Below are 72,089 nucleotides of genomic sequence, written 5' to 3' on the forward strand. Positions count from 1 at the left end.
GACAATTATGACTCTGTTATCACCATGAATTCCTGGAGGACAGAGCCTTTGTCTTGTTCATTTCTGTGTGTCCTCCACACCATCTGGAATGGTCTTCTTTCTACAGTAGGTACTAAATAAGGTTTTGCTGGATGCAATCTCTAGGTCACCCCAATGAAGGTTTCCAAACAGGCTCCAAAAAATTCACCAACCTTCAGGAACAAACAGCAAAGACCTGGAGCCTTGCCCTAGGTTTTCCTTTTAAACAGAACCAGCTCATAAAGGCCAAGAAACTCTTTCTCATGTCTTTACTGGAAGACAAAGTGTGGGTCTACGGTCCCCAAGTGTGCTTTGTGGTCTGAATTTCATTGTCTACCAAATTATGAGGTTTTGTTTTGTTTCTGGACTTAACTACTTTGAACTCTAGGAATTGATAATACAGCATGTCCTGGGAACAATTCCTTCACTTTAGGTCAGGTAAGGAAACAATCGCTCAGATAACGTGATGGCCCCAAACAGAAACAACATTCAATATCAAGTTGGAAACTTCATATGGTCGATATCTATTTCATTTCTCTAGATTTCTGTCGTCTTAAGAAAAGCAGCTCAAAAGAAATATGCTTTTAATTTTAAATTTAAAACCACTCCTGATCGTTGTAATTTGATCTTGATAGCCACAACTTCATTACCAGAATGATCAAAAACGTATATCCCTTTTCTCTGGCATAAGTTGGTTTTGAACTTGATGGCAATTATTCAGTTCTTTGGCAGCTGGGTGTAATGATTAAGTGCATGAAACTTGGAACCAATTGCCTAGGGACAAATACTGGCTATACTAGTACGTACTAGATCTTAGTTACCTTGGGTGTGACTTAACTTTCTGGGCCTCAGTTTCATTGCCTGTAAAATGGGGACAGAGAACTGTTTTAAAGGACTGTTATGATAAATTAACTGAATTAATACGTAGAAAGTGCATTGACTAGGAACCAGAATCAGTTTTGGAAATGTATCACTATTTCAAAGTGGTCTCTTCACCATAGAAAGGAAACAGCAGAGAATAATGTTGGCTTCTGTTATGGATTCCATCTCAAACTCTTCTCCCTCTGTCCTTTTTTTTTTTCCTTTTCAGAATATGTTGGAAATAATAAGCAAATACGCAAGTGATGGATGCATGTATATTTAGTTTCACATACAACCTCATTGTTACTTCCTGACATCCTTCCAAGATATCTTACAAGTTATCAATCTCACCAGGACAGAGTATGTTTTCTGACCACTTCCCCTTTGCAATTAAGGACTCTGACCACTCGCTTACGCACAGACTGAGACCAGCAGCCATAACCCCAAAGGAGGTCAGAAACTCCCAGCTCTTGCCGCCGAGGGGGCTGGCTGAGAACCCGATACCGTGTGTTTTAAGGCTGTGGCTAGACTGCGACCATAGAAACTGGGAACACCCACCAACACCCTGTTTCCCCCAGCCCCACTTCCTCCGCTTCAATGCCATTAAACATGGTTGCAGTGTGTTTGTGAATGTTTTGAGTAGAGTTAAGTTTCTGGTGTTTATTATTGAATTGCTAAAGATTTGGAGAGAAGACAAACAGACAAGCAAAGAAATAGACAGAAAACACCTCTGGACAGACTAGCTGTATGAGCAGACATGCTCAGGACGATGCGGGGTCCACGAAGTTCTACCAGAGCCCCAGTCTTGGGTCCGTTGCTCTGCAAAAAAAAAGAAACAAACAAACAAAAGAAAACCTGTCCTAGACACATAGCAACAAGACTTTATTGCATAGGAACACTGCCAGTCTGCCCTTGCAGATAGTAGGTCACATCAGGGTGGTGGTGAGTTTTCCTGTTTACCATCTAGCTTCATGGAAGCATCAAATGTGGGCCAGGGAGGATTATCTTTTCTCCTCTTTCCAGATTTGGTTTATCAATTAAATCCGAGGCTGTGCCTCCGCTCTCTGTGTCACCTCTCTTCCATAGCATGTTGAGTGTGGAGAGGTTAAGATAAACTCACAGACTTCTCTTCTGCGTGTGTGGGAGGGCTTGGGAGTGGGGCTGGCTGGGCTGGGACTGAAAGGTCAGGTTGCACTGTGTGGTCCAAGCCTTCCCCGTCTGACTTCATGGAGCCTCTTACACATCCTCACTCACCCACATAAACTAAACTCCACGTGGGTGGAGGCTGTGTCTACGCTGTTTGCCATCCGATGGCCAGCATCTACCACAGCGCCTGGCACAGATCAGACTCTTAGTGCCTATTTGTTGAATAATAAATAAATGTCAATTAATAGAATGAATACCTATCAGCCAGTGTGGTCTGGCTTTAAAGTCGTCAGTCCCATTGTCTTCGTATGTACCTTTGTGTATAACTGTGGTAGTGTCTTGTTTAGTCAATGTGATCACTGTGTCTGGTTTTCCTTCTTTGTTGTGGAGACAGGGACAGCTAGCTTCCAGAGTCTGGGGAGAGAATATATTTGAGAGCGGTCTAGGAAGGCCGTGTGTGATTCGGGGAGAATGGACTCCAAAGGCACTCCCGTCACATTAGGCACTTCAGTCACATTTGAGGAGTCTTGGAGTCTGCAGTCTTCTCCATCCAAGATAGATTGCACATCCCCTGGGAGTCTAGAATCTTATCAGTCCTTACAGAGGAACTTAAAGTTTAAAGAAAGTGAACTTACTGGATCTGGGCTGAATGGCCCACCCGAAGATTATGAAAGGTTATGTTCTTTGACGGTGATGTTGGCTGCGAGAGTATACGTTATAACTTAATATATGAATCCAGAGCATTATAGTGTTACCTTTTCAAGTAATTCTTCTAGGAATATAGCCTAACGATAAAATATGGAAATCAGTGAAAGTGAAAGTACAGCCAGGAAAGTCCATCACATCATTATATATGAGAGCCAAAAGTTGGAGACAATTTTAATGTCCAGCAATGGGCAATGGCTAAGTAAATTATGGGGTGCAGCCATTCAAGTGGAAAGTAGGGCATTTTATTGCGGTTGTTTTGATACCATGGATATTTTCTGTCCCTAAAGAACAAACCACTGAATACATAAGTTGAAAAAAAAAATGATGTGTTTAACATGTGCCCCATCTCCAGAACCCTACTCTTCCTACCTTGACCGTACCCCAGGACCTTTAGTGATAGAGCGGGTTTTAGAGATAGGATGAGGCTGTTTGATGCACAAATAATTTGTCATTTAAAATCAAAGGTTAATATTTTTTCAGTGTCACCAAATAGCTATGGATGTTAAAATAAATATGGCAACCAAAGAAATAGGTTCAAACCTTTTTTTATGCGGGTGATATGTATGAAGAATACTTACTGATGAGGAGGAATACTTACAAATATATCAAGTAAAAATTTAGGACACAAACATTCTTGTACACTGAGATCTAAATAATATAAATATATTTATATAAATATATATAGATATTCATATGCTAAATTATTTACATGGATTTTCAGCAGTGAGAGAGTATGAATGATTACTTTCTTAATATTTATATATATTTATTCATATAGGTACATATTGCTTTTATGTTAAAGTAAAATTTCATAATAAAGATACTGGAAGTAATTAAAATTACAGGAACGGTTTAACTGCAAAGAAGAACTTTTTTAATAAATAAATTTTATTTTTAGAACAGTTTTAAATTTACAGAACAATTGAGAAGATAGTACAGAGTTCCCACATATATCTCTTTACCCAGTTTCTGCTCTTATATTAGTTTGGTATATTTTTTTAATGATCAATGAACCAATATTGTTGCAATGTCATTGACTAAAGTGTGTAGTTTATTCAGATTACCTTATTTCTTACCGAACTTCCTTTGTTTATTTGTTTTTTTGAGGATCCATGCAGCATACCACATGACGTTAGGGCCATATCTCTTTAGGCTCCTCCTCCCCGTGACAGTTTCTCTGACTTCCTTTGTTTTTGATGACCTTGACAGTTTTGAGGAGTACTGGTCAGGTATATTTTTTAATTGAGGTAAAACTTACATATAACATTGTATTAGTTTCAGATGTACAACATAATGATTTGATATGTGTATATATTGTGAAATGACCACCACAGTAAGTTTAGTTAACATCTGTCACTATACATAATAAGAAGTTATTGAAAGAAAATGTGTTGAAATACTTGCAATAAGCTCCTGGGGTAAAATGTATAGGTATTTCTTCCCTGAGGATTATGGGGAATGGATGACCCCTTTTCTCCCTGAAGGGTTAGTGAAGCTGAGGAATGGGGAGTCTGGACTAGTTAATACCCTGTGTGTTCTAAATATCTGTTAGATTGTGGGGACAGAACAGCTTAGTGCTGCAAGGAATGGCCATGGTTATTCTGGCGAGTGCTTTACTAGTGAGGTGGCTCAAATACCTGTCCTATGGGCCCAGCTCTCATAATAAATTTCCTATTTTTCACCACCCCTCCCCATTCAAGTCTCCTTTCAGTATACCACCTCTCCACCCATTCCCTGCCCCCCCCACACACAGCCATTATGGATGGTGGAACCCTTCAGGGCCGGAGTTTATCTACTTCTCACATGGCTTCCCATACATGGTGTAGTGCTACATGCTGATGGATTCAATGACAGATTTAGACAGCAGAGCCCGAATGTTTTCTTACCTTGCACTTGGCTCTGACGCTTACTCTCAATCCCTGAGGTCCAACTCTCTCAGGGATATAGATCTAGACGAAGAGAGGTCTCAGGAGAGGGCAGGAGAGTCTCCTGTGATCTGCAGTGGCCTTTTGGTTTCTTAAAACATGGCCATCTCTTTAATATAGTGGTAATGATAGGACAATACTGAATAGCAAAAGGAATCACATGCTTGTGATGGGAAAGAAAATAAAGACATCTCCTCTTCTGAGATAAATCAAAAGCAGTACAATTCATTTCATTAGTAGTTTTGACTATTTGGGGACAGCATATGGAAGAGGGTGTTTTATGGAGAAGGTATATTATTCCCAAGGATCCTGACAGAATACTACTCGGATCAGAAGCATCTGGTAAGAGCTACTTTCCTCAGCCGCCTGGGTTTTCCTAAAGTCAACTTTGGCCTGAACTCTGGGAACCCCTTGAGCTTCCCTGGGGGCAAATTGCATCCTGGAGATGTTTTCTGAGGCTGTAAAGACTCATTGATCCTGGGCAATGGGAAAGGAGGGAGCAAAGAGGGAGAGATAGCAAATGAACTGCCACAACTTAGCTGGTACATTTTTGATAAATGTGTCTAGGGGAAGACAAATGCTCCATCCCGAGGCACAGAAGTGCCCTGGTACTCCTTCCGGCTATATGCTCATGATAATAAAAAAGATATCAGGCAGAGATTATACCCCTGCTAAGAAGTCTGTGGCCCTGCAAGGTGGAGCTGGAAGAACCTGTATTAGGTTGCTAGGGCCGCACAAAGTGCCATGGACTGGGTGGCTTAAACAGCAGAAACTGGTCTTCTCACAATTCTAGAGGCTAGAAATCTGAGATCAAGATGTTAGCAGGGGTGGTTATTTCTGATAAGGAGGCATCTATCAGGATCTGTTCCAGGCCTCTCTCCCTTTGGCTTGTGGGTGGCGGTCTTCTCTGTGTCTTCATGTCTTCTTCCCTTTGTGTGTATCTGTGTCCAAATTTCCTCTTTTTGTGAGGACCCAGTCATATCAGATCAGGGCCCACCCTAATGACCTCATTTTAACTGAATCACCTCTCTAAAGAGCCTGTCTCCAAATACAGTCACATTCTGACTTCAAAAAGTTAGGACTTCAAAAAATACAACTTTGGGTGGGCACACAATTTAACCCATAACAAAGCCCATTTGTTTCTGATGATGGTAAACGTTGGCATAGGAATATTCTCCCATCTTTAGTGTCTGTAGATCTGGGGTCCTCAACTCTTTACACCAGTGAGACAGGGATGGAGAAAATCAACTAGCAAACATGGCATGCAAGACTCCACGCTAACAACAGGTGCAGAATGAACCACCTATTCAATCCCTGTCTAGATTGGATCTGCTCTCTTTCTAAACAGAGCAGTTACTGAAAAAGCAAAGTTCTATGGTGAATCCAAAATAGTCTGAAAGTATGAAACTGGGCAGTTTGGCTATGCGGTGGAGCCCATTAATTATAGTTTCTCCTGATCGTGTTTATTTGTCTAAGCTCTTCTTGGTATTGCAGAGCTGTCCCCCTTTGGACATTAAACAACAAGAAAGTGAGAGCCCATGTAGCAGTCGTCATCTACCCTGTAGCTCAGGGCTGTGGTGGGAAGGCATGGGGAACAGGCTGCGTCTCACGGGGAAAGGGCTCTGCATGACATGGGTTCACCAGGTCCCATGGAGAGAGACCTTCATGAGCACAACTGTGGGACGACTGTCTCACTTATCATCAGCCAAACGGATGCAGATTAAACTGATGGGTTTGGAGTGAGGGGGATGGACGATGAGGCAAGAGAAACACTTGCCAGTTCTTTCCTAAATGTCTTTGTCCCTACCCCAGACTGTGGTAAAATAGAGCAGGGACCAGCTGGCCAGCCTTGTTTGTTCAAGCTGTTGACTAATCTCTGAATTCATGTGCTGAGTTGGTTCATGAAGTTCTTGAACTTTTACTATCCTTGGACTTTTGGCACAGTGAAAATGAAATAAGAAACTGGTACTATCTTTAAAAGAAGACTATGGGATTGAGTGAATTAAATGTTTGCCTTTGAATTAAGAGATTCAAGGAATTCAAAGAAATTTGCATAACGTTTGTTGACAGCTAGTTTGTGCCAGGCACTGTGCTGGGCTCTGGCATTGGAGTGAAAGGAAATTTTCTTCTCAGCTTTGTAGGAGCTCTACCCACTGGGGCAGTCTCTAGAGCCTTTGGGCAATACTGACCCTCAGGTTGTGTGAAGCAACATTTTAAATTCAAAATACTAATAAGCAGATATAAATCAAAGATAAAGAAAAGTGAATATAGATCTGTGCTCTCCAATACAGTAGCTTCTAACCTCTGTGACTGGAGGAAAGACATTCAGTTCTTCACCTGTACAAGCTACGTATTAAGTCTCTGTAGTGACACATGTCTAATGGCTACCATATGGGTCGGCACAAATATAGAGCATTCTCATCATGGCAGGATATTCTCTTGGACATTGCCAATGTAGACAATAAACAAATAAATATGGGTTCATGTGAAATATTTTTATTTTCAAACATTTTGCAAATGCAGTCTAAAACTCCTGGTATGGCCAGTTCAGATTGCCAATTTATGGAAACAACCTTAAAGATGACCCAGATTAACTGCCCATCTGGTGATTAATCCACTCCATAATAGCCCCACCAAGGCTCTGTGTTGGGCTAAAAAATTCCAAAAAGAGACCTTTACCTTTCAAGGCAGTGGATTTTATTGGTGCATTCCCCTTAGTCCAAAATGGTTGGCTTTTAGAAGTGCTAGTTTTTCTTTGAAAATATTGAGGAATTCCATATTCTTACAAAATACCTTTACAGATGAGTCACACAATTTCCATTACAATTGTGTATAGAAAGTGTAAATGTCAGATGTAAATGCAAATGTCAAAAATGAACGGAGGTTATGTAGTTGTCTGCCCACTTGTTCTGTGGTATGCTAATAATAAAAAAAATAAGTTTGGATCTACTAACATAGCCAAATGGATGACTTATTCCTAATAGTTACCTTACACATTTCTCAATGATTTTCTTTCTTCAAAATATCTCACCATTGAAAAATAAATGAATTTTCCAGATAAACAATAGCATTTATCTTTTATAACACCCACGTCTTGGGAATGATAATCAGTCACGATAGAAATATTGAATAAGCAGGGCATACTGGTGTACCCCAACTTGTTCTCAAGGTCTGGTCATTGGCAGCTCTGTGGTGCTGAGCTGGGCCAGTGCACCATGGAGGCACATGGCTGTGCAAAGCTGCAGCCGCCCTACTGTGTGCTTTCCTTACTTGTTGGGAAATCCCTCTGACTCTTCCAATACTCTCACCGATCATTTCTAACTACAGTTGGCTATCCTTTACTGCAGAGAAGATTGGGTTGCTTCAATTCTTTTGTCTTTTTCTGTTTAAAGAGAAGAATCTAAAATGACTATTCTTCTAAAATCCCTAATTATTGCCACTAAGGAAAATGCATAGACTTTGGGACAACTCTTTGTCTGAGTGCCCTTCCTCTTACTTTCGTGCTGACTGATGCTGACAGAAATCTGACCGGCTAATAATGATGCTCTGTAGAACTCATAGTAATAACAACAACAGCAATAACAATAATAAGGAGAAGAATGATAAGAAGAAGAATACGTATAGGTTAAACACTGTTCTAAGGACTGTGGATATGTTGAGTCATGTTGTATTCTACCAACCTCAAAAGGGAAATATGGCTTTCCTTATTTTCAAATGAATTCAGTAAGGCATAGAAATGTAGGCCACCCAATCAGTAAGTGGCAGAGCCTGGATTTAATCACAGGACACCTGGCCCCAGAGTCCCTCTTTTTAACCATTTTGTTCTAGGATAGATTTCTACAGGTTTCATGCTGTAATAGAGCACGGATATATGCATCTTAAGCAATCACTTATTTCTGTCCTCCATCTGCATGGGGACTTTGGTAAAATCCATGAAGTGTTTTATGAGAGGCAGCTTAGTATAACAGAAAGACCGTAGATCTGTAGTCAGAGAGAACTGATATGACAATTGTTCAGGGATTTAGTACATATTAGTTTGAACAAAGTCCCATTTGAGTATCTGTTTTTCAGCCCTTCCCTTCTACTTTTCATAGAATGCTAATGCCTGTCTGCATCTGAGTGTTATTTGTTTGTGGTGGTGGGGACAATATCTGCCATACTGTTTATTTCTGAAAAATATTTGCTCAGAAACATCTTATCATACAAATTTTTGCATTTGTATTACTGCTTCAGTATTTAGGTGCCTACTGTGTGCCAGGCATTTTCTCAAGCCTCTTCTAGTCTACTGAGGAAGACACTCATATAAAAAGGTAAAGTCACTGTAATGAAGAAAGTGTAAAGGAGAAACGTGAGTGAGGAACAAGAGAGGAAGGGCTCTTAGAAAAATCTAGGGATTTGGAAAAAGCCAGAAGGAGATATCACTTGGGCTGAGACTTCAAAGTTGACTAAGAGTCAATTGCATGAACAGAACTGGTGCCCCTCAGACCTACAAGTGTGAAAGTGGAGTGTGTCCAACCAATTCTTCCTCGGGGGTTTTGTATTTCAGTGAATGGCATCAGTTGCACAAGACAGAAATCTGTGGGGGTATCTTTGACTCCATTACCTTCCACAGCCAGCCAGTCACCAAACCCAATGCATTCCACTCCCTAAATGGCTCTGGAGTCCATCATTTCTCTCTACCACTTCATCCACCACGGAGATGGTTTCTTGACTGTAGTTGGCAATGGTCTAGTAACTGGCTCTCAGCCTCCAGGCTTTCTCAGCTCATCTCTTTCCACTACCTTCCCCCAAATTCATTCTCCACACTGTAGCCAACACATATTCAAAACTACAAACCAGAAAATGCATTTCCCTGAGGGTGGAAAAAACTTTCAATGGCTATCCATTGCTCTTGAATAAAATTCATTTTTTTTTATCCTGACTGACAAAGACTTGGTGTTTCAATTCATGCGTATTTTTCTAGTCTCATCTACCCATTACTTCCATACACTCTGATCAAGCTACATGGAACTTCTTTTAGTTCTTTGAATATGTCCCGGAGCCCATCATTAGAAATGCACTCCTTCAGGGATAAGGCAGTATACTTCACAACACAAACGTAAACCTTTAATCAACGGTCCATTGACACAAGTCAAAGTTAAATGGTTATAATTTATTAGTTACAACAATTTAGGAATGTGATGAGAACAGGTTGCTTGTAAAGGATAATTGAAAAGCTGGGTTAGATTTTTAGGGAGGCCAGACCTAAGTGAGAGATTTCCGTGTGTCCTCAGTGAGCAGAAACAACCTGGACCTTAGATCAGAAGAGCCAGGGACACTCAGAGGACACCGAAGAGCAATATGAGTGAAGGAGAATTGGTAAGTACAAGACACGGACCACTCTGGCTTCATAAGGTTGCTCGGACTGACCCTATTTCCAGGGTAAGATATTTTCATGAATCTTTTGGGGTTCTGAGACCCAAGTTCCAATTTTGAAGGTGTTCCTCATACCACCCACAAGCAATTCTCGGACACCAGCTGGGTGTCCTACATTTCAATTCGATTCTGACACTATCTACCTGGAGATAGCACTAGGTCCACAGGTTAAGGGCTTCGTCCTACAGCAGCCCCATTCCCACCCCTGCCACTTCAGATGCCAGTTGCAAGCCCATGTTAGCTCCTGTGCTTCTGACCAACTGGTTATAGGTCAGAGCGTCCAATATATAACTTAGGATATAACTTAGGAACAGCCAGATGGAAGAGCTGCATAGGGAAAGGTATGGGGAAAGGGAGCAGAGCTTTCACGCCCTCTTCTCTCATTCCACTCTCCCTGAATCTCTGTGTGTTCACTAACCCGGAAGCTTTCTGAACCCCCTCCTTTTGGGCTTTCATGAAGGCTTCATACATAAGTGTGATTGAGTAAATTATTGGCCACTGGCTACAGATCCAACCTGCAGCTCTTGCCTTCTCCTCAGAGGTCAGAAGGTGGGAAGGAAAGTTCCCACACTCTAGATACATGGTTGGCTCCTCTGACAACCTGCCACCATTCTCAGGTACAGTCCAAAATATCCTCATTAACGTAGTAAAATACACCTTTATGACTGTCATCACGTGAATATTCCAAAGGTTTTAGGAGCTCTGTGTCAGAAACAGGATGAAGACCAAATATAGATGTCTCATCATAAATCACAATATCACAATGTACTTATTATCACAGTAATATACATTTAAAATTTATTAGCAATAGAGGATGTGTATGTATTTTATAATTCCAGTGCTGATAAATTAGTTGTAATTATTTTTAGACTTTGTAAGTATATCATGCAGGGTCTTGGCAGGGAATGGGTGACAAACCCAAAGGATTTAACTAAAGAGACTTACATTTGAGGAGGTTTGGCCAGGATTACCCAAATTAACAAGGGATGGTGAAAAACCTGGGGACTAGCAAAAGTAGGACACCTTCCCTACACTGTATGAGGCTGAATAGTGCCTCCCCCCAACCCCCAGAAATGTCCACGTCCTAATTCCTGGAACCTGTGAATATGTTACCTTACATAGAAAAGGGCTTGGAAGATGTGATTAAATTAAAGATCTGGAGATGGGGAGATGATCCTGGATTATCCGAGTGGGCCTAATGTAATCACAAGGTCCTTGTAAGAGGGAGGCTGTAGAGTTAGAGTCAGAAAGATGTAAGGACAGAAACAGAGATTGGAATGATGAGCTTTGGAGATGGAGAAAGGGCTTTGAGCCAAGGAATTGAGGCAACCTCTAAAGCTGGGAAACAAGGGAAACTGATTCACCCCTAGAGACTGCAAAAGGAGTGCAGCCCTGCAGACACATGTTAGACTTCTAACTTCCAGAACTGTAAGATAACAAATTGGTGATGTTTTAAGCCACTGCGTTTGTAATTTGTTACAACAGCAAAAAGAAACTAATACACAATGTTCACTTGAAGGGACAAGGAAAGAAAAAGTTTTTCTCAGAGCTTAGAAAGAGCTGAAACTGTGGAGGAGGAAAGGCCAGATAGGAGCTATCGCTAGAATCTCAGCTGGGCTGGGGTGGGGAAGAGAGCCAAGACCCCGCTTTCTCTCCCTGCTTCTAGACCACCATCAGTGCCTCTCATTGGCTGAACTCAAAGTCAGTCATAGGACCAGGGAGCCCAAGTGAGGCAGGTCACCGAGCGGGGCAGAGAATGAATCTTGTGGGGATGTGGAGTTAGGCAAAAGGAGAATAATGAGAACTTGAATCATGCCATTCTTATACCTGCATAACCATGCCATTCTTATACCTGTATAACCTGCATTGAAACACTCTTTTATACAGAAAAGTGTTATATCATAATGCATTTTAGCTTATTTATTAGAGATTGGAGAATCACTTTTTTCTTCTCTTTCTGCCAGAGATGAATGTTGCAGTCTTGACAAAATAAATAAATAGACAAATAAACACAGAGCTCATTATTGTATAATTTTAATGGTGTGACCACATTATTGGAGACAGAAAAGGAAACATCACACAGTCTCTAAAAGAATCCCATCTTGATACACCAGGGTACCAGGAAATACAGTTTGAGGAACGTTGATCTAATTATGTGTTGTTTGTAGCTGAGTATTGATACAAACTCGAATCTTAAGTTGTGTGCTTGCTCTTGACATCCCTTAATACCTATTAGTTTGCTAGGGCTTTGCCTTAATTATCTTGATTTTGGTCACAAATTAACTGATTAACTGATATATTAATATAAGGACAAACATATTAATGAAATCACAGTAAGACATACATCTCCAATTGGGAAGCTATATTAAATAAATAATTACAATAACACAGTCGGCCTCTGTTTAAGATAGCCCCTAGGTCATTTTCTCCTTGGGTAGCTATTACTTAGGGATTAGTTTTCATCATTAACTTTGCCCAAGGAGCCTTCTCTGACTCTCCAGAATAGATTAGGTCCCACTATTATTAAAATGTTCTCATTGTTCTTACACTTTGCCTTCAAAACAGTCATCACAGTTTTAATCAATTGTTTGGTGATTTGTTCAATATGCTTTATTTTCCCACTAGAGTGTAAGCCCCATGTTCTATTTTGATCACCATTCTGTCCCTAGGGTCCAGCTTAGTGCTGGGGGTACAGTGGGTTCCCACTAATAGACTGGGGGCGGGCAAAAAATGTATACAAGTGGACACTTTGGTCAACGTTGCTCAGGCAATAGTTCACCATAATCAGAAGTGTTTGGACACTGATGGTAACCACTTTGAGCAGCTCTTGTCATTGCAGAAGTCAAACGTGACTTGTATCCTTCTGTTGTTATTGGTATATATTGTGTATTACAAATTTAATAGTTTTTTTCCTCTCTTAAAATTAGTATACATTTTTTTGGCACCCTCTGTGTCTGTAGAACGAATGGATGCATACTTGAGTGTCATGATAGGAGAAGTCAGGGGTGCTGTGACAGCATACAACAGAGGGAGCCCACCCAGGTTGGGGAAACTGAGAAGGACTTCTGGAGAAGAGGCATTTGAGCGGAGAGAGGAAGGACAGTTGGAGAGTCATCCAGGTGAGGCGAGATGGGAGGAATGTGGGAGTTACGCTGCAGCTCAGGCTGATATAGAAAAGGAGTCTTGAGCTATTTGTGAAGGACCATTTGAGGTTTTTATCTCAAGAATTTAGACTTTATACTAACAACACTTAGAAGTTCTTAAAAGATTGGAAATAGGAAAATGATTGATCTTAATCCTTTAAGAGGAAACCCTGATCCATGTGCACAGAACTGTTCAGGGGAAGCAAGCCTGGAGGTGGGGGGACAAGTTAGGTGACGTGATTACTTCGGGTAAGAAACAGGGTGGCTTGGATGGGGATAGTGGCAGAGGTTTGGTGGATTCGTTCAATCATTTTTTATTCGACACATATTTACTGTGCAGCTATTATGTGCCAGGCAACGTTCTAGGAAATGGGGATACAGTGGAGAACAAAACAGATAAAGTCCTTGAAAATAAGAGTTCATAAATTAATTGAGGAGTGTAATGTTGACAAATAAATATGGAAATAAACAGGCCAGAAAGGCTCATTATTTTTACTCTGAAGGAACAACAAGTGGACTGACGGTGGTTTCCAATCCAGCCTATGGATGCCATCGTTCAGGTACTAAGGGAAGCTCACTGCCAAGCAGTAGGAGATCACAGGAAGAGCTCTGTAGGAATGGACTGTATGGCCCTATGTATGAAGCGACCAGGTCAAACAGACAGAGATGTGAGGAACCTTTTTGTAATCCGAGGATCACGGTGTGATGGCCTACAAAACATGTACAAAACATTTGAAAAAAAACAAAACAAAACCAGAAAGGGGCTGCAATGAAGTCATTGTGGATTTAGTTGTAGCGCATTTGAAAAATTTTTGATTCTAATAAAGATTTAGAAAAAGTTTGAAATATAGAATTGTTTCCAAAAAGAACAAGAACAAGGAAGAGGAGAAAAAGAACCCCAACTGCTCAAAGTTATCAAACAGAATGTAGGAAGAGGCCCAGGCCTGCAGGAAAACTAGTGTGAATTATTTCTATATGGGAAGTAGAAAAAAATGGTTTCCCTCTTTCCCTGTCAAATTTGATATATACACAGCTATAAATGCTAAAAGTACTTTTGAACTTGAACAAATTGTTTCATTTGCACGGATGCTTTTTAATCCAACCTGGCTACTCTTCTTCTTCAATGTGTGCTGCGTTCTAAAGTGTTCAGTTGAGAACACCAGCTTTAATACCTCAGAGATGTGTCACTTATGGTACGTCTTGCCTATAGAAGTGTCCACCAGAGAACTACGCAGAAAGAGGGCACCAGATCAAAAGGCATTCGTGGAAACATCCTAAGTTTTCATAGGTGTTTAAATTGGCGAGATGCTCCCTTCCTTCCTGCTGAAGATGTATAAGAGTTTCTGAGCAATGTTCATATTTTTCACTTTCTCACCACGGGGCAGAATTTTGAAGAGAGACTTTTAAAAAGCCCTAGAAAGTCTCCTTTCGCCATGAAACTAACATTTAACTACACCACCAGCTTTGTGTAACATCCCTCTTTCCTGATTGACAGCTGGAAGAGTCCTCTGGGGGTTGCCGACCTCTGGGTATAGACCTTTCTTATCTTTAGGGTGCTGAAGGAAAATCACTGCCACGCAGCCGGGAGGTCACACGATGAACTTTGTAGGAATGTCGTCGATGGTTCTATAGATGAAGCTGCTGGCTCCTACCGCTCTCTCTGTAGCCTTTTCTTTCTTTTTTTTCAAGTCAGAACTGGTGCCTATAGGCCTTCGGCTGCCTCACTCAAAGCCACGCTGAGGGTGCAGAAACAGATTTGGGGAGGGGGGTTCAGGTTTTCTAAGTCTGCCAAAAAACTGAGTTCAGAACCTGTGTTTGGAACCATGGTGGAGACTGCCCTCTCAGGATCCCCGACGACGTTCCGTGTTGATTTTGGGGTGGGTGTGGAAGGGACAAAGAGGAAGATAGGAGGTCAGGCCCTCTTTATAAATCCTATAGGGAAACTGAGGCTCAGGAAAGAGAACTGCCCGAGGGTGTCTGTGATATCACCTTTAATTTATCCTTGACCAAGACGCGCATCTGCATTTCCCCGGTCCATCTCTTGGATTCAAAAAGTTAGCGGACGATGGGCAAGTGGCATCTGGCACCGCTGGAACAATCCACAGCCTCCTCCTCTGAGGGCCGATGGGGAGGAAGCCTTGGAGTGAGAAAGGGAGGGCGCAAGGAAGGAAGGGGAGCCCGAGGTGGGAGTGGAGCAGGCAGCCTCGCCCGGGGCTGATTGGCTCCCCGGGCCAGCCCTCTCCCAGAGCTTTATAAGAGTTGGGGCGGCCGGCGCCCTGCCCGCTCCCCGCGCCCTGGAGCAGCGCCTGGCCCTGAGCGCCCACGTCGAGGCCCCCCTGGCCCCGCGCCGGCCCCGCGCCGCCTTTGGCCTTGGCCTTGGCCGCGGGCAGAGCCGCAAAGCGGGCAGTGCGAGGGAGGCGAGCGCCCGGGCCAGCGGGCCGAGCGCCATGCGCCGCGCCAGCCGAGACTACACCAGGTACCTGCGCGGCGCGGACGAGATGGGCAGCGGCGGCCCCGGCGCCCCGCACGACGGCCCCCTGCACGCCCCGCAGCCGCCCGCGCCGCCCGCGCCCCACCCGCCCGCAGCCGCCTCCCGCTCCCTGTTCGTGGCCCTCCTGGGGCTGGGGCTGGGCCAGGTGGTCTGCAGCGTCGCCCTCTTCCTGTACTTCCGAGCGCAGGTGAGTGCTCGCCTCCTCCGGGCGCGCCGGCCGGGCGCACCCGCCTCGTTCCTGCTGCGCCGAGTCTGGGCGTCCGGTTCGGCTCCCTAGATCTTGCTATTCCGGAGAGAAAAGGGACTCTAAAGACCGAGCGTCGGGCTCCGGACCGCCAGGCGCGGGGCGCACTGGCCTCGGGTCTCTGCGCGCTCAGCCGGCCCTGCGGCGCTGGGAGGCTGGGCTGCAGCGTCCTGCTTAGTTTGAATTTCCCCCGGCGAGACAGCATTGGCCGCTCACCTCTTCTGGAAATGATCGCGCGCTTCCCCTCCCCCCCCATTCCATTTCTCACTAGGAGCTAAGAATGATGTCCATTTAGGAAAAAAATGAGCAGCTTCGCGTAGGCATCGCCCCTTATCCTTCCTGCCCATCGCCTGGAGGATTTGGGTGCCTGGGGCTGGCTGCTTTACCGGTGAGCTCCCGCCCGCGGTGCACTCGCTGCCCGCAGCCGCTGCAGCCCCGCGTGGCGATGCCCGAGTCGTCATATGGGTCAAATAACACAGCGCGACCGGAGAAACTTGACCCGGACTCCGCTTGGTGCTTGGCGCAGGGTGAAGGATGAAGGAAGGACCCATGTGCCTTCCCATTGAGGTGGGCGGAGGAAGGAGGCAAGGTGTGTGTGACCCTGGGGGAGTTATCTCCCTGGGCAAGCTTCACTACAATGTAGCAAATAACCCTTGTAAAAGATGAGGAAGACAGCTTGGAACTGCAGAGAGATAGAAAGGAAGGGGTAAATTTGTAATATTATGCTTTCTGGTGGTTTATGCTCTTGTGTTTTCTTGGAAATTGCAGAGCAGTTGGTTGGATTCATTCAAATATTCTTGTCTGGTGCTGTGAACTCTTTCTCAGAGGAAGTGGGGGGCTGACTGTGCATTTTTTTATGGGAAAAGAGAGTTGGGTTTGGACTTCATTGGTTTTTCAGATTCAAAGGTGATTACTAAACCAAACTAGATGCATGAAAACATGGCATTGTTTGGGGTGTATGCGTTTTTGACATGTGCCAGAGTCGTGAACTACTTAATCATAGGCTTTTTGGTAAGTAGTCATTATGCACTAGTTTGCAATTTATAGAACAAGTTTGACTAAAACAAAGGTAGAAATACGAGCAATACTTTAGAAAATTTGTTCTTGCACAGTAATAAAAATAATCTTTATCCACTGAGGTTTTTTTTCCTAAAAAAAGTAACTTTTCAGTGGTTTACTTGCAACATAGATTACACAAATCTATATGAAAGTGATGAAACGTTTTTTTATTGGAGTATGCTGCAGTCAAGAATGACTGGTTTACCCATTTTCCCTTTCCAGCATGTTGTTTCCCCCCCCCACCCCCTTTTAATGCTTGTGTATTGAGTGCTTGCAACACACAGGACACTATTAAATGCAATGGAATAGGAGTTAAGGATCATTTATTCAAAATACACTGTCCACCAACTACGTGAATGTGTGGTGCTAGGTAATGAAGAAGCCTACAACAAAAGACTTAAAATTCTCAAACAAGAGCGCAGCATTTAAAAAAGGACAGAAGATGCATTCGTTCTCTACCTTTTATCTTTTCTAACACCTTAGGGATTTGGCATTTTCATAGCGGTAATAGTGAAGTGAGTGTTCAGCTTTGAAAGAGCGGCAGAGAATGAATGAGTTCTAAGGGCCATGAGCAGCTTAGATTGGCAGGAACCATGGAAATCGATGTGGCCACATAGGAAAGAATGACCCGCTGGGCTCTTATTATAGTTGTTCAGCTTTCTCGGTAGGAATTCCCAATAATAATGGTCTGGCGGGCTGAGAGGTTTAGGCTTCTGATGATCACTTATCTTAATGTAACAGTCTTGATGTCACATGGATAATAGTGAAACTCTCAAAACCCTTTTCTAAAGTAAACATGTAAGTTAGTAAGCCTAGCTAGAAAATTTTCACTTGGAGAATGTAATGTCATCAGATTTCTGGGTACAATTTTCCTAAATGGCATGAAGATTGGGTTTTTCTAAGACATACAAAATGTATTAGCCATTTCTCTGAACCCAATCACATTTTTATAAGGTCATCTTCTTCAGAAAAGAAGTAATATTAGGAGCAATGTGTTCATAATAATACACCCCCAGATCTGGTTGCATTTTATTGAGCGTGGTATCAAAGTTTGATACCTAGAGGAAACCTAATAATTTAGAGATACATTCTAAAGTACTTATAAATGAAATGCTATGATGTCTGGAGCTTGTTTTGGAATAATAGGTGGGGAGTGTGGGGGAAGGGAAATGGTTGTTTAGAGATGAAACGAGATTGGCTATGCCTTGGCAATTGTTGATGCTCAAGGTGGGTATGTGGGAGTTCACATTACAATTCTTTCCACTTTTACATATGCTGGAGGCCATCTTTCAAAGTTCTAGCTAAGAGAATAGACTCAAGTTGACCTGTCACTGATTTAACATTTTCACTTCTATCAGCTCCTTTGGATTAGAACTGGGTACCAAATAAGATTAAGAGATAGTTTTCTGACTTCCCCTAAAGTCGTGGGTCAACTGCTTGGGGTTTCTGAATGCATTTGAATTAGAATGAAATAAACTAGTATCAGGTAACATGTTTGCAGTTTACAGGAAAAAAAATGAGAACAAGGGGTCAGTTTTATTGTTGTTTTAGTGTGTGTGTGGGGGGGAGGGAGCTATATAAATCCCTAAGAAAAAAACAGTTCGACTTAGTCTTAAATGCATTTATAAGAATGCCCAGAATAGTGTAAAAATTACCGTGACTTAAAAAAAGTTTTCCCCTTTTTAACTCATATTTGAATAGTTAAAGATGAATCCACCTCCTGAATGTTTGCAGGTTGCCACTGCCTAGATAAAAAACAAGAACAAAAACAAACCAAAAAAACCTACTAGATCCAGTAGATTGGCTTTTCCCCCACCAACCTTGCCAAGCATAAATAGCAGGTGGCTTGTGCTATATATTTACCACATAGTATTCATACTTTGGTTTACAAAAAAAAAAAAAAAAACTTTCCAAAAAGTTGGTTGCTTGTAAGATTTATGTGTACTTTTTTCTAACATCACTATAACCATATTCAGAGTTTAGAGATAAGCTTTTCAGAAAACTCAATCTCTGTTGCTCTTTTAACTCCTTCCCCCAATTCTCCACTATGCACACCTACCTCCCTAGCTGTTTGCTGCCCATACAGGAGAGCAGTCACTACTGAAAATCTGATGAGAGGTGTGTAGACTGCTGGATTGAAAGAACAGATAACGGAGTAGCATAAATGTCAAGCATCCTGCCTCTTTTAACCCTAAACATGGTGAAGTTTCAAGGAAGTTATTTTTAAATGACTGGATTCATTTCACATGAACTACATCATCTGATAAATGCATTGTAAAAGTCCGTTTTAAATCAGAAAGTCATGATTTATTTAATGTTTTCAGACATTTCTAGGTACAGTGAATTCATTTGTAACTCAGTTTGCTGTGATTTTTGGATGAATTTCTGTGTTTCTCTTTCGAGTGTAAGTTCCACGGAGGTAAGGACTGACTGTTTCGCTCTCTCTTATTCATGGCATCTAACCCAGTACTTGGCAGGTTTAATTTACTGGATAAAACTCATCAAATGATTTGCAACACTAGAAATACAGTCATTTCCAATTTGTAATTACCGGGTAGCATAGACTACAAAGTGTCATTTTTCAGTCATGCAAACTCTCCAGACTGCTGTGTCAGGAGATAGGTTGTGGGGTAGGAGATGCATTCGGTCAGTCAGTGGATGAGCATGGTAGAGTGTCCAGCCGAAATCCTACGAAATCCCACGCCTGGCTCTGTTGCTCCTTCAGCCTGGAAACCACAGGGGCTGAGGCCCTGGTTTATCTGTGCTGTGGTTGGCCCTGCTCCCTGCCCCTCCGCCCTTCCCTTTTCTCCTGCTCTCCATTTTCAGGGAATGAGAGCTGTCAGAGCACTGAAATGGGAGACTTTTGTTTGTAGATAAAAATACATTTCTTTTTTTAAATTAAATTTATTGGGGTGACAGTAAAAATACATTTCTAATGTATGGTCCTTAAGTAAAGAAATAAATAAATGTGAGTATATCAAAATTAATTATGCCACATGTTCATGATTTCTTTCGGGAAAATAATTTGTGATGTTTTCTGTATGTTTTAGCTCCAATGTTACCTTCTGAAGCCGTGGTTTTCAAAGGCACATTTGAGACACGGGTGAGATTCAGTTGGCCCCGACACGTAGGGATGTTGATTAAATTGACTGGGGGGGCGGGAATCTGGAAATGGACATTTCTTATGAAAGCTGGGTGGAAATCTTTGCATTATATTTCTTTGCATCTAAATCATTAACCATTAGGAAGCGCTGCAGTATTTGGTACTAATTGGTGTTACTTGTGAAAATACTTTCAAGGAAAGTTGGAGTCATTTACTAGCAGGAAACCTATATTTGCATATTTGAGATTTGAAAGCATTGTGTGTCAAGTTTTAACATGTCTGAGAAGCACCTGGGATCTAGGTAGAATGCAGATTCCAGGCAGTGAGCCAGGGTGAGGCCTACCAGTCTGTATTCCCAAGGAGCTCCCTCGGAGGAGCCTGCAATGCTGCAGGTATCTGGGCTGTGCTTTCAGTAGCGAGAGCATTGGCGACTGCTGTTTCTGTTAGATGATGCTTAGCTTGTGGGCAGGACTTGAGCTGAACCCGTTTTCGGGTCCCCAGGCATTTCCCCAGGGACACCACATCGTCCCTTTCGTTCAGCAGTTTTCTGGCAGTGAGCCAACTGAGGCCCTTGCATGAGTCTTCTTTCTTGAGGTCTGAACTCAGTGACCCTTCATATCAGTTGCCCAGGCTTCTCTGGTTTTGTGGGAAACTTATTGGCATAAGTGAGCTTTTCTGAAAAACAGTATGTGATGGAAAGCGTTCCTTACATAAAAACTCACATGTTCTGATCCGTACTGGTTATTTCAAAGAAACTATGAAAAGTAAATATGGATTGCAAATAATTCCCATGATTATAGATAATACTTATCAAAACATACAGTGAATGTTTAAAAAAATATTACGTACAGTAAAAGACACATTGCCATTAATACCCTTCAAAATACTCCCCCTCACTTCAAACATACTTATCCCACTGTTCTTGCCACTTTCTGAAGCAGCTCTGGAAGTCCTGCTTTGTGAGTGTCTGCTTCATCCTCCATCATGACAACGCTCCGTGTCACACATCGCTTCTGGTATACGGCAATTTCTGTCAAATGAAAACATTATGGTGTGTCCTCATCCACCTTATTCACCAGATCTGGCACCGTGTGACTTCTGGCTCTTCCTAAAGTCAAAATGATTCAGGGCATCGAGGCAGCCACAACAGCTCAACTAAAGACACGCGGGAAAGAGGACTCAGGAAAGAAGACTTCCAGAACGGCTTCAGAAAGTGGCAAGAACAATGGGATAAGTGTTTTTGAAGTGAAGGGCAGTATTTTGAGGTGATTAATGGCAACATGTCTTTTACTGTAACAGATTTTTTAAAATTTATACATTCACCATGTGTTTTTTTTTTTATCACACCTTGTATTTTGCAAGGGTGGAATAATAAAATTCATATTAGTGGATGCACATTTGTTGAAAGGCTATCATTTCACTTTGAGAATTTCAGATGTAGATAGGGTACTTTCCAGTTTATTTCTGATGTGTTTTTTTTTTTTTTAATAAACTTGAACATCTTTCTGAATACTTTTAAAAGGATAATTAAACCAGGGATCTGGTGTTATTGGCTGGGCTTTGGTCATGCAAACTTATGTAATGTTTCCTTTGTTCATCTAGTCTGTACCTGCTAATAAGCAAATGCACATGAAGTACCTTGAATTTTTGAAAGAAAAGGACAACAAATTAAACTGTTATTATTAAAACATTTGATAGCTAATTATCTCTACACTTTACTTGGTGCTTGAAACCACTGCAAAGGCTTGTCAGAGCCCTGGGAGGAGTGGGCAGAGAATTTCAAAAAAGAGTAATACTTAAAGAAATTCTTATGCTGGCACCTGTTTTAATCAGACGACCAGCTAATAATTTGATGGAGATATTTTGGGTGGGAAAATCCCATACATTACAAGAGTTTTAGCATCCCCTCAGAACATAGCCAGGTAGCCTGCCGGCCCCAGGCAGCCCTCCTGAGACATGTTACACCAGATCTCACCCACCCACATTTCCGGCCACCCCCTGACAGACAGACCACTCCAGGTTGAGAAATACTGATGAGAGGTTCAACAAAAAGGAAAATTATGCCCTGGCTTCAGGTTTTCTTTGGGACTAGGAAATGGATTTCTCTTGCCCTTCTCCAGCTGATTAAAATACATATTAATTAAGGACAAAGGCCAGACAAACATGGTGGCTAAAGATGATGTTATTTTCACTGGATTTATGTCGGCTTCATGCTGTGAATTTCTAGGTGGGCTTCATAACCCATCTAGCATGCTGCGTGTGACTTCAAGACAAAAAGCTTTCTCCACCTGCACTGACCACATGTGATTTCCTTGTCACCCCTCTCCTCTATGAGGACTTCCCCCTCATCACATGATTTGGACAATTTCCCCATGAATCAATCACACGTGTACACCTGTGCTGTTATGATATGCAGCTACTCATGAAAATGAATTAGAAATCAATGTTTTCACCAACTAGAGGGTAATTGTATTAACTGTTAATCATTGGGGACATGAAGACTTGCAAAAATGAATTTTTTTTCTTAAGTCACACTTTATGAAATAGCAGAATGATTAATGTTAAACACTCTAATAATTTCCTCACATTTTTTTTCCCCTCAGATGGATCCTAATAGAATATCAGAAGATGACACTCACTGCATTAATAGAATTTTCAACCTCCATGAAAACGCAGATTTGCAAGACACAAGTCTGGAGAGTCAAGACACAAAATTAATACCTGATTCTTGTAAGAGAATTAAGCAGGCGTTTCAAGCAGCTGTGCGAAAGGTGAGTCCACGTGGTGGTTATAGGTCAAGGGCCTCGCTGACTCTACTAATAAGGAAATTGATACTGGCTAAGTGCTGTTGACTTTGTTTTTTTTTTTTTTATTTTAAGAATTTGTAAAATTGCTAATGAGAATTGTAAGGGATTAGCAGAATTCTTTTGAAGTTGGTGGCAGTTGATTGTGGTGACCAGAGACATTCATATTCATATTCTTTTCTTTCCTTTTTTTTTTTTTTTTGTTTTTTAGAGGAGGGATGTAAATTCACATTTGGAAAGAGGACAAAGATGGTTTGTGGTAGTCAGTGGGTCAGTTTTGCTAATTTGAATTCGCTGCCCTAGAACCCAGTCACACGGCCCTCTGCTAGCTGTTTCCTTTCTATTTGGTTTTGTAAAGATAGGATCCTCTGTTGTACCTCTGTGGATCCAGGGCTCTGTTGAGAATAAGTGTAACTGGTCCATTGTTGTTAGTTGTGGTGAGGAAGTAAGCCAGCAGAGCAGGAAATGATGTGATGGGCGAGATGGAAATTCTGTGTCTATTTTCTCATTTTCCGGGAGAGCTGGGTGAGAAGAGAGAAGATGGGGACAGAGAAAACCAGTGACTTCTCTTGTACTGACAGCTCCACCTGAGAAACACTGTAATAACTGCCTGTTTTCCTTTCCTGGATAAAGGCACCTGAGAATTCATCAGCCGTGGAATTGTTTTACTTACTGACTCCACCCGAAACTGGGTAGAACACAGTGACTCCAGTGCACGCAGACTTCCGTGCATGGCATGCTTGCATGCACCTCTGCGTGGATTCTGGCAGCCACCCACACATCCCAACCTCTAGTTTGCAACCCTCTGGGTTATTTCTGGTCATCTTAGAGTAAATCCTGAAGTTCCCAAATTCCTCAAGTCTAAACTGAATCTTAATTCAATTTATTCTTTAGAAATCCACATATAGTAATAAGCATTTTTTAAAAAGAAGATACGTGTTGGCGGTAGAGGTAGAGAGAGGAAGCTGTTTTGTATTATCTTAAAGTTGGTGCTTTGCTGTATTTTATCAAATCTAAGATATTACCAGTTTTCAACTGACTTCATTATTTTATGCATCACAAAGAAAGAAGAACATGTTGACTGAAATTTAGACATGATCATCATTGATTTCGGTCTCATCTTAATCAGAGATACTAAAATGTAGAAACAGAGCATCATTGAATCAGTCAAGTACGTATTGCTCTTATATCCATAAGAGCATGTTGTTATACATATTATATTTTCATTAGAACTAATGTGCAGGTGCATAGCTTTATGCAGTAGATGCATATTTTAAAATGTGGGTTAAATTTGATCTCTATTTCTTATACTGTAATTTTTGAGCTATGGTAACAGCAAGTCTGCTCGTCTATTCATTTTTATTGTCTTGTTTTATGTTTCATGTTCATTAGTCTGCTTTTCATTCCATCTCCCCAATACTCAGTAATCTGCCTACAAGCAATTATTTACGAGTACTAGAGGTGGTCTCGTCTCTTAGTTCAAAATGGAACCCCTAACTCAGGTAATTATGGTTAGGTAAATGAGTGTTTCCTAATTTTCTCTTTAGATTGATCCATATTGAATCTTCCTTACAATGAAGAGATAAACTTTTAATTTCATTGCCTTCCTGGTTTTAAAAATTATCCTTTGTGTTTCTTCTGGAAGAACAAGATCAGCCAAGATAATTTTGAAAATAACTAATGTTAAGAAGAACAGCTACCATTAGCATTTATCTGAGAATGCAAGAATGGTTGATCCGAACAGGTCAAAGGAGAAAACCAGTATCATCTCATAAATACTGAGAAGCGATTGACAGAATTTTTCTTTTATTTCTGATGTTTAAACTCCATTAGAAAATAGAACTAGGTAGATTCTTGATTTTATCTGAAATTGCTCAAACTAAAAGTTATAATAGCTAATGATGAAAAATAGGGGCTTTTATCTTAAAGTCAGAAACACAACGAAAATGCCCCGGGTCCCCATGTTACTTACCATTGCTCGGAGTGTACTAGCTAGTGTAATTACACAAGAGAATGAAATAAGGGAAAAAAAAAAAATATATATATATATAGATAGATAGATAGATAGATAGATAGATAGATAGATAGATAGATGAGGAGATGGCAGGATTTGCATGTGATATGATCATATTCTTGGGAAAATTCAAAAGAAACCGAAAAGCTACAAGCAAAATAAAATAAATCCATTTGTAAAAATTAATAAGTAATAATAACTAGCTGGCCCCTCTCACGTAATAATTAGAAAACATTAGTGAAAGATGCCATTTATGACTTTCAAAAAAGCCCTCAATATAAACTTAACTAGTCTTATGGAAATAAAACTAGGAAACTCTACAGAAGCTTTTAAAATTGCATCTGTTACTGTGAAAACATAAGTATGTAAAGCCCTAATCCATGAAAGATATCAAAGACCTTGGAGTAGAACTTATTGTATGTGTGTGACTGTATGTATGTATATACTTTAACATAATATAAAATTATTTTAAATAAGTGGGCATTGCTTGAATTATTCAAAAATGGTGCTGGGAAAATTAGTTTACTATTTTAAAAACGTGATAACCTTATTGCATATCATAAGGGGAAACAAATCTCCAATGGAGAGAGCATTTCGTGGCCAGTCACTGCTCCCTGCAAGTGCTGTCACACCTTCTGCTGCTTCAGTGGACTTTTCTGCCCCTACCTGCCCCATCACAACTTACCTGTTCATTGTCCCATTTTCTTTGAGCTTTCTGAGTGACTGCCTAGACAGCATGGTAAAACAAATTGTACTTAAAGATGTCGATGAGCAACAGTGACAGAGGTTTAACTATTTTCAGAGCCTTTTGGAGACATGGTGCCTCATTCTAAATGAGTAACGTTAACTATGAGAGATTCAGTAGCTGACAAGCCAGAGGAGAAAGATTTGTGAGCAGACAAGAATAGCCAACTGATCTTATTAAAGGCACAACGTTTTAATTATACTAATAGGTTAGTGTGACTCACCAGATAATTATTTCATTAATTTCATCAATTTCACATTTGTTGGTGTTGTGCTATAGGATTTTACCTATTGTGCATGGGTAGTAATATTACACACAGGTAATCCTTTTTAAAGAACAAGGACTGTCACAATATACCAATGAGTGTTTGGAAGTAGAAGATTTCTTACCCAGACAAGAGGATCTTTAGGAAGGAGACGAGCGTTTTCCATACCTTATCATTTGGATCAACTAGTGTTTATTAAGTGCACATACTATGCTAGGCACTTTGCCATAACTTTTTCTATGCCTAATGATTTACTCCTCTCTTACCCTTGCCAAATAATGATTTGCCAAATGTGTTATCCTTTGATAAGGTTTATTGGTTAATGGGACATTCTACACATCTTGCCAAAATAATCAGATTTCTCATTTCACTTGCCAATACTGAAAATAGGATGGATGTATCAGGCATTTACAAGTCGGTCTGCATCTTAGTTTTAATTCTAATGTATAATAGACATTGAGTGAACACGTGAAACAAAATTACATGTGTGGCTGCAATCGTTATTGACAGCTCAACCCATCCAATGGCAACAAATGCTAGACATAAGCACAATATCACATTATATGTGTGCAGAAAGTGGTGTTTACCCAGCCCGTCTTTGGTCAGACAAGTAATGCTGTTTTTTCCCCCTTTTCTGTTTGTGGCTGGGTTTTCTTGGCTTTTTTTCCCCTTTAGCACAGAACTCTAAGGCCTCTTAGTGATCCAACCCTACCGACCACAATTTGCAAAGTCTATCATAACAGTCTATGACAATAAAGAAAACACTAGTACAAATATGGTGTCCGATTTATAAAGGAATTCTTGTTTCCAACTTTGGCATTCTCTGTGGTCTCTGCCAGCCTGAGGAGCAGAGTGGTGAGCGTAGGCCTGCATGGAGGAAGGGTGGGGGGGTACTTGGCCTTGGCCCTCAGACTTCCTGGCCGGTCCTCGTGGAAACCCATCTGTTTATATACGTTCTGAGCACTTGGGGCTGCGACTCTGCTCGATCTTAGCATGCCAGGTTTTTGATTCCTAAAACTCAGTTTCAAAGGCATTTGAAAGAATGATTTCCAGGAGAGAGATCAATACACTAATTACACAACTGCCTCTCTCTCCATAGTGAGATGTTCAGTATATTGAAATTGATCCTTAGGATCTGGGAAGGAAGCCTGGGGACTTATATGCATTTTTTTTCAGTATTAGCTTTTAAAGGCTATGTTTTGGTGAATATTTTATAATGTACCTAATGCACAGGAGGGTTTTTATTTGCTGTTTAAATACATAAATATGTACATTTGGGAATATTAAAAAAAAATTTTTTCCCCTGAAAGAGCTGAATAGTCAGAAGTATTTAGAGATCATGGAATGAAGCTGGCAGCTCCATGAGGACAAGAACCACAGCCATTTTGCTCACATGCGAACATATCACACGTAATTTAGTCTCAAGAATGAAAGAAAAGAGCAAATAAGTGTTTGATGACTTACTGAACTTCATAAACTAATATTTTTAAATAAGAATGGAATTTGGCCAACTCATAAAGCCATTCGGAATTGTTGTAAACCTGGTTCTCATTTATCGGATGTCTTTCCAATGTTATAATGGATAATTAGTAATATTGTAGCCTGAGGCACTAAAGCAGATTAATTTTGGTTGAAAGTCATCTTCATCCCAACTTCTCCCTTTTGTCACATTTTTCTCAAGTCTCTTCACCTCTCCATAGCCTGTAACCTATATAGAGTCAGGCTTCTAATGTGAACTAAATATATGGCTCTAGCTTCTTTTTTAAGTACAATTTTATAAAACTCTCCAATTTCACTCCAGAATATGAAATGCCAATGATGGTAACAAGTACCAATGAGTTATTTTGTTGGCATGTTCTTGATAAACTACAGTTGACTCTTGAACAACTGTATGGGTTTGAACTGTCCAAGTCCACTTAGACATGGATTTCTTTTTCAATAAACACTGTAAATGTATCTTCCCCTCCTTATGATTTTCTTAATAACGTTTCATTTGTCTAACTTATTTTAATATAAGAATACAGTATGCAATACATATAACATACAAAATGTGTTAATTGACTGTTTTGTTATCAGTAAGGCTTCCAGTTAACAGTAGACTCTTAGTAGCTAAGTTTGGGGAGAATCAAAAGTTATATATGGGATTTCTCAATTGCATGAGGTAGGGTCAGCACCCCAAACCCCCACATTATTCAGGGGTCAACTGTATTTCCTGGAGTCAATAGGCCTCTGAGCCTCCAAATCCTTACTGGAAAATGGTGAGTAAGACCAGAGAGCTATCATTATTGAATAATTAATTCTTACTTGAAATTCTTTTTTAATTTTCTTGGGATCAGTACATATTTAACCTTATCTCCCGCAGGATTCACAATGTAAATGCAAATTATCCCCTGATACTAAGAACGGTGTGCCCAAAATTCACAATGTTTTGATCCTCAGTGAAATATTCACTGTTATTTGGTCTACGTTGCTGTAACAAAGAGACCCATCATTCAGTGAACTACGTAAGATAGAAGTTTTTTTCTCTTGCATGCAGTAATCTAGAGGTGAGCACTCCAGGGCTAGGGGGAAGGCTCCTCCATCTTCAACAGGTAGCTTTCATCTCTGGGACGAAGCTAGCTTCTTTATCTGTTGCCATATCCAGACAGAGGAAAGGAAGAAAGAAAAACTGAGGGCCGTACTTGGAAAGTGAGACAGCCTCACTTCTAGCTGCTCTTACTGGTGAAACTTACTCACAAGACCATATCTGCTGTGAGTTGTCTCTAGCTGAGTGGCCATTTGCCCTCCAAAGCTTGAGGAAGGAGATAGCCTATTACTAATTGGAAAAAGGGGAGGATGAATTCTAGGGAACAATGAGCAGTCTCTGATTTTCACTAAACCCCATTTAGGTAGGACAGTGGGCTCACTACCTGAGCAAAAGTTAGCTGCAAATACACATACACAGGCCCATGAAAAATTTGAATGGTGACAATTTTATTTTCTAATGGTTAAATGCTTTGGAATTATTTAGATTGCTGGAGAGAGAGAAATTTAAAAGTAGATTTAACAGCATGCATCTTTTTGAGGCACTTTCGAAAGTCTGCTTAGGCATATGCCACTGTGATCTTTGAATAAACCTTGATTGTCAACTGCACAATGTTTAGTAGGTTTTGTGGATTCAAGAACATTAATTTAAAACCAGAAAGTTCATCTGGTAAAGTGGTGGTTTTTTTCTATATGTAAACCTGATGCCTTAGAATTCCAATGTTAATTATTAAAAGAAGGCTATTTTCATTTTTAAAACTAAAGAACATAAGAAATCAACTAAAATTTGAGTATATTTTAACTGCTTATGAAATGATAGTCATGGCATTGTTATATAGCTATATAGTTATTTTTTATTTCTTATTTGCTTTCTAGTGAGACACACACACACACACACACACACACACACACACACACCAAAAACAAGGGGAAAAAATTAAACTTCATTCATTATCTCTTTGCCTTTGTATATAGGAGTATGTGTCCCGAGAAAGTTTCTTGTAAACCCACAAGGAAACTTGGGGTTTGGGGCACTGATGTTCCCAAATCGAGATGTTAGTCATGTAGTGGTTTTCCAATGGGATTTCATCTCTGTTTGCCATAACAGTTTTGGGAACTGCAATTCAATCAACCCTAATCACATCTAGCATTTATAAAAGCTGTCTTTATGGGAAAGCTGAAGTAAGACCCACAGAATTTTCCTACAACGTCAAGACCATCTACTGCCTTTTGCCCAACAATGGGCTATGGGCTGTGATGTGCTCAATGTCGGGGGAGACCCAGGTTTGCAAGAGGGAAATAACCAGGGAGTGATGTCATCACAGGTGGGCTTATCTCTATGCTAGAAGTACTCCAGGATGGAAGAAAAGATATTCTGGACTGACATTTTTAAAGAAACAAAGAAGAGGAAGGCCATGCCTGAAAGAGGAACATCTAACTATGTGGCAAGGAATCTTGGGCTAAGTTGCCAGAAGTGAACAAAGCTGAGGGTCCTTGATTGAAGAGGAAGGTGGTAAAGGATAGATTGGATTGCTCCACCAGGAGTGGCTTATCCTAGGAGGAGTACAGCCTGTGGAATTGGAGAAAAGGATGTGCCCTAAAGCATTGATTCCCAAACCTGCTGATCTGAACAATCACTTGGGGCCCTTGTTTAAAAATGTAAATAAATAGGAGGCTCCCAGATCTGTCATAAAGATTGATTTCGTAACTCAGGAATAGATACTATGATTTTTGGAAATCCTCTCCTACAACGGCTGGTCTGTCCTTAAAGGAGGGTTTTATAGCTCCTGGGACCAAGGAGGTGATCTAAGCCTCCTGAGAGGAGGTGAGAGCCACTGGAGGACAGGGAAGCCATTGGTGACTGAAATGACTGTGTTTGAGAACTAGGTTTTAGGCTGTGTGGTGTCATAAGGTGGGTTTTGAAAGTTGCGTCTAAGATGGTCAGACAACACTTGAGGTTCAAGGTCTGGAAGAGTTCCATTCCCACACAGCTTCCTTATCGCTAGGGTGCTACCCGTCCTCAGTCTTTGCCCTTCAAGGACATGAGGTGGTGGTGGTGGTGGTAGTAGCAGCAGTAGTAGGAATAATAATGAGAATTATAAACCGTGAGGCCCATGTTCATCAAAGAGTTTGGAGGACCCCAGACTCTTTTCCTCAGTGCCTGTAGCTGCTTCTCATCCCACCTACGCTTTCATGGGGACTGGTAACCATCATCTCCATCACCCAAACCAGAAGCCAGAGATGGCCTCACACTCGTACTAACTCTTCACCTCACCCCCATCCTGTGAATTCTACCCCTTTACAAAACCTCCAAATACTCCTTTCTACTCTGTGTCACTATTATTGTCACCTTAATCCAGGTGTCATTGTCATTTCTCGCCTGGACCAGTGCAGTGGCCGCTCTGTCCATGATCTCACGGCCTCTAGTCCATCCTCTCCACAGCTGTGATTTCTAAATGCAAATCTGAACGTGCTGCTTGCCTCATTTACTGCCTCAGGAATCCTTCGGTGGACCCCTTTAGTCACCAGGACACGGTCTGAGCTGCTGCACACAGAACACAAAGTCCTCTGTGTCCTGGAAACCCTCATCCCAACCCCTGAGTCTCCAGGCTCATTGCCTGTGCTCCATCTCCTCAGCCCACCTCAGCTATGCTCAGTGACCCCGCCAAAGTCAACTGCCTGAAGGTCCCGAGCCTGGCCGTGCTCCTCCCCCTCTGCCTCTCTGCTGGGATCCTAAGCACAGTGAGGGCAAAGAGGGATGTAGCACGCCACAAAGTAGCACGCCACAGGATGCCTGGCCCGCAGCGGCAATCAGTAAGCTGGGATGGATGGAAGAATGAATTCTGGGTCTTTGTGCATGGTTCCATATATGCCATTCCAGGCTCTTCTTTTGTACGCAGTTTTCTAGTTGTGTTTTGGCATTCAGCTCAGATATTACTTCCCAAAAGGGGTCTACACTGACGCCCAACTGCCCACCTTTTTTGTTAGGAGTCCCTCGTGTGCACGCGCATGTCTTCTTGTATTCACTCTGTCATTGCATCGATCGCATGGCCGGGCATTGGTCTGGGTCTCTCGAACGTGAGCTTCCCAAGGATAGGCGCTGTGTGATTGTGTGATGTTTAGCTTCTCTCCCAGGTGGCAGGCACAGAGTAGGTGCTCAACGGAAGTTTAAAGAACCAGTTTACTGAATAAGGGAGTGATCTGTGCCCATCCCTATTTTTGGTGGCTGGTTGCTTAATATTGCCAGGAGCTAGTCACATTATGAAGGCCCAGAAAGATTCATTGGGTCCCAGAGGTCACTCCCAGGCATGGTGCTTTTCCTGCTTCTTTGAGAGGGGACCTTCTTCCCCCTTTGGGACATGAACACTTTAGGGGCCTTGAGGCTGGAGGCTCTTCCCGGCCCCTCCTCTGCTTTCCTCCCTGGCCTCATTTGTCCACAGGGGCTGGGCAGGTACCTCTGTTCCTCTTTGAGTCTCACCCCAGTGGTCAGAAACACTTTGGGGAGGATGTGTGAGAGTAAGTGATCTTTCGAGGAAATGAGGCTTTGTGAATGTTGGCGTCTCTGCCAGTGTGAGGTGGTGTGGTTGTGTTTCAAGGGGCAGAAGACAGCAGAGGCATGGTAAACAGCAGTTAGCCCAAGACGCCACACTGCACTTACTCTGCCAAGTCCTTAGATTACACCTTTTTAACAAGTACCATAGCACACGACATTTTAAAATCGGGCTCTTTATGAAGAGTAATATTGCTGTCATAAGGCTACTTTATACAAACCCAAGGGGACCTTTAACTGGAGCAGAAGCTTCCTCATTTCAACCATGAAGGTTAAACAATAAAAACGAATTTTCTATTCCCAGCATAGCCATCACATTGCCCGGAAAGCATCACTTTGTTTTGGGAAACAGAGGCACTCTTTTCTTCAGCCCTTTGGTAGGAAGAGTATGGTATCCCTTTGCAAAGATGCGTCTCTTCCAATCAGCAGACTTCTTCCGGGAGAAACGAGCCTCCGTGACTGTGACTGTACTTAGTTTGGGGGGTGGGGAGGAGATTAGGAGTGTGAGGGGGGTGCTCTAGTAGCGGGATAGAATACCTGTTGCAAAGACTTGGGCTTTGGGAGAAAGATTTTTTTTAATCAGTAGTTTATATTAAGAAATGAAGAATTTAGGGATCCAAATGTAAAATTACAGCCAGAATTGAAGTCGGAGATGGCTCTTACCTTGAGGATTAGTGGGGACTCTGCCCTATCTACCCTCTTCCGCCCTACTTGCTGTGAGGCTGGATCCCTCCCCCCAATGGGCTTGTGAGGAGCTGTCCAGCCCCCTCCTCCAGTGCTCCTGTCCTCTGCAGTCCTGGGAAGCTGTAGGGCTCTGCTAGGGCTGAGAAGCATTGGCTGTGCTGTACCGTTCATTATATATATGACGGTCACATGCTGTTCTTCAAGTTCTTTGCTTCGAGGTGTTTTTGAATGGTCACCATTGAGTCTTCATATGGAACTGGGGGGTGTCCAGCTCCATCCAGGTGCATATGAAATATCCCCCACATTCTGTGGATTTGAAGGTCAGGAGGAAAGCAAGAGGCTGAGACATCTGCCCAAATTCTGTCTTCTCAGTTGCTGCAAACACTTGGTGGGTATTCTTTCTGTGCCTCGTAAACCGAGAATACCATGGAAAGAAAAATCTTCACAATTAAATACGAGCTATTGATAAGACGGGAAGGCATCTCTCCGAGGGAGCAGATGGTCACAGAGCCTCTATGAACCGGAGGGCAGAACACTGACTTGCAGGCAAAAGTCACTATAACGAGTTCCCTGTGGCTGGAACCTGTGGCATCCTTAGAGGCAGTGCGGTTTGGGGGTGCAGGTAAAGAATAAAAGGATAGGCCAGAGCGGTAACCAGTCTAGTCCTATAGGGCCTGTTAAACAAAAAGAATTAACTTCCACGGCTGAAAGTCTGTTCAAAAGAAAGGGTTTATTAGGTCATTGCTAGCGGAAAGAAAACCATCTTGGGGCATGGAGTCTAAGCCACCAGCAGCGTGGCTAGGTGAAAAAACAACACTCCATTGCCTCAGAGTTTGCAAACATTTTTATACATCAAGTGAAGGAAGGGGGAGAAAGACATAAGCCTCCTGAAAGAATTTACAGGAGCGACCGGCAAAGGGGTGGGAGAAAGTGAAGCGGGGCCAGCTCTGGGATAGCCTCAGAGTCCCAACAAGAAATGTCCCCTCCTGTGAAGTGGCAGTGGACAGCCGGCTAGAAAGAAGGGGAGGCTCCTGGAGTTCCTTGGTGCCTGGCGGGAATAATCTGTGGAAATAGCCACCTGGACATGAATCTGAAATTCCAAAAGATGTACAGGAATGTGAGCAGCCTTTTGTCAGAGCAGATTCACAGCCATCAATAGCTGAAGGTTCTGTTTCTTTCTCTTACTCTCGGGCCGCTGTAATTTCAATCTAGAACATTTCAGAATTTTCTCCTCGTCAGGCCTTCTAAGCCCGGTAAGGAATGTGGATGTGTTCCTGAAGTCTGCGGGCAGCCCGCAGAGGACTTTCGGAAGAGAAGGGACATGCTTCCATGTGTGCTCTTGGTCTAAGGAGAGCAGGAGAGGAGGTAGGAGGCAATTACTGTAATCCTAGTGAGAAATGATGGAAGCTTGAAGGAGGGCAGTGGTCCTCTGGCTGGAGAGGAGGGGATGGATTTCTGAGCGATTTGCAAGGTTCCAGGAGTCTGTAGGACTTCTCTGGAGGAATAGGAAGCCGGCTATTCACTTTCAGAAACAACCGGTGAGTGGCATTCGTGTGCTAGCTCGGCTGATGAATACACTGTTCTCGTAACTAGGTTGGAGAAGAATTACAGGAAGGGTATCATTAAGATGTTAGAATAAATGCATTACATATGTTAACAAGTGTATGAACCCTGTATTATATCTGGCAAACGGGGTGTTAAATCCTTGTTCAACCAGCCAGATGTCCCTACAGCTGCTGCTGGAGGGAGGCAGCCACCTGAGACCTGGGCTATGAGCTGGTGCCAATGGTTTCCACAGCATCTGGCTGTACAAATTGCTTCCTCCATGCTCTGATTGACAGGTACCACATGGATCACGCAATTCACAAGGCATGGGTGGGATTTTCAGTCTGATAAACCCAGACTCCAGCAATTTGACCTCTTTAAGGCATGTGTATAACTGGGGTGCCCTCAGTGGGAGCTTAAATCTGTATTATTTGTAAGACAACAACAACAACAAAATTTCCCCAAACACTTCAGTCAAACAACTGAAGACCAATTTAATAACATTCACTCTTGAATTGGAATGTTATCAAAGTCATGTTTGGGGGTGTTATCCAGCTGAGTTTGCAAAGGCAGGGTTAGTGTTTGTTGTAAATTGTAAATGTTGAAATTACCTGGAGCAACATTCCCACGACTGCTCAAAGGAATTGAAAGTCCTCATAGGTGTTTATATTTATTCTTATACAGTACAATCTCTCCTAAGTGTCCCTGACTCACCAAGATTGAGCCACTTCTGGGATGCCTCCCTCCTCCCTACGTTTGGCAAAAGATTCTAAAACATATTAAAAGATGAACATCAGCCTGGTCCCAACAGGCTGAAGACATGGCCTATACTCTTCAAGTTTTCCCTGTCACCCCCCACCCCGGTGGGGGGGAATTGTACTTCTTGGATGCTGAGTTCAGGAGAAGTTGAAGAAAAGCAGTCCTAGAGACCACAGTTACACAATCACATTGATCTTTCATATACTTTCTTTCCTGGAGGAGAAATTGTGAAATCCCAACATTTTTATCTGAGTGAAATAAAAGTTGAGATTAAAAAAAAACCACATCAGTTGTTTTCCTGTCTGTTCAAATGGACTCTGACAGCAAAGATAAAAAGTTAATGCAGTCTAAATAGGAGAATGCCACAATGAGAATATATTTTTTTAAATGTGTAATTTCCTCATCTTTATTATTTTTAGCCTTTGGAGTAGGGGCAGAAGGCAGTTTCAAATCTGCAAAGCCTGGCTGTGGCGCCTCAAGCGTGTCAATGTTGGCCAAGCGTCCACTAGGTGGCAGTATGTCAGAGGATTTCTTTTATCCTAGAATTGGCAAGGATTTCTTTGGCTGTCTGTAAGTGGTTCAGTTTTCCTTTTTGCCCCGCTTTGAAGGGTGAAATGAAGCTATCATAATTTAGGCCCGAATTATGCTTATCTAAAAAATGCATAAATTCCCTGAAAAGCCTACTTATTACAGTGTGACAAGAAATAAGTTCACTCGTTCATGTGAATTTTCTCAGTAACTTATATGTAATGATATTAGTCGGGTAATGATATTAGTTGGGTAATTTATACAACCCAAAAGACAATTCTTTTTGTCCGTAGCACGTAACAGATGCTAAACACGCTGTACTCTGAGAAGGCAGATCTCCGGTCTTCCTGGGAAGCAGAAGATTGCAGGGAGCCACCTGCCCAGTGTCCTTACCCCGGAAACTGTTTGCTGGGAGGTGTGTCAAAGCTATCTACACTTCTGTGCAAATCTGTGGGCATTCTGATAGTGTAGACAACATATGAGTGCATTGGATGTTTATCCAGAGACGTAACTAACTAGTTAAAAAAAATTAATGTACAACTGTATTTAAAATAAGATAAAATACACATAACATTTTTTAAAAGATCCCTTGCGTATGAATAATTTGTTCAGAGGACAGGAATTAGGATGTTCTTTGTACTGTTTTCCCCAAATTAGATGATTAGAACTTTCTGAATTCAAAGTAACAAGAAGCAATGCCTGAATGATAAGATTGGGCAATAAAGAACTCTGCAAGTTTTAAAACGCTCCAATTAATGTAACAGAAGTAGAGGATTAATGTAGATGGAAATAAATGTAAATTCAAAGCTTAGAAAGTAAATGGAATTGTCAGTTGGGGTTCATTTGGGGGTATTTTTTCAGAAGGATTTCCTATAATCTTGAAAATGAAAAATATTAGTTCTGAGGGAATTCAAGAAAGGTCCCTGCTTGGGGTATACACAGCAACATATTAGTCTTTGAGAAAAATTACAACTGAATGGATTCTGCTCTGTGCAGTAGATGTGATAGAGTCACATTTGGCAATGTGAGGCTCCCTCACGCCTGACATCTGCAGGGCTTAGTTTTGGGGGTTCACCAGCCACATCCTAAACATGGCCCAGCCAGTTCTGAGCCAGTTCTGAGACCCCATTTCCTGATACGGAGGCCCCTTTTTGTCAGATCCACAGTCAAGCTGTGCCTCCTTTCAGTGTTATTACTTCAAGGAGGGAACCAACCCTCTCAGGATTTGTTGACAGTTGTAGGGAAGGAAGAAAAGACTTTTCTCCCTCTACCTTCCTAGGTTCTCCAGCTAAGGCCCTGTAAATTTGACAAGACAGGTGAATGAGAGAAAAGCGTGCAAATTTATTTAAATTTTATGTGACATGAGAACCTTCATAAGGAAATGAAGACCTAAAGAAATGGTTAACCTGAGTGCTTACATTAGGTTTAATGAAGAATGGAAAGGTGTGGAAAAATGTGATAGGACAAAAAGGCGTGGGCTAAGGGCAGTATGCTGGTGGAACTCATCAAGGCCTGTACATTCTGATTTTTCTCAGAGTCCTTTGGTCTTAAAGATAAGGAAGCTCCTTTCCTCCACGTATAGAGAGGGGACCTCACAAGAGGGTCTTCTGACCTGCTTGAGGAGGGACGTGGGGAGTCAGGGAGTCCCTCCTGCACCTACCGTTTCTCAAATTCCTTCACCTTAAACTATTCAACATGCCAGGGTACCCTATATGGGAATAGCATGTTCCGAACCCCATCACAGGCCATTCATACTTTCTCCCAGCTTTCAGGAGTATGTTTCATGATGGCATCTTATAAAGGGGTGTGGGCTCAAAGCTCTAGAAGAAGAGTTGGAAGGCATAGGGTCAAGTCCCAGCTTTATTAGTTGGGTTCTTATTCTATCTCTACCTCCATTTCCCAGTCTCAAAAATGAGGTTAGAAAGAGTTACCCAGCCTCTGATTCTAGAATCAAATATTATAACATAAGGGAAACTCTTAGTTGGCTATGAATGTAAGGGGTTATTTAATTTTTAATATGTGGAATATACATATATTGTGAGAGTATAATAAACCTATGACTACATAGAGATGTCACCAAGGTTTCTCAATACTTGCTACATACTAGAATCACCTGGGGGAGCTTCTTTTAAAAACTATCAAGTCAATATCTAACTGAGTTAGACTGGCTGAGTTGGGGGAGGGCAGAGCACCCTGAAAGTGTAGCTCAAGAAGTATGTTACATTTGTGGTTGTTACCCATGCAGATAAATAACAATGATGTTAGAGTACAGAAAATTGGGGGGAGGGGTTGGTGAGATAAGAACAGATATTGAGAATACGCTTCCTGTAGCCTGAGGCTGTAAGCACGTCATGCACTCCCCATTTCACATGGAAACTTCTCTATAGGGTTTCTGAGAGGATTTGGAATCGTTGGATACCCAACAACAGATGTACCATGAAAGCAGCATTACCTCATGAGACTCTAGCTAGGGTTTCAATTCATCCCGGGTCATGACTTATTTTTTTTATAGCAGACATTGAACATGCTTCTAACAGAAAGGTTCTGTGACCTAGAAACCACTGATTAAGTGGACAGGAGAAGTTCATTCACAGGTGAGAGAGAACAAACGTTCCCTTCCTACTTGATCAGTGGCTTGAATCTGCTGCTGCTTTGGCCTGGGTCTCCAGCTATAAGGAAATCTCAGATTTGCCTACCTCTGTGGTCTTCTGGGAAATGAGAGACATCGGTGTTCTCAAACTGAGGTGCCAGAGGAACAACAGCACCAGCTCACCTGTTAAAGCCGCAAATTGGCAGGCCCTACCCAGACCTTCGGGATCAGAAACTGTGTCAGCATGCCCTCTTAGAGGCTTTGATACAGGCTTAGGTCTGGGAAACACTGAGCTGGAGCAAAGACTCTCCCCTGGTCTTCTCAATAATGTGTGTTTTTGTCAATCGGAAAACATGAAACAGAAATTTGTGGGCAAACGCTCACTTGGCTTTGCTTCCTTCTTCCCCCCGTCCCCGTTTTCTCTGATGATGAGGCAGATCAGGGCTAGAGAGAAAATAAGGGGCCGACATCTCTAAGTGTCTCTGTCATCAAGGTTCCTATTCCAACCTTTTAAGAGATAGAAATCAATTAAAGGTGCATTGTATATATATAAATGTATAAGGATATGCACAATGTGTAAAGATGTATTATAAATACATGCATTATATATTTACATATCCATTATAAATGTATAAGGGGATATATATGTTTTATGTAATGTATAAAGGCACATTGTAAATATATGTAAATCTCTGTTGTGAATTCCAGAAATCAGGGTACTACTAGGAATCCAAAGGTCATGAGGAGATGGCAGGACAGCAGGGGAGAGAACTAAATCTTGGAGAATGGGAGAGAAGGGGAGAGAAGGACAAGCCTGGTAAAGGGCACTGCCCTGCACAACTGAAAGGGCCCCCCACCTTGCCTAGAATTTCCTGCAAATGGTGCCCCCAGAGCTGTGCAGTGCAGTGCCCAGGGTCAAAGCCAGGGCAGAAAACAGCCTGGATGAGCCTCCAAGGTTCTTTTCTAAAAGTCAGTCGCACTGTGATTTCTTTAGGACTTTAAAATAGGTAACTGAAGACAGCTGTGCTGTCTCCTCCAATGGTCTTTAAAAATGGAATAGATTCTCATGTCTCTTGGGGATCCTAAAAGCACAGAAAAGAATCAGTGTTGTCTTATCTCTAGAATCTTTCCAACTGTTAACAGTTGAAGTTGTGTTACTGCATCCATCCATCTATCTATCTATCTATCTATCTATCTATCTATCTATCTATCTATCTATCTATCAATCATCTGTCATCATCTATCATCATCTATCTCAAAGCACTTCTCTCCAAACAGTCAAAGAACATAAGCTATATGGCTTATCTTTTAAACATAATGGAGGGGGGATGGTTAGCATGCATGATCATCCCAATAGCAGAAATTAGGAGTCTCTCCAGGTTATTCTAGTATTTAGACATCTGAATTTACCGGTTACTCTGCTAAGTGCCTACATGCATTATCTCATTGAATCTTTAATATCCTCAGTATTAATATCTACTAATATCCTCAGTATAACGAGGGGCTGAGTAAGTTTGAACTGAGGTCAAAGCCCAAGGTTTCATCCACTCCTCCTTACTACTTGATGATAACTAAGGTCTTGATTCAGGTGGGCATGCAGTTACCTGTTTGGATCCTTCATTCTCAGGGCTCAAATCGAGATATGCAATTGCCTACGCTTTTTATGTTCTTTCTTTTTCTGGCTCGTGCTTCTTAACCTCTGTTTGCAGCAATATTTTAAGTTACATATTGGTACTCTAAAAGCTGTTAGATATGTGGCATACTTTAAGCCCACTGTGACTTTTTAAAGTAAAATAAAATAACCATTGAGAGCTAGGCCTCCTTCTCTTTCCTGTAAGCTGTCGTGTTATAATAGGAATTTACTAATGAAACAGACATAAAAAAGAGGCTCCCTAAAGATTTAAGAGACTCTCTAACGATTCTCTTCTCATGACCTTTGGATTCTCAGTGGTACCCTGATTTCCGGAATTTTCTGGTGTGGCTTCTCCTGCATTCACAACAGAAATTTATATATATTTACAATGTACCTTTATATGCTGTGGTAATTGTCATTTTCCTAGTGAACTTCCCTCTCCATCTGTGTACCTGCTACAATTTTTAAATTATGTTCAATTATCCCATGTGTTATAATTTACACGGTCTTTTATTTCCTCTTCGTGTCCAAAGCATTGTGTTAGATTACCATCTGTCTCCTGTGTGCAGTCTGCTTTTTAAGCACATCAACACCATTCTTTGGGGCTAGTTTCTCTTGAGAGCTACCTGAAACGTCAAGGAGTTTCATTTTTCCATATGTACTTCTGGCATGTTGTGAAGGAAAGAGGATTGATTTCTTGTATGCCCAGCAGTCCTGAATTCTCACTGCTTTATCAAAAGAACGAGTGTATAGATAAGACCCTTTTTTTCCTTTTTATTTCAGGAATTACAACATATTGTTAGATCCCAACACATCCGAGCAGAAAAACGTAAGTATGGATCTGTTTGAGTATTAGAAATCCCGTAGGGTCTCTATGGGGACATTACTCTTCGGGCTAACATGGTTTCTCTCATCTCCAGCTACGGTAGAAGGTTCGTGGTTAGATATGGCAAGGAAGGGCACGTCTGAAACTCAACCGTTCGCTCATCTCACTATTAATGCCACGGACATCCCATCAGGTGAGTTCCATTTGCATCCAGCCTGAAAAATATTTCAAAAGTCATTTATCAGCTCATTTGAATACTCACCCCTATTACTAGCCTTTTACTACATTTTTGAGAGCCCTTCTAGATCAGAAGAAAGATCATTTAGTCTGCAGTGGAAGATCCCCACTGTGGAAATAGTGATTCTCAGTCATTCCAGAATGGACATTATCTCTATAATCACTTTCCGGCCATCGGAGTGCGTTTATTTTCAATGGTTGCCAGTGGAGATTACATAACTGGGAAGGACAATCCTTATTACACTCATCTATAGTTGCCCAAACTAAAGTTCACACGTCCCCATTGCTTGTGCGTCTTGGCTATGTAAGCATCAAAATAATTACAAAGAACATTAAGATAGTGACAGTTGAACACTATTCTTATTATTATGCCGTTTATTCAACACGCACTATGTATCAGGCGTTTCGCTCTGTTTCTTATCTCTAATCCTTACTACAACCCTTCAAGGTAAGTGATGGTCATTCAGATTTTGATTTTGCAGACAGGGAAACTGAGGTCCACGTAGTTTACCTGCTCAAGGTCACAATGGTGACAGGATTAGAAGTTGAATTTCACTCTAGTTCATTCCTAAGTTCGTGCTTTTTATTCTATAGGTTGTCATATAAGTCCCTTGTGGTCAGTTGGCTTTGTCAGAGGGAAATAAGTTCAGAGCGCTTATATTCCTCTTTTTCTGTAAGAAGTAGGTTAATGCAGTTTATTTTTATTAGTTTCAGGTGTACAAAACAATATAACAGACATTTTACTCCTCTTACAAAGTGATAACCCCCCCCACCCCCAATCTACTACCTCTCTGACATCGAATACAGCTGTTACAGTTCCATTGACTCTATTCCCTATGCTGGACTCCACATCCTGTGACCACATACATATTAAATTACAGTTGACATTCAATATTATTCAGCTTTAGCTTCAGGTGTACAGCACAGTGGTCAGGCGTCTACACCGTCCCTGAAGTGGTCTCCCCAATAAGACAAGTGGTTAGTGCAGTTTTACTAGACGGGGGTACCTATGAGGATTTAATGAGGGAAGGAACTCACATTCCTCTATGGAAACCAGCATATACTAAGCACCCAATAATTACAAACTCAATAATTTGTTATTTTTATTGAGTTTAATGAAATAGTTATACATAGAGCACTTTGTTCTAAAAATGATGACGCAGGTTTTTCTTGGAGTTAAAAAATTCCAAGTATTAGTAAACAATTTTGAAGGGGTTTTTCCTGACTTAGAAAGGAAAAAAAATCAACTCTTCGGTTTTTAGATTTCCCTAAACTATGTCTCCTGTCCCAGGTACTTGCTTCATAAACACATTTTCTCTGGGTGTCTGTGTGCCTTATAGTAAAGCTATACTAATTTTCTGAGTGTAACACTAATTTGCATTTTAGCAAAGGCAATCAAATGTATTCTGCATTTATCTTTTCAGTTCATTTTAAAGGGCATATGATAAATATTGCATTAGCCTGTGTGCCCAAATCTGTTTGGCAATCGCAAGCATGTTTTAGTCACCACGCTTTCTCTCCAGGCACCCTAGATCACATCCTTGCCAAAGAACAAGGCAAAACTCCTGGTGATTTTCCAACGGTTATTGAGTTGGAGACTGAGTGAAATGAATTAGTGTATGCTTCTGTTTAAGGAACTAGAATTTGCTTCTCTGGCTGGACCAACAACTCCTTGAGTCATTTATCTTCCAGTTTTGGCCAGTGCTGATACTTCAATGAAGATGGCTTTAATTTTGCATGTTCATTTCGGGCCTCTGTTTGATACTTATTTGCACATAAGAAAGAAATGGGAATCTGCCTTACAGTGAGCGTTAGCTTATGCATTGGCACAGCTTCTCGAATAAAATGCATTGGGAAGTATCTTGTGAGGTCAGACTCCGTGGCTTTCTTTAGGGGGATCCTCAGGCTAAATATTTGCAGAGGCCTCATCTGGCAGTGATCACCACGGGCTGGGGGGCCGAGGTAAGAGGTCCTCGCATGTCTCTTAATGATGCAAACCCAGGTTTGCCCTGAGCGACCCTTCAATCTGACTGCATCATAATCTCCTCCTCTTGTCTCCTACTGTTGTCCGTTCACAAGTCCTCCAGTTCAGGCCGATGGCGTTCCTCCCTTTTTGCTCTGTGTGCTGTGTGCATTCATTCCAGCCTCTGCTCAAGCAGCTTCCCTCACAGGCAATACTCTCTGTTTTCTCAGTCCACCTACGTTTGATCCAGGTCTTTCCTGTCATCGGGCTCCTCTGTCCCCTCCCCTGGCTGAGCTCTCTCGATTGCTGTTAATTTCTGCAACTTTCATTTTCAATTGCTTTCACTGACCTTCAGCCATGGGCTATGTGACATGCAGAAATGGAAATGTTATATTTTTGATTTTCTATGCCCAATTCTTATTTTCTCCGCTACTAGTGGTAAGTGCCTTGAGGGTACACTGCTTGATATAATTCTTAATTACGGGCAGAGGGAATGCCCATAGAAAGCACAACAGCCGTTTGTTGAATGACTGAACAACTGAATTGATCAGGGAATGGATGAGTGAATGGATAAAAGCAGAAACATGTTTTGTAAGCAATAAGGTCACCCCCTCGACTTGACTTTAACCCACAATGGGAGTGGTGTGTCATCAAGGTTCCCGTTTTCTTCCCTCACTAGTTCATCTTCCTTCCCTGCCTTCCCAGGCTGTGTTTCTGAGCCCTCGGTTTGACACTAGTCGATGTAGCCCATGGAGAGGGTAGACTGCACCTTTGTCATTCTGCTCGCCTCTAAGAGCCCTCATAGGAGATGAACTATGAGACAAATAACTGATCATATAAAGACCTGACTGCAGGAGTAGGGTGGGAAGGGAGGAAACATGGGGTAGTTTGACGTGGGAAGCATCTTGAATTTTGTTAGCTTTGTCAATGGATTGGGTGGCTATTTACCAGCCTGGAGGAATTACTTTATTAGTATTTATGAGGATGTGATGAATAGTCTTGGTAGTCTCGTCTTGACTTAGTTGGGACCATGGGATGACATTTACATTTGGGATGCTTTGATCTGGGATGTCCTGAGGCAGGACCTCCAATGAAAAACGATATGTGCTATGGTGGGTCCTAGAGGCAGCAGAGCCTGTAACCGGTTTCTCCAGCTCGTTCTAGCGCCCTTTAGTGAATGAGATGTGGATTTCAGTAAATAGACTGTCCCATAAGCCTAGTGATGTGGTCCCCACCGTAGGTCCGCCTCTGTGCATTTTTTTCCTCACTTGCTCCACCACCTGGTGGTTCTTGGAACAGCCTGCACAGAGGTCCCCAGAGCATATTTCAGGCTGCCTAGTGACCCTCCAGAAATAGGAAAGCATTCTCCTTTTTGTGGCTGTCTACAGAAAGCCGCAGGTACTCCAGGCTCCCCAGGATTCAGGCGAGTCTGGGAAGATCGCCGCAATTAGTTTTTGGTTCCATAAGGATCTGCCAAGGACCCACTCTAACCAGAGGGTTGTCAGCTATGTTGGATCCCTGGAATCTACTTCAAGCCTAAGTCCTTGGGATGATTTCTTGTGGGAGCAGGCAGCAAAGAACTTCTTGGCTGCAGAGGCTAATCTTAGACTCCTTAGCTCTGTTTTGCTTTGTTGAAATCCTAACAGATGACATCCTTAATTTAGCATAAGGATTGACAAAATTTTCTGGAGGAAAAAATGTGTTTTTTAATTTTTCAGAGTATAACAACTTTCCCCCCAGTAGTTGATACCTTTCCCAGTTGAATAATAGGTGTCCACATAAGCACACATGATTGATGAATTGGGTGTATCCCCTAGAGGGAGTGACACTTTTTAAAGGCCTAGTAAGGTATACTAAAGACCTGAAATGTTAAAAACACTGGACTCAACTGCTGATCCAAGATTCTTTAGAAGCTTTCCCTGCTCCTGAGCAGTAGGCAGAGGACAGTTGTCATGAGATTTCAGGGTGAGAAGGGGCTAAAAACAAATTCTGGTCAATCTGGGAGGGATTTTGTGATACTTTGGTCACAAAGAATTGTGTGAGGTTGGAGAGGGCAATGCCAAAAATATTTGCTTTGTGAACTTCTCTGGGAGCCACTTTTCAGTTGTGTGAGCCTGGAGGCATTTGTGCTGTTGGAGGAGGGGCAAATCTATGGTGATGAGAACAGCGTTTAGAAGTTTGACCTTTTGGGCAAAGTTACTGAGACCCAGAGTTTCTTCTCCTACTTTCTACATATCCCTCTCCATGATTTCAAGGAGAAGGTGGAGTCATGAAGTATGGAAGTTCTCTCCCTATACTTATTTCTTGCTTCCCGTCTCAACTGCGTTTGGCCCATTTTTTTCCTTCAACCTTGAATGATCTTTAGGCTTCTGTGGGCTGCATTCTTTTCTTCCTTTAAGTGCGTAGGCTCAGTAGCAACTCAACAAAGTTGCTACTTGGTTCCTTCTGAGAGGAAATCATTGCACCCTCCTTTGAAATCCCATAGCAATTATCTGCAAATTTCCTATCGGGCTGGGCTTCGTGACTTGCTTCTTACCCGAACAACTACCATACTTATGCCTAGTGTTCTGTAGGTTCCTTGGGGGCAGGAAAAGATGAGTTTTTGCCTTTGTACCATCTCAGGTACCCATCTCAGGTACCTATCAGACAGCACTGAGTACATCTTAATGTATTTCTCCCCTTTTAAAAAATAAATTCTGAAAAGTTATTTTCCTATTGGAATAATAGCTATGATGCTATGTTGTTTTTTGTTTGTTTGTTTTCCCCAACCTCATAGATATAGGAGTTTGTCCTTCTCATTGAAGGGGTGGATTTTAAATCACATGACTCTCCTCTTCTCAGGTTCCCACAAAGTGAGTCTGTCCTCCTGGTACCATGACCGAGGTTGGGCCAAGATCTCCAACATGACTTTCAGCAATGGGAAACTAATTGTCAACCAAGATGGCTTTTATTACCTGTATGCCAACATTTGCTTTCGACATCATGAAACTTCAGGAGACCTCGCTACAGAGTATCTTCAGCTGATGGTGTATGTCACTAAAACCAGCATGAAAATCCCAAGTTCTCATACCCTGATGAAAGGAGGAAGTACCAAATACTGGTCAGGGAATTCTGAATTCCATTTTTACTCCATAAATGTTGGAGGGTTTTTTAAGTTACGGTCTGGTGAGGAAATAAGCCTCGAGGTATCCAACCCTTCACTACTGGATCCAGATCAAGACGCAACGTACTTTGGGGCTTTTAAAGTTCGAGATATAGATTGACCTCCATTTTGTGGAGTGTTATAATGTATTTCCTGATGTTTGGAAACTTTTTAAAAAATAGACCAAGAAAGATGTACATAGGTGTGTGAGACTACTAAGAGGTATGACCCACAAGGGTATAAGAAGACTCTCTCCAAGCTTTTGACTCATGTGTATTTACAGCCAAAGGGAGATGTTGGACTCAAAGTGTGTTGCAGTCTGAAGTCTTTCTTACACAATGGTTTTTAAATTTTGTAATGAATTCTTAGAATTAAACCTGATTGGAGCAATTATGGTTGCCTTTATGGAAAACTGCATTTGGCCTATGGGAGGGGTCAATTCTCTGGACCTAGCCCTTGGTTATGTGCCACTAGGCAGCTGAAGTAGGGAGAGTGTCATCTAATTGCAAATGGATGACATCCTGAAGGGTTACGTTCTTTTGAATTGTTACATCATGCTAGACCTGCAAATAGATACTTTTTTTTAATGAGGAGAGAAAAATATATGTATTTTTATATAATATCTAAAGTTATATTTCAGATGTAATGTTTTCTGTGCAAAGTATTGTAAATTATATTTGTGCTATAGTATTTGATTCAAAATATTTAAAAATGTCTTGCTGTTGACATATTTAATGTTTTAAATGTACAGACATATTTAACTGGTGCACTTTGTAAATCCCCTGGGGAAAATTTGCAGCTGAGGGAAAAAAAAAAAAAAGTTGTTTGCTAATATCAACTGTGTTATGTTTTTTTCATTCTTTTTAACTTAATAGATTTTTGAGACTTGTCAAGTTTGTGCAAAAAAATTAGAATGGTTGCCTTGAATAATAAGCAGGATGTTGGCCACCAGGTGCCTTTCAAATTTAGACTTTCTAATTGACTTCAGAAAGCTGACATTGCCAAAAAGGGTACATAATGGGCTACTGGAATCTATCAAGAGTATTTATATAATTATTGAACAGGTGTTTTTTTCTACAAGTGCTGCAAATTGTAAATTCTATGTATTTTTTAAATGGACGTTGTCAGTGGCTAATCAGCAAAAAAATGAAAAAAAAAGTCCCATCTTTCATTTAGTGGAAGTTATTTTATACTGTATAATAAAAACGTTGCCTTTGAATGTTAATTTTTTTGGTACAAAAATAAATTTATAAGAAAACCTGCCTTGTGATTTTGTACTTCTCTTTTCTATCTGCCTTCCTTTTCTCCCATATGGTAATATGGCATCTATCTTTCCAAAAGTTACTGAGAGAAATGCAGATTTAATTAAAAATTAGGAACAGATTCAATGAAATTAATGAACATTGGAATGCGAAAAATAATTTGCAAGGGATTAGAATGTAGATAGAAAACAGCCTTCTTCACTCAAAAAAGAAAATTTTGTTATGCTTAGATTGGGAGGAGAAAATGGTACTTTGTAACAGGCCATAATGCCTTCTAGAACAACTGTGTGACCGGGAGGACCCCCTGAACATTTTATATCTCAACCGCAGTGAAGGAGGATTAACAGCAGATTGGATGCTCATCCTCATGGAAATTTATGTAGGGGAACTGCCCCACCCCAGTGTGTTACTCACATGACAGAGGTATATGAAAACCAGCAGCTGTGAGAGGCACAGGAAGCCATAATTTAAGGCACTTGGCCATTTGTGGATAAATGTTTCTTGATGGTTGTGACAGGATGGAGGGAGAAAAGAAATAGCAGATGTTACAAAGAAGAACTTGTAAATTTGAAACAGCAGACCTTTGATGGTGGGATTCAATCATTGACCAAGCTCCACCTATTGTTTTAAAATTATCAGTAAATCTGAGGCAGTTTGGTACAAAATATGATTTCAGTGTTGCATAACCCAGTGGCCGAGCCTTGGTTTAAGGAACATTAGTTTTGATAAGCAATCGGAGAATTTCTCTCCTCTGCTGGCACAGAGTCTTGTGTTAAGAGCCATATTAGTTGCCTTGATTCCTATAACATGATTCAGTCATTCCCAAAGGTGAAGGACATTCATTTGTTCCATGTTATTTATTGAGCACCAACTACATGTGAAGCACTGCACTGGGCACTGGGGATACGATAGCTCTCTTTCTGCCCTTGATGAGTTTTCGTTCTAGTGGGGAGCCAATCTTGGATGACTGTGGTAAGCTCTAGGGTATGGGCATGTGGAGCATGCCGTCGGAGCAGAGAGGAAGCCATTGAACCCAATCTTGGGGCTCACAGAGGGCCTAGAAATGAAGTCAGGCTGGACAGGAGGCAGCTTGACTATTTTAACTGAGAGTCAACTGACTTGCAATCTCTCAAAGATGAGCTAAATCCCAAAGTCTGGGGATGGAAAGAACCAGGAATCTCGTGAGACCATACATGGTGACACCAGCCAAACTGGGGAACTAACATGGCAGACGGTCTGCAAGGCTAAGCGAGATCCTCGACAGAAGACCTTGACTGTAATATGAATTTTATGTACATGAAAGGGATTTTCAGAGCTTTACTGGAATCAAATATTGGTGTAAACTGGTCTGTGCCTCAAGGGAGGCAACCGTAGCTAGTGGACGTGGCAGGAAGTGTGGAAAAGTCTTTTTTTTCTTTCCTAGTGGTGCTTAAGACTTTCCTGGAGCTGAGTGGCAGGATCAAACCCCTACTTTTCCCACTCACATGCTGCTCTTTAGTCCTGCTTTTTCTTCTCACTCATCCCTTGTTCCACTTCTACTCTTCTGTATATGTTTGAATCCTTTCCTTTTTTCCTTTTCCTTTTCCCCCCTAATCCCTGGCTCTTGCCTTGGAGGACCATTTAGTTTCTCTGGTGCCCTTGGAGAATAAGGAGGCTGCTGCATCTGATTGAGACGGAACCAGATCATGTCCACCCTGAGAACCAGCTCACTAAATGTGCTGAGAAGTGACAAAGTCATGTCAGGAGACCAACGCACACTGCATGCTATGGCAAAATGATTTTTATCTCATTTTAACTGTTCCATTTCAATCTTCTTCCCAACACATGCCAAATCTGAAGGAAGGAGAGCACGCAAAATTTGAAGTCATCTGTGTTCTTGAGTCAACTTTCAAAACTATATCAGAGTCAGGGTCCCTTGCACCTTTCCAAAACACCACATAGGAGGCAATTCTTGTTTAGTGAGATTACTTCTCCCACCCCCTCTTTCTTCTGCTTTCTTTTGTGTCATTCATATCCCTCAGGCTATCCTAGAAAATATCCAGAGAAGATGATCTATTTTCCCAGTGACATAGGTGGGAACTTGAGCACCTCATGCCTCCTCCCCTTTTCTCTCTGTGTCCAGTTATTGATTTGATTTGAGATAGTGGCATTGGATTATACTTGTACATTTTGGGGACACAAATCTGATTCAACCTGCAGTTCCACATTTAGCCTGTAGAACTGGGCATGCCAAATGGTGTCCTGGGCATGCCAAGCATGTCCTCGCTTCACTTTTGACTTTGTTAATTGATTCTCTAGCTTCCTGGCTTCCTGAAATTGAAATATGTTTCCGAGGAGCTGCATGTGTAAATGCTGGTTAGTTATTGATTCACATTATTATGATTTAGCCTTGTGTCAGTTTTTACAATAAAAAGTTTGTAGATTGGGAATGTTAGATTTTAGCTATAAAACAGAAATCTATCCTTTAGATTAATAACACTTTTATACTTCTGCTCTTCTATTCTTGTAATTTAAAAATCCTATTTTCTAATCATCTACCTTCACCTCCCCTCTCCTTTGTTGACTGATTTTCTTTAAAGAGGATTGTTTTATTGCATCTTGACAAGCACTCTAGCTATTTGTAATGACAATCTCTTTGATTTTACCAAATGTGGACTAGTTATAACATTGTTTGTATTGCTATTGGTTTTCTATGTTTGTAGAGAAATTCTGTAATTTTTTAAAAATTAAAGTACAGTTGACATACAATATTGTATTAGTTTCAGCTGTATAACATAGTTACTCAACGTTTATATTCCTTATAAAGTGTTATCCACACCAAGTCTAGATACCATCTATCATCATACACGGCTGCACCTAGAAGGCATTATGCTAAGTGAGATAAGTCAGACAGTGAAGGACAAAAACTGTATGATTTCACTGATAGGTGTAATCTAAAAAAACAAAACAAACAAAACAAAATGGAGTATTTTGTTTTGAAAATTTGAAAAGATGTCCTTTCCTGTTGGCAAAGAATGAGCTAGAAGTTACTTACTTCATTAGTAGCACCCAGAGCTAACTGGGGAACAGGGCTGGTTTCAGAAACAATAAGTTCTCTTAAAAAATTAATAAAAAAATACTTCAAGTTCTCTTATAAAGGTCTTAAAATCATGGGATGTCACTCTTGGGCAAAAACCATTTTCCCCCTTTTCCTATAGATTCTGCAGAAGCTTCATTTTCTCAAAAGTCTAATCTCAACAATCTCAGATTGGTGGAATGAAAGCTCTTCATGAGACACAAATATCTTTTGGGAGAAAAATCATAGATTTGGGCATCAATCAGAATTGGAATCGAAGCTCCTCTGCCTGGTAACCTTGGGCAGGCGGACATCTTTGGACTTCACTTTCCTGCCTTGTGAAGCAGAAATCAACCCGTCTGTGTTAAAGAGTTGTGACCACTGGCACATGGGAGGGGCTCAACAAATAGGAGCCACCCTTAGGAGGGCCCTCCTTCCCATTTTCTACCTCCTCAGTCCTCAGGTTCAAGCACACAGTCTGACCTCTTTGTCTCTAGCTGCTGTGCAGGGTCTGTACTGAGCAAAGCATTGTGTGTGCTCTGTATGGGGGGAGACACCAGGGTAGACACTGTATTCATTTCCTAGGGCTGGCGAGGTAACACTTACCACAAACTGGGTGCCATAAAATAACAGAAATTTATTCTCTCCCAGTTCTAGGGGCTAGAAGTCTGGAATCAAGGTGTCAGCAGGGCCATGCCCCCTCTGAAAGCTCTAGGAAGGGATGCTTCTTGGCCTCTTCCAGCTCCGTATGGCTGAGGACAATGCTAGGTGTTACTCATCTTGTAGCTGTAGTATTCTAATCTCTATTGTCACATTGCGATTTCTGCACATGGCCTTCTTCCCTTATGTCTGTGTGTTTCCAGATCTCCTCTCTTCATAAGGACATGAGACATTGGATTCAGGGTCTGCCTGAATCCCATATGACCCCCATCTTACCTGATTATATTTGCAAAGACCCTATTCCAAAATAAGGTCACAGGTTCAGAACTGACATGGAGTTTTGGACAACACTGTTCAATCCAGTACAGATATGAAGGGACTCAGAGTCCAGGAATGAAATAAATATCTAAAAATCGAACCATAACTAAACTAGGAGGAAATCAACACCACAACAGAAGCATAAGCAATGTGCTGGTAAACCCACCTAACCAAGTGATGGTTTATTTTCATTGAAATAAGAATGAGATCATATTTGGATTTGAATAACTGTGATGTATCTATGTTGGCTGTGTATTTTCATGGGATTACTTTAGGTCCAGGACAAGGCTGTTATGTGCTCTCTGATACATCCCCTCCCTGTGAAGTCTTCCTGCCACCGCCCAACTGACCCCTTCCACACCAGGGCATCCTGGTTCTGCTGAAAGCCACTACCAGGATTTGTACCTACTCCTTGGTTCTAATGGTAAATGTGGTTTTGCTCAAGAATTAGGAGTTAAAAGGAACCAGTTTGAAAGAGTTAATCTCTTTAATGAACCTGGAACAAGATGGAAAAATGATACTCTCCTGAAGTTCCAGAGTGCAGAGGAAGGCAGAGCAGCCTGATGGAGCCTTCTGAGGGTGTCTGGAGGGTGGGCCTGTGTGCCAGGGGCCTGTAGGGTGATCATGTGGGTGATGGCAGGAAGGGTGAGGGGTTGAGAGGACAGAGCCATACCTGTGACCATGACATCTTTGGTAACATGCCCAGCATCCTTATGAGTTTGTCATTACATTTTGGTTGGGAGCCTGTGGATGGGAAGTGTTTATCCCGACACCGAGATGCAGAACAGAGCAGTCTATAGAATCAGAAGCAGAGGGAAGTGCAAGGCAACAGCTGTGACCTCAAGGTAGAGATGCTTGTGTTTTGAGGTGGTGACCTTGAACCCTTTTTGGGTTGGGAATCCTGCATTGATGATGCTTGGACAGGTTTCAAGTAGCTCTTTCAAATTTAGAAGGAAAACATCCTAGACCTTAATAAATAAGAGGAGAAAAGTCCACACTAAGCTCTGAGGCAACACAAATAATAAACAAAACTTATCAAAAATACTTCAATCAGGAAAAGAAGTCATGAAATAAGGGAGGAGTGTTTACAGGAGTTTGCCTAGATCCCACGTTCAGAGAGATACTATCTCTAATAGCAGGAGAATAGAGACATTCATGGGGCATCAGATAGGACAGCATGTCCTATCTCCTTCTCGTCCACAAAATCGCCAACACAGGTGGCCCATCATCCAAAAGGCAAGTTCCATCCAACTTTAGGCTCAGGTCAGTAGTGCAGGAGAGGTGAGGAGAGTCGGGCTCAAGGGAATGAAATAGGTGTGAAACTTGGGTGTGAGACTCCCTGTCGGTTCAGGGATGTGACTGTAGTGTGTGGCTAGTGGCTGAAGAAGAATTTGGCCCTGGAGGAAGACTGGCAGGATCCACAGAAGTGGGTCAGAACACAGGTGCCTGGGGGTATGGGCGCTGTTCTGTGCCAAGACACAGGGAACCCTAAGTGGGAAGGAACCCCGAGTGCTAGTGGTCCCTGAGCAGCATGGGCCAGATGGGCGGACAACTCCCTTGTGGGGTAGATTTGGGAAGTTGCCATGTAATCTTATCCCTGAAACCGTTAGTGTCATCCTCCTTATTAGTGTCCTGGAGCTGCTGTAACAAATTACCACAAACTTGGTGGCTTAAAACAAACAAAATTATTCTTTCAGAGTTCTGGAGCCAGAAGTCTGAAATCAAGGGCCCCACTTGCTCTGGTGGTCCTAGGAGAGAATCCTCTCTTGCCTCTCCTAGCTCCTGGTGGTTTCCAGAGTCTTCTGTAGTGACTCCATGGCGTTCTCTGTCTCTGTCTTGCGTGGCCTTCTCCTCTTCTCTCTGTGTCCTCTCAGCTTCTATTTCTTTTTTCCCCCCTCACTTTACATTTTATTTATTTATTTATTTTAATTTATTGGGGTGACAATTGTTAGTGAAATTACATAGATTTCAGGTGTACAATTCTGTATTACATCATCTACAAATCCCATTGTGTGTTCACCACCCAGAGTCAGTTCTCCTTCCATCACCATATATTTAACCCCCTTACCCTCATCTCCCTCCCCCCACAACGCTTACCTTCTGGTAACCACTAAACTATTATCTTGTGTCTGTGAGTTTTTGTTTCTCATTTGTTTGTCTTGTTCTCTTGTTGTTTTTGGTTTATATATCACATATCCGTGAAATCATAGGGTTCTCTGCTTTTTCTGTCTGACTTATTTCGCTTAGCATCATACTCTCAAGATCCATCGATAAAGAAGTTGTGGTATATATACACAATGGAATACTATTCGGAGGTAAGAAAAGATGATACAGAAAAGATGATATAGGAGCTTCTATTTCTTATAAGGACATTTGTCATTGGATTTAGGGCCCATTTGATTAATCCAGGAGGCTCTCACCCCGAGATCCCTAATTACATCTATAACGACCCATTTGCTAACCAAGGTTATGTCCACAGGCTCTAGGAGTTAGGGTGTGGGAGCCACCATTCAACCTACTCTACTTTCCAAGCAGCCATTTCCAAATCCCAACCATTAATGGGGCCAGTGCCCCTGATAACCTCCTTTCTGGGACTATGGCTTCCAAGGAGGGAAATGGAAGGCACTGAGAAGAAGCTGAGACTGGGTGAACAGTTTCTAGGTAGCGTCCTGAATATCACAGAACCCTCAGATCTGTGACTTGCTGAAATTGCGAATGCCTGGACACAGACCACAAAGGGGTCTCAAATACGGGAATGTTGCTGTGTTAGAGAAATGGGATTATGGGTGTCTTCAAAATTCGCTGACTGTTGTTACTGCCATTGAATTCAATAATAAAGAGCATTAAAACTGATCTTTTCAATAGAGAGGTGACATTGCAGCCTTTGGCACTGAATGAACCCTGGGCCCCATGAGGTAAAGCCGTTGTGTCTCTGAGATAGAATACCCCAGAGCCTGGGAGAGTGCATCAGCTGAAGGAGTGAGGAAGGGACTGCTCCCCAGGGCATTGCCTTTCACTGTTTCCAGTCTTTCACTTTGATTGTGTCTGAAATAGGAGCTAACAAACCCCATAGGAACCAGGATTAGCATCCCACAATTCCTCATTCCCTTTGAACACTGCTTTTGCACCATTCTTCCTCATTTCAGAAGACAAGACAAAGAAGAAGGACAGTTTCCAAGAAGGAGAATGTTTTCCTGAATACCTTAAACAAATCCAAGAGGCTCAGAGTTAATTTTTTAAAGATGACTTGACAACTTGTTCACCTTCTTTTCTGCCCTCAACAATGGAGTAAGCTTGACAGACAGAGACAAGTTAATTGAAATGTCCCTTAGCATGCAAGCTGCTCGGGTAAAGATAGTATCCTGGGGCATAGCTACTTAGCTGTGTGTGTGTGTGTGAGTGTGTGTGTGTGAGTGTGTGTGTGTTTTATTTGAATGTAAGCCTACCAGTGCTTTCTTCTGCACTCCTGCTGTCTTAGACAATGTGACTAATGTAGTTGCTTCCACCTGAAATGTCCTCCCACTTCTCACCTGGCCCGATGCTCACCACCCTTCAAATCCATCTGTACGCCCCACCATCCCCATGAACCCATCAGTCACCTATCCCTTGTAAACTCCTATCGTCCTTTGTGTTTTAACCACACACTCTAAGACTCAGTTATCTTTTGTCTTTTACCATCTCGTGATTGTTTCCTGAGTATCGGTGTTGCTTTCTGCGACAGTACAGGGAGCTGCTTCAGTACAGGGAGAGTCCATTTTCTGTGCTTCTCTTGTATTCCCAAAGGTGCTGAGCAGACGATGGGCGCAGAGAACTCGATACAGGCTCGTTGAATACATGCTTGATGAAATCACCTGTGTCCTCGGGTCAAGTTTGAGCATCTACAGCCCAGCTTTTGTTGTGTGGCTCTCAAGGGCCCCTTGAATTTTCATCCCAAATTCTTGCAGGGGCTACATAATGTTGCGTGAGTGGTGAGAGGGGGAATGGAGCCAAAGGGACCATTTAGGCATTCTGAGCTTTTTCAGGTGTAGTGCCTTTACAAAAAATCCCATCACAGGGAATGTGGCAGATGGGAAAGATGAGCAATTTTGATGTGGGGAGATGAGAGATCTAGTCTTATTTCTTCAGTTATTGTGTCATAACTTTGGATAAGACACTCAATTCATAAAATTGAAATAATGATAACTCTGTCACTTATCTTGTGTTGTTGAGGGTTTAAGTAAAACAATGAATATGCAACGTGTCACAAAGATGCAATATGGATTTAGTAGTGTCATTATTTTTGAAATCAGTCAGACCAGTTACCCTTTGAGCTGCCCAATATTTAGAAGCTTTCTTGAAGCCACTTCCTGACTCCACCTCATTTATGCCCGTTTTGGTGCCATTTCCCACATCAGCAATCATTTCTGGGGAAGATTTTAGGGCTCAGTAGGATCAACTCATGCTCTGGACTCTATGAAGACTTAATTCTTCAAAGGAATTCTACTTTGATTGGACAGTTCAAGTGCTTTTTTTCCCATTGAACTCTGTTTTCACCTTCTGTAGACTGAGCTTAATACCTCTTCCAACCTTTTTTTCATACAGGAGAAGAGAAAGGCGAAAGAAGAAAGGGGGCACGCTTCAGTCACAGTTGCCATGGATCGCTTTCTCTCTTCTGCAGGCAAAGTAAAAATGTCCTTGAAGTAACAATGAAGTAGATTCTCAGAGCCAAATCTGTCTTCTTCTCCCTCTCCACCGAGCCCTTATATAACTTTCCTCTCTCAGCTGGGTAGAGCTAATTAGACCATGGTGCATCTCGTGATGAAATGAGGGGAGTCCAAGAACTTGATGGCCTACGTAATTCTCCTAATTTTTAAAATACAGTTCTTTCAAGGCCACCCCTATTTATTGGCCCCTTTCCTTAACCTAAAATCCTCACAGTCTAGAGTGTCTAACACTTGGTCAGAACTCAATGAAACACTAAATAAAATTTAAACCAATTTTTTAAAAATGAAAACACTTTAAGAAGATCTCCTACTGATATGTGTGTGTGGGGACAGAGTCCCAGACAGCAGTTTCTAGCTCTCGGCCTCACATGGAAAGATGCTGGTTCGGGTAGTAGGTAGCCATCAGCTGTGATTAGTTGGCCATTAGCTGTTTCCAGTTAGCCATTAGCCACTGATAATCGCCATGGCTAAGCTAGAACGCCAGATTGCAGTTAGCAAGTGAGGTTAGTTGGCAGAGAAGCAGATGGCAGATTGCAGATAGTGTGGCTCTTGCTTCCTGTGTCTCCAACCAAGTCACTAACGAGAATATAGCAGCCCTATCTATGGCTTCGTGGGTGTTCCTTTTAGGCCTCACCATATCCTGCATTCTAGTGCGGGGAGTGGGACCAGAGACCCTGCATGACATCCCGCATGACACATGGCGTAGCAAGCAGGGTACGGCGCTGGCCAGAATGCCCAGAAGGGTAATGGAACAGTTTATACATCTGAAAACTCAGCTTCAGGAGGCCCATGAGGAGCGGCGCTGGGAGCAGGAGGCGCTATCTGCCTGGGATACTCGAGCCTCCAGATGGCACACCACCCTGTTGGCCACAGAAGGCATGGCCTTCCTTTTGGTAATCTGCTGCTGCTGTAGGCTCCGAGGATTATGGACATCTCACACTAAGGCCTCCACCCAATCAGATGCCTGGCGTGGCGAGCAGGATTCCAGCCAGGTAGGAATGGCGTCTGACGCTGGGCAGGAGGACATGTGGCCCCCACACAGTGTGTGGTACCCAGTAGCTACTGTTCTCAGGAGTTGGGCCCCCAGGAAGGGTGGGAGCACATGGATGGCTCTCCGGCCAGCGTGGAGAGGGCCCTTTAGGTTCTGGCTGAGCGGTTGCCGGAGGAGACAAAGGGTACAGCAGGCCGCGTGGGCTGGATGTTCCTCACCACCTTGCGTCATAACATAGAGGACACACTTAATGAAATAGCTCAGGTGCAGGACCAGCAGCCCCGGGGGGAGGCACTGGAAGCTCGGGACTGCCGGTTGGAGGAGGTTCTCACCTCAGTGCATCATAACTCGGAGGAAGCGCTTCCTGGAATGGCTTAGGTACAGGATCAGGTGTCCCGGTGGGAGGCATCGGAAGCTCGGGTCCGTCTATTATAGGAGGAGCCCCACAGTGGAGACTCTGAGGCAGAGGCGGTGGACCCAAGTGGAGACAATGTAGCTCCCAATCCCATGCCCGGCCCATAGTGAAGCAAAAGATAAAGCATGAACACATTTGGGCCCCAAGGGCGTTGCTGCTGGTAACCCAGCTGTGACTGAGTTCACAACCTACACCCCTTACACTCCCACTGAGTTGCAGGAGCTGGGGAAGCGGTGCCGATAGCACCGTGGAGAGCCAGTCTCAGCTTGGCTACTACATTATGGGATGAGAGGGTAGACAGCGTTCTCTGCTCCCCAGGCAAAATGGAAAAGCTAGCCTTCGTGACAGTGCATCCTTCCCTGTGACAAAGGTTACAGAATTGCCATAGGTTGGCGCAAGACCAGGGCAACCACACTCTAATGGAGTGGCTCAGTGCTGCAGTACGCACAGTATGGGAAGAGGCTGGCGAGCTGCCAGACACTGTGAGTCAATGGCAATCGTATACTGAACTTACTCAAATCATCCATGAAATGGGTATGAGACATGCTACGTTCAACCCTAATATGTGGGGGGGGGGGCAGATGACGAGTGTCACGTGGGGAGGCCTGTGGGGTCTCTGGTCCCGCTCCCCACATAAGAACGCAGGATATGGTAAGGCCAAAAAGGAACACCCACGGAGCCATAGATAGGGGAGTCATACAACTATATTCTCTCTGGTGGCTGGGTTGGAGACACAGGAGGCAGGAGCCACACTATCTGTAACCTGCCGTCCACTTCTCTCTGCCAACCAACCTCACTTGCTAGCTGCAATCTGCTGTGCTAACCTCAATCCGCACTTGCAGGCTCAGCCACCATCTTCTTGCTAGCCCCCATTTTCCTGCTAGTGTAGCCACAGCAGTTATATTAGTGGCCAATGGCTCACTGGTTGCAGCTGACGGCCAACTAGCCATAGCTGATGGCCATCCAATCACAGTTGATGGCCATTTACTACCTGAGCCAGTACCTTTCCACGTGAGGCCGAGAGCCTGGAAACTGCACTCCTGACTCTGTCCCTACATGAGCATTTTACAACCAGCATGAGAGATCTGGTTTTGGATACTGCCCCTGCAAGTGCTTTTGGATTCTTGGTTACCATTCTTATGCCCTATGTGGGGTGGCGGATCCATGAAGTTACCCTTGCCATGGCCAACATGGGGGATGTTGAAATCCAGGGGCGAGGGAAGTTAAGACAGGAGGTCCGAGAAGTTAAAACCTAGAAGCCCAAGCCAAAAATAAGGGGACGAGGTAGTGGGCCTCAGAGAGTAACACACATGCAGATGTGGTGTGATCTCGTGGCAGCAGCGGTTGATCAGGGAAAAACAGACTGACAACCCAATGCACTCTTGTTGGAACTTTGGAAACAGCTGCGTCCAGAACAGCAATTCCGGCAGACCCTAAAGGATAAGTCTGGGAAAGTGCTACCTGTGTCCCTCCAGGATTTCATGTGGGCACTTGAGGGTGACTCCTTTCAGCTTGATTAGGGCTGGGGCCAAGGTACCCGGTCACAGTGGACAAGCGGAGACCGGAGGCCCCACATGGAACTGTCTATACATTGGTCCCCTTCTAATGTGCATAGGGTTTTGGCCCTAGTTGACACTGGTGCAGACTGTCTTATTTATGAGAAACCCTGGCTGTGCCCAGAAAGCCTGGCTGTGCCGAGAAAGACTGGTGGTACCCTGAAAACCCTGGATGTGCCCAGAGAGCCTGGCTGTGCCCAAGATATTGCATCCACCACCAGGTTCCTGAGACAGGGCCCCCTCGCGGAAGATGCTTGTGGCATAGATTGTGAGGCGAGACCCTGTAGGGGTGGAGTGTGGGGACAGAGTCTCAGAGAGCAGTTTTCAGGCTCTTGGCCTCGTGTGTAAAAGTGCTGGCTGAGTAATGGATGGCCATCAACTGTGATTAGTTGACCATCAGCTGTTACCGAATAGCCATTAGCCACTGATATAACTGCCGTGGCTAAGCTAGCAAGCACGGACTGCAGTTAGCAAGGGGGGTCGGTTGGCAGAGAAGCAGACGGCAGTTTGCAGATAGTGTGGCTCCTGCTTCCTTTGTCTCCAGCCCAGCCGCCAGCGAGAATATAGTGGTGTGACTCCCCTATCTATGGCTCTGTTGTTGTTCCTTTTTGGCCTCACCATGTCCTGAGTTCTTATGTGGGAAGCAGGACCAGAGACCCCACATGAGTCCCTGCGTGACAGTGTGTTATAGTAGAAAGAAAATTCCCCAGTTAAAAGAATGGCTTACTAAAAAGAAGCCTTCAGATGCAAGCGTTGGTGAGAGAAGAGATGTTTTGGCGTGTGTGTGTGTGTGTGTGTGTGTGTGTGTGTGTTGGGTCCACGTACATTTGGGAGGTATAACTTAGGGTGCTTTATCTGGAACAGACAACCCCAATTCAAGGTGGCTTAAACAAGGAGGGCATTTTTCTTGCATATGAAGAAATCGAGCACTCCATCAGGCTACAGGTGTAGCATGTCAGGGTGCTGGATCTTCTTGTTCTCTTTGGCCTGTTCTCCTTCGTGTGGCGGCTTCACCCTCTTGATGTTAGTGAAATAGTCACAGCAGTTCCAGGCATCAAATCCAGATTCAACAATGATCAGGGAAAGAAAGGAAGTATCTCCACATATCACTTTCTAAGGAGCAGGACAACCTTGTCCAGAGTGTCCCAGGTAGTTGCGTCCTCCTTCTGGCTGCCCAGGGATTGGGTCAAGGTCCATTCTGAAATCCTGTGTAGTGCTGTCTATCAAAGATCTGGGGGTTTACACAAGATTGGGGAGACCACTCTTACTAGGGAGACCACTTCACGGATGGTGTAGGTGCCTGACTGCGGCAGTGTGTACCTGAAGCTGAAGCTGAATACGGATGGGTGTCAACTGTGGTTTAACATATATATATAGTCACGGGATGTGGAGTGCAGCGCAGGGAAGGGTGTCAGTGGAACTATGCAGCTATGTGCAATGTTGGAGGGATGGTACATTGGGGGAGGATGTCGTCACTTTGTGAGGGGTATAAATGTCCAACTATTACATTGTTTTGTATACCTGAAATTAAAAAAGAACTTAGTGGTTCAAAACAATAATTTTATTTTGCTCACAATTTTGTAAATCCGGGCTCAACCACATTCCAGGAAATGGAGAAATGGTCTCCACCTATTGAAAGGAAGCTGCAAGGTCACACTGCAGGAGAACGTGTAGGATGGGAGATATGTTTATAGCCATCTTTGGAAAATACAGTGTTCTACATATATTATTAAAGGTTCTTCTTCATTAAAAAAAATGAAAAGATCTGGGGGTTAAATTGTGGGACAAGTTGCTACATCTTAAGTTCTCTTTTTTTTTAACACAGAGTCTCAATACTGTGTGACCAACCTGGATTTTGTAGGCAACCTATCTCACCTTTGGATGTTCTCAAGCCCTTCTACCAAGTCACTCAAAAGACTGAGAGCTTGGAGTGAGAACTGAACTCTAAAATATTTCTCCAGCTGACCCAGGCTGCGGAAACACCTGACTGTCCATTAGAAGTGCATGCCTCTAAGACCTGACACAATAAACTGCCTAGAAGAAAACATAGGTACTAAACTTATGGACCTTGGGCTCAAAGAGCATTTTATGAATTTGACTCCAAAGGCAATGGAAGTAAAAACTAAAATAAACAAATGGGACTATATGAAACTTAAAAGCTTCTGCACAGCAAAAGAAACCATCGACAAAATAAAGAGGCAATCAACTGAATGGGAGAAGATTTTTGTAAACAGTGCCTCCAATAAGGGTCTAATATCCAAAATATACAAAGAACTCGTGAAACTCAACAACAAAAAAACAAACAACCCAATTGAAAAATGGGTAGAGGACCTGAAGAGGCATTTGTCCAAAGAGGACATACAAATGGCAAATAGACATATGAAAAAATGCTCAACATCACTAATCATCAGAGAAATGCAAATGAAAACCACAATGAGATATCACCTCACCCCAGTCAGAATGACTATCATCAACAAGACAAATAGTAACAAGTGTTGGAGAGGCTGTGGAGAAAAAGGAACCCTCACACAATGTTGGTGGGAATGCAGACTGGTGCAGCCATTTTGGAAGGCAGTGTGGAGGTTCCTCAAGAAATTACGAATAGAATTACCGTATGACCCAGCAATCCCTCTCCTGGGTATCTACCCCAAAAATATGAAAACATTTATTCATAAAGACATGTGTGCTACAATGTTCATTGCAGCTTTATTTACAGTGGCCAAGACATGGAAACAACCAAAATGTCCTTCGATAGATGAATGGATAAAGAAGTTGTGGTATATATACACAATGGAATACTATTCGGCGGTAAGAAAAGATGATATAGGAACATTTGTCACAACATGTATGGATCTTGAGAGTATAACGCTAAGCGAAATAAGTCAGACAGAAAAAGCAGAGAACCTTATGGTTTCACTGATATGTGATATATAAACCAAAAACAGCAAAAGAACAAGACAAACAAATGAGAAACAAAAACTCATAGACACAGACAATAGTTTAGTAGTTACCAAGGGTAAGGGGAGGGAGGTGGTAGATGAGGGTAAAGGAGATCAAATATATGGTGATGGAAGAAGAACTGACTCTGGGTGAACACACAATGGGATTTATAGATGATGTATTATAGAATTGTACACCTGAAATCTATGTAATTTTACTAACAATTGTCACTCCAATAAATTAAAGAGAAAAAAAGAAACCAATACAAAAAAAAAAAAAAGAAAGAAAAGAAGTGCATGCCTCCCCTTTCAGGGGCTGTTGCTGGGAAGTGGCTGCCCAGCTAGTGACTGTATTTCCTCATTGCCATGTCAGGGAGCCACGTGACAAGTTCTCACCAATGGCATGGGAGAAGAATGAAATGTCACCTCCAAGCCAAAGTAGTTGAGAAGCATGCCCTCCTCTCTATGCTGACTGGCGCAAAGAGACTCTAAAGTTCTGAGGAATAGCAGTATATTAAACGACAGATGGAAGGAGTCTGGATCTCCGAGTCTTCATGAAGGAAAGCCATCTGCTTGTGAGGAGCAGCTGTCACGTGAATGAGAAGTTAACTTCTATAATGGTAAGCCACTGATACTTCGGGCTTTATTTGTTACTGAGATTAGCATTACCTTAACTAATATGGCAAAAGGTAGGATATAAAATCTTTTTAAAGTTCCTGTCCTGAAGACTCCAAACTCCCGAGGTATTTCTCTGTCCTGCAGGCCTCAGCATCCATGTCTCCTCATTCTAATTTCCATGTGTGAAACACCCACCTCCCAGGAAACCCCCGCCTTGCCGCCTGGCATTCTGTGCCCATGGACTGCCTCTCTCCAACTTGTATTCTCAGTTCCACAGAATGGTCCACAGCGTGGGACCAGTCCAATCCCCTTCACAGTGGGAGTTGCAAACAAGCCTCTTTAGTTGACTACTTATTCAGTGAATAACTGTTATATAGGACACACACACACACACATATACACACGCGTGTGCGCACACAAAACTCCCCCCAAAGACAAACATAAGCTATTAATTAGGCTTATAGAGTATAAATCCACTATGAAGAAGAGAAACATATTACCAGCTCCGCTGATGATTTGCAAGACTACCTTTCTCACAATGGAATGAGAGAGGTACTAGTTCTCAACAACAATTACAATGTCCCATTTGGCAGAGCAGACTTAACTCTTTTTCTGCATGCCCCTCCTCTTTCAAACAGTGTCATTTAGGGTCGGTTGGGAACCCTAAACTGGCCTATTGCTGATTTATACATAACTTAGTAGTGGTTGCTTAGCTAGTAAAAACCAATCAGACAAGCAAACGTGGAAGCTCTGATGAGTAGGAGACTGGTTAAATCCTCAGTGGGGACAGCTGTGGCTTCAGTATGGCTGGGTGATATGGGCACTGGTTGGTTTTGTTCTTCTAGCTGCATGCCTCAAACTGAGACAGATCAGTTCTCCCAAGAGCTGGCACCTTTCTAACTTTTTAACTGTATAAATTGAACACATGTGATCCCATTGTGATCTAAGGTCCCCTCTGACAGTGGTCAGAGGCTCACCACTCCCTTTCTCATTCCTCTCCCCTCCCCCCTCCGCTGTATGATAGATTGATACCACAACAAGGGACCATAACAGAAGAATATAAGTTGGTAAAGCTCAGGAAGCTTCCAACTCCCATGATGGAAATTGCTTTCCTGGTTCAGATGCCCGCTTACCACCCAGTGCTTCTTTAGGTATGAGATGAACAGTCACATCTCAGGAATGCCACAGCCTTGTCACATTTGCAACTCTCAAGTTTTCAGTGTTTGAATTTTTTACCCAGAGGAAAGAAGCATGATTTGTCTCAGCATAACATTTGCAAGTACCATCCCAAGTCAAGAGGCTTAGAAGCAATTTAGATTCCCATTTATTCAGCATTTATTAGTGCCAGACAGGCAGTGGGAGCAAAGGATGAAGGACAGAATTCTTGATTTCTAGGAACTTTGAAAAGGAGTCTGCAAATTTTCATGTGAGGTAGAAAGTGTTATACTGGGAATATGTCCCTGGGACTTTGGGGACAGAGAGAAGGGGCACAGTGTTCATCCCAGGAAATTCCGAGAGGACTTCCAGGAGATGACAACTAAGATAAGTGTTAAAGTTTGGCTAGAAGTAGAGCAGGCAAAGGATTGGAGAGCGAAGGGGGAGTAGAAAGTAGAATTTAATTGGGAAGAAAGTTGAAAGACTATGGAGACATTGGGCAGTTGAAGTGAGGACAGGGACTCCAGTAAAGGAAGGGCAGTGAAGAAAGGGTGGGAAATAGAGGTGCGAAAATGAAGACCAGGAGTGGATTTCACAGTGTTTTCCCAGGTCTTCTATGTCACCTCAGAGGGCAGTTATCCACCCGACTTAACAGTTAAATGTAGAGTCAATAGAAATATTTTCCTGCAGAATGGCTTTCTGGGGTCCTCAGTAGTACAACTTGTCCTCAATTCTTGGTGGGAGATTTCTGCTCCTCTGGAAACTGAGAGCACGGTATGAAAAAGGCAGGTCCCAAAATGCAGCTGTCACACCTGAGGTGTCTGGAAACCAGCTCCTCCATGGTCTGTTTCTTTTCCTGGACAGTGTTTCCCTAGGGACTCAGCTCAGTAGAGGCCTGCCTCTGCTTTTGGATGGGGTGAGTGGTAGCGACCAATATTCTTCGTTCATATTTAACTCTCCTCTCCTTTCCAGCACCTGGCCAGATTACACATCCCTACTTCCTTGTAACTGTATGGGATCACATCACTAGTTCTAGACCGTAGGTTGTAGACTAAGTGACACATGTCACATCTAGGCAGGAGCACTTAATTCCTGGTGCAAAACCGTCTGGAGGTCTCTTTTCTTCACTATGAAGATCAGTAGCATTCCATATGGCATGGCTTCCAACGTGTTGGGTCCTGCGGTGAGTACGGTGGGAGCAGAGCCTCCCACTGATACATAACACATACGTAGTATGAGCAAGATATAAAACAAACCCTTGTTTTTCAAATTTGAACTTGTTTGTTGGTGCAGCATAACCAAGTCTATCCTGACAGAGAGAGGGTTTCCTCTTCCCTTGGACTTGAAAACTTGCCGCCCTTCCTGGCTGATCAACAATTGTATGTGCGACGAGCACAGCCCCTTCCAGGGACTCCCAGTGGTGAAGAGAGGAAGCTTTGTAATTCCCACACATTGGCTTCTCCTCAGAAGTCAGAAACGAGCGGAGGGAGCTATATGTTTAGCTTAAGAAAAACAATTTTGATAAGGATTCTTATGCCACTTTGTGTCCAGAACTCAAACGGGAAGATCTTCCCGCAGCAAAACCCCACTGAGCATGAATCCACTCGCAGCTGTGTGACCTTCCCCTGAACCTTTCCCTCCGGGTTAACTTGGCTTACAAGTCATGCTCCGGAGCTGGTTTTCAGCATGCACACATTTTCCTGAAATTGGAAATTCCCTTAACCTTCCTGCTATAGCCAAAACACTGAAGAGCTGTGATAAACATTTTCTGTTCTTTGAACATTCGTTCTTTCTGGCCTGATGGAGCCTATTCAAGGCATGCTCTTCCAAACTTGTTTGGCTGTTCAAAACATGAGATTGATAACCCTTTGGGGATCCAAGATGACTTCACAACTATTTTGGATCAGCCGCACAACTGGCTGGAGGACTAGACACTGGTCATTCAGGTGACTGGGAAGTCTGTTTTGACTGAACAACGGTGGACTTTGTGTCAACAAGTTAATGTGGCCACACTCTAGTCTGCACTTTTTACCCATCCGCCACCTCTGCGCTGGTCCTAGTCCTCCTGCATAGTGCTTGGCAGGGCAATTTTCGAAAATCTCATTACAGTCATATCCCAAAGCCTTACATTGTTTCTCGATGCCAACAGGTTGAGTGCAAAACATCTATTGGCATCAACCTCTTTCTGCAAGTTTTTCTCCTGAAATCTCTGTACCCTGGCCTCTATGCACTATGCCCCGGTGACACCAAAATACCATCTGTTGCCTCATTGACCATGCACACACTTTCACACCTTTCTGATTGTACTTGCTGCTCTGGGCGGCCTTTCTCCTTGCTCTGTCTCATATCTGCTCCTCATTCTTGAGGCAACAGTTCCTACATCACCTTCTGCATGAAGCTTTCTTTGTTCTTAGGGCCATGAGTCAGTCATTCCCTTCTCTGGGCCCTTGTGACACTTTGGTTTAGTGTTTAAGGGTTGAGAGGTAATTATTTATGTATCTGTTTGTTCCCCTCACTAGTGCAGGGATTGTGTCTTACTCATTTTTGGGCATGGGACCCAGCACACTGACCAGCAACTAGGGGCTGTCCAAGAGAAGAAAGGAAGGAGGAAAGACAAGAAGGGAAGAAGGGAGGGAAGGAGGAAGTGGGAATGAAGGAAGCAGATCAACTTCTATCCTAAATTCTAGTGCTTTGCATCTCCCTCTAAAGTCTTATCTCTGGCAAAGAGCACGAATAAGCCTGAAAGTGATGAGAGGACACGCAGGGTAGCATGTGGAGGTGTCTAGCTGCCCCAGGCAGCTCTTCCATAGCCAGCCGAAAGAGCACCAGCAAAAGCTTTCTCCTGTCTCTGGAACAGATGCTCCTCACTCAACTATTGTATTGCTGAGAATCTCTTCTGTGCCAGTTGCTATCGATGTTAAAAAAAAAAAAAATGAATTAGATATCCCCTTCAGTGGTCTACCATTTAGTCACCTCAACCTTCTTTTCCAGATACCTCAGATTCAACACCCCTTTCTCAGCTCATAAAATTGGCCTGTTCTCTTTAGCTTTTTGTTGTTTCTGACCCCTGGATGTCACTGCTCGAGGTCCCCCTTTTGCACCCTATCTTTGGCTCCTACATCTTAAGAAAATGCTCCTATTTTACAACACACTGAACACTGATTTCTGAATGCAGAAATCAGATAATGAGCCTCTTTGTATTTTTTTATTTTGATTTTTCTTCCCCTATCTGCTTTTCAATGTATGCTCTCTTTCCTTCCTTTCTAGGATTCCAATTTCATGTGTCTTAGACCTTTGTATTCTTCCTACATGCATCCCACACTCTCTTCTGTATGTTCCCTCCATCTTGGTCTCCATGTTTCAGTGTAGGTCTTGCCTGCCGATCTGTCTTCCAGATCACTAATCCTAGCCTCTGTTGTGCCTTATCTAATGCTAACCCCACATAATGAGTTATTTCTGTTACTGTATCTTTTAGTTCTAAAGTTTCCATTTGATTATTTTTCATAACTTCTAGTTTTCTGCTGACCTCTCCCTTGTTCTCTATTTTTAAAACTGATTAATCTGTGTTTGATATTTAATAGCTTCAATATCTGCATCACTGTCTGGTTACTATTGCTATGTAATAAACCTCCCTAACACTTACTTGCGTAAAGCAACCATTTGGCTGGAATCATGTAGAAACATATTCACTCATGGCTGGCAGTGGTGCTGGTGTTGTCTAGAGCACCTTCAAATGTCTTATCAATATGGCCTAGGCTTCCTGGTAGTATGGCTGCCTCATGGTGGTTGAATTTTTTTTTTATCACTTTAGAGGTTAAATAGAGACTATGGGGTGGGGAGCAGGGTGGGCAAGTAAGTGTATGAGGAGAACAGTCAGAATGTTATTGCATCAAGGTCAGATTTCAGTATTCGCAATATTGATATTCAAATGTAGTAAGGACACATGGGCATACACCCTAGCCCCTCAAGCTGCAAAAAAAGAGAAAGATTATAACAATAATTATATATTATTACATGATAATTATTAACATTTATTGAGAGATTACTGGGTGCCATCAAGTTTAACATTCCTGAAAAATAATTACTACTATTATCCTCACCTTATAGATAGGGAAACTGAGCCAAGAGAGGTTCAGCAACTTGGCCAAGGGCACATAGTAAGTGGCAGAGCCTGAGTTCAAACCTAAGCAGCTACACTCCAGAGGCCAATCCTCAACACTATGGTATGTACAATACAATGGATCAGATATACACTGTCTTCCATTTTCTGTCCATTTCCTGTCTAAATATCTGGCAAAGGAAGTTAATGAAAGCCAAATGCAGTTATTGTGCTTTTATGGGAATTGGGTTTCAACACCATTTATCAGGTCCCCTGACAAAGAGCCTAGTAATATGGTGGTGGGAAGAGGGCTGGATTTGGAACTTGGATTTAGTTACAAGTTCTGGCTCAGGTCTAGGCTCAGCCATGTGCTAGCTCTGTGACCCTGATAAGTCATCAAAACTCTCTCAGTGTAATGTCTTCTTATTACTAAAATGTAGACATTACTACTGTGTTTCCCCAAAAATAAGACCGAGTCTTATATTAAGTTTTGCTCCAAAAGATACATTAGGGCTTATGTTCAGGGGACGTCCTCCTGAAAAATCATGCTAGGGCTTATTTTCTGGTTAGGTCTCATTTTAGGGGAAACACGATATTGTAAATAAATGACTTGTCTTTGTGGCTATGGAGCTGGAGGGATAGAGAATGAGGGATAGACATGCCCCTCACCGATGGGACAGACAGGAAGAAGTGGCAGCAGCCAGCCAGAGGAAGATGACATTCAGACAGAGACCTCTCTAATCACTGACAATAATAAGTAATGTGGTGGAATATGTGAGAAGAGAGAAGATGAGGGGACAGGAGGCTTCCACACAGGGATCAAGAACAAAATGACAATGGGGGAAGTTGATCTCCTCCTTCCCACTTCCTGTACTTGCTGGGAGTGGAGGCCAAGAGCTGAAAGTGGGTTTCTGCTTCCTCCCAACCCCCAGACTGGTCACCATCAGAGTGGATGCTGCAGCAGGTCTCAGAAGGGGGTGGGGAAGGGGACAAGACAGGAAGGGCATGAAAATGGCAGGTGGGACCACTGTGAGGTGACATTCCAACCCCCCAGCATATGCTCTACTATTCTATCAGACTTCAGTTGTAAAACCAATTAATTAAAAGACAAGATTTCTCAGAGATTTAAGTTGGTGCTAGAAGAACCTCAAACTCCAAGCACAAGTGCTCTATGGGTGCAGACCTTACCCTGCTGCGGGCCTTGGCAGAGATGGGTGTTCCGTAGCAAGGCAAGGCTGGCTTGGTGGAGGAGGTGGGGTTGGTTCAGCTTCTGGTGTTTTCTAAAGGCAACATCAAAGCATCGTTTCATATCGCAAAGCCCCCGGGTTGGAAGGAACATTTCTTAGGTTCCCTGCCTCAGACTCACTTTTTCAGCCCTCCCTTTACAGGAAGACTCTCCTGGCCTCCCCTTTTAGGGAGACTTCGGGTGGCTTTTGTTGACCATCACCCATTGGGAGTTGGCGTTTGACATTGCTGTTCTAGGGCTGAAGTGGTTATGATAAGTGAAAGGAAACACTAATAAATCCTGCCGTATGCACTGCGATCACACGCTGGCTTTAGGGAGCCATTTACATCCATCTGTATTTTTTACTGAGGCTTACAGTGGCTGTTATATTACTCACATGTCACTGTGAGACATGCATTTTATTAGACATAAGCCCTCTACAAACCATCACCCTCTGGTCAGCTTTAACTCCTCTGCTGCCACACAGCTGCTGCCAACTTCACCTTCAGGGAGTGGCTTGTCACTTTTTATTTTTGGATTTGATTCACTGTTAAAAATGGCTCCTTGAAAATGAGGATATTTTATTGTTAAAAATGGCTCCTCTAAAATGAGGGTAAATGCTGTAGAAGTGGATTACATGTTTCCAGATATAAGAATCAACTTATATCTGACTGTATTGTATACCACTGGTGCTGCCAGTGATATATAATAGCAAAGCACAGACATCGTGCATCTTGCATAAAATCCCATGGTTATCTGTCATAGAAGCATTTACATTGTATAAACATTGCCTAAGAGCACATTTCTTATGCATTGTATATTTCATCTAAAATTATAATGTTGGCTGTGGGACATATTAATTAACTTCTTAATTAGTTAATAGAACTTTGGGGGTGTCATTTCATTTTCTTTTTTCCAGCTTTATTGAGAGATTATTGACATGTAACATACGTAAGCTTAAGGTGTACAACGTGACAATTTGTCACAAGTATATATTGCAAAATGATTACTAGATTGTTTTTTAATTAATAAAATTATTTAGATGATTCTTTAAAAAAATGTGCAGTCAAAATACATTGAGTTCCTTAAAAATGTCTATATCCTAGAAAAATCAGAATGGGTGGTAAACATATATGTAAAAAGATATTTACCAAAGAAGCATTATTTGCAATTGCAAAATACAGAAAATAACTCTGTTATTCAACAAAAGAATGGTGACATAAATGATGGTATTAAAAAGACAGACTAGTCTCAAGGTCAGGAATGACCTTTGGAGTCAGCCAGGTCTGAATTGGAAACCCAGCTCTTTGACTTACTAATTTTGTGACCTGGAGCAAATTAGTTTTCTCATCTAATGTATTTTATTTTCAAATACATGGTTTTCTAATATTTTTAAAATATTTTTATTAGTTTCAGGTGCACAAAAGAATGTAATAGTTAGACGTTTATCATTTATATCCCTCACACAGTGACAACCCCCCTCCCCCCATCCACTAACCCTCTGACATCGCACAGAGCCATTACATTTCCACTGTCTCTATTCCTAATGCTGTACTCCGCTTCTTGTAAGTATATATATATATATATATATATATATATATATATACACACATACATATATATATTATATGTATACTATATATACATATACTATGTACTATATATGTAGTATATGTATATATGTATATATATGTGTGTGTATAGTGTATATATATATATATATATATATATATATATATATATATATATATATAATTGTAGTTGACATTCATTATTGTTCAGCTTCAGCTTCAGGTGTACAGTGCAGTGATCAGGCATCTACATCATCCCTGAGGTGGTCTCCCTAATGAAACAAGTGTCCATCAGATACCCTACAAAATCTTTACAACATTTTAGATTACATTTCCCAAATTGACTTTCGTATCCCTGTGGCAATTTTGTGGTTACCAACTGTGCTTTCTAATTCCCTCACCTTCCCCCTTATCCCCACCCCCCCATCTAGCAACCCTCAGTTTTTCCTCTATGTCTCTGAGACTGTTTCTAATTCATTCACTTATTTATTCTTTTCTTTAGATTCCACTTATAAGTGAGATCATATGGTATTTGTCTTTCTTGGTCTGACTTACTTCACTTAACATAATGTTCTCCAGATCCATCCATGTTGTTGCAAATGGTAAGATTTCCTTCTTCTTCATGGCTGTGTAATACTCCATTGTATAAATGTACCACAGTTTCTTAATCCAGTCATCTACCGATGGACATTTCGGTTGTTTCCATGTATTGGCTATTGTGTATAGTGCTGCAATAAACATAGGGCTGCATAAATTTTTTTGAATTAGAGTTTTGAATTAGGATTTCTCTGGATAGATACCTAGGAGTGGAATTGCTAGGTCATAAGGTAGTTCCATTTTCAGAACTTTAGATACCTCTATGCTGTTTTCCATAGTGGCTGCACCAATCTGCAATTCCACCAACAGTGCACAAGGGTTCCCTTTTCTCCACATCCTCGCCAGCACTTGTTGTTTGTTGATTTGTTGATGATAGCCATTTTGACTGGGGTGAGATGGTATCTCACTGTGGTTTTTATTTGCACTTCTCTAATGATTAGTGAGATTGAGCATTTTTTCATATGTCTGCTTGCCATCTGTATGTCCTTTTCAGAAAAATGTCTCTTCATGTCCTCTGCCCATTTTTTAATTGAGTTGTTTGTTTTTTTGGAGTTGAGTGAGCTTTTTATAAATTTGGGACATTAACCTCTTATCGGATATATCATTGGCAAATATCTTCTCCCATTCAGTAGGATCCCTTTTTGTTTTATTGATAGTTTCCTTTGCTGTGAAAAAACTTTTTAGTTTGTCTCATCTAATGTATTAATTAGCTATTGCTAAAAATAAACAAGCAACCCCCCAAAACAAACAAACAAACAAAAAACCCTCCCCAAATTCAGTGGATTAATACAGCTATCATTGATCATCATAGCTTTCACATGTGTGGTTGGCTGGAGTTGGCCTGATGGGGGCTGGACTTGGCCAGGCAGCTCTGCTTCTCACTGCAGGTTTGCGTGTCTGCTGGGTGGCCCTCTCATGGTTCTTGTTCTCCTGCCTTGTCCTAGTGGGATAGGTGAGCATGTTCTTTTCATGGGGATAGAAGAAAACAAAAGGGAAACGTGAAA

At 42.3% G+C, this 72,089-nt stretch overlaps 1 protein-coding gene across 1 annotated transcript; it reads left to right on the forward strand.

Moving 5' to 3' along the window:
• Positions 1–15,663: 15,663 nt before the first annotated feature.
• Positions 15,664–46,042, forward strand: TNFSF11 (TNF superfamily member 11; the record flags this gene model as incomplete). Its single annotated transcript, XM_081046311.1, has 5 exons — positions 15,664–15,894; positions 22,717–22,884; positions 40,537–40,582; positions 40,674–40,772; positions 45,621–46,042. The coding sequence occupies 5 exons, from the start codon at positions 15,664–15,666 to the stop codon at positions 46,040–46,042; spliced, it is 966 nt and encodes a 321-aa protein (XP_080902437.1).
• Positions 46,043–72,089: the final 26,047 nt, after the last annotated feature.

This window comes from Rhinolophus hipposideros, assembly GCF_964194185.1.
Source record: "Rhinolophus hipposideros genome assembly, chromosome: 4".
Lineage (NCBI taxonomy): Eukaryota > Metazoa > Chordata > Mammalia > Chiroptera > Rhinolophidae > Rhinolophus > Rhinolophus hipposideros.